General features: G+C 49.4%; 1 protein-coding gene across 3 annotated transcripts; it reads left to right on the plus strand.

Annotated features, from left to right (window-relative positions):
- The first annotated feature begins 4,909 nt into the window (after positions 1 to 4,909).
- Positions 4,910 to 51,140, plus strand: VWA5B1 (von Willebrand factor A domain containing 5B1). 3 transcript variants are annotated; one of them, XM_077312014.1, is made up of 23 exons: positions 4,910 to 5,071; positions 5,281 to 5,389; positions 13,539 to 13,691; positions 14,760 to 14,912; positions 15,464 to 15,686; positions 15,878 to 16,020; positions 16,275 to 16,406; positions 17,754 to 17,878; positions 21,509 to 21,685; positions 26,883 to 26,993; positions 28,989 to 29,191; positions 30,004 to 30,118; positions 34,345 to 34,530; positions 35,620 to 35,815; positions 36,584 to 36,777; positions 41,008 to 41,230; positions 42,153 to 42,464; positions 43,142 to 43,279; positions 43,926 to 44,060; positions 44,559 to 44,633; positions 45,726 to 45,786; positions 46,461 to 46,584; positions 47,543 to 51,140. In XM_077312014.1, exons 3-23 carry the CDS (start codon positions 13,553 to 13,555, stop codon positions 48,284 to 48,286), a joined length of 3,909 nt encoding a protein of 1,302 aa, XP_077168129.1. In that variant the 5' UTR covers positions 4,910 to 5,071; positions 5,281 to 5,389; positions 13,539 to 13,552; the 3' UTR covers positions 48,287 to 51,140. The 3 variants fall into 3 exon arrangements, with proteins under 3 accessions (XP_077168129.1, XP_077168128.1, XP_077168127.1); XM_077312013.1 differs by having other exon boundaries at positions 14,760 to 14,909; positions 15,875 to 16,020; XM_077312012.1 differs by having other exon boundaries at positions 4,911 to 5,071; positions 15,875 to 16,020.
- Positions 51,141 to 70,726: the final 19,586 nt, after the last annotated feature.

The raw sequence follows: 70,726 nt of genomic DNA on the forward strand, positions 1-70,726 counted from the left end.
GGATGAGGTTTTTCCTCTCCAACTACCTGGTCCTTTCAACTGGAGATGGCAGGGATTGAACCTGGGACCTTCTGTAAGAAAACCAGATGTTCTACCACTCCCCATCAGATCATTGGTCCATCAAGGTCAGCAGTGGGTGGGCCTCCAAGGTCTCAGGATGAGAACACTGCTATGTTAAGTTGATATGCCTGATACTAAATCTTCAGCTGGAGAAGGTGGTCTGTCAAAGAGCTATGGACCTTCTCTTTTTTAATGGACCCTCCTCCCACCCCTGCCATGGGCCATTCGCATTGTGAATACCAAGATCAAATTCTCAGTGCAATGCCCAAATTGACCAATCATCAAATTCTGATGTTAGAAAAACCCACATTCCTGATATAAGTGCCTTGTGCTTTGTGGAGTGCAAGTTTAGCGCGCGGCTAAAAAAAAAAGCAAGGATATGCACATTTTCCGTCACTTTTCCTCTCGGGCGTAAAGGGAATCTGTATGTTCCGGTTAGGTCTAGCGAAAGAGTCCCATTGCTGCTGGCATTTAGGTCGACAAAGGCTGAGCAAATTTTGGATCTTGGTCTTGACAGCCTTTGGTCTTCTCCCCACTGCGGTTTTCAAGTTCTTTCTGATCTAAAGTGTTCGAAAGCCGTTGCCTTTGCCTGCTTTACACATGACTTTTCTGATGTCCTAGATAGAGAGCCAGCTTGGTGTAGTGGTTAGGAGTGCAGACTTCTAATCTGGCGAGCAGGGTTTGATTCCCCGCTCCCCCACATGCAGCCAGCTGGGCTACCTTGGGATCACCACAGCCCTGATAAAGCTGAATATCAGGTATCTCTCAGCCTCACCCCCCTCACAGGGTGTCTGTAGTGGAGAGAGGAAAGGGAAGGCGATTGTAAGCTGCTTTAAGACTCCTTTGGTTAGAGAAGAGTGGCATATAAGAACCAACTCTTCTTCTTGAGTAATCTCAGGGCTCTCTCAGTCTCACCTCCCTCACAGGGTGTCTGTTGTGGGGAGAGGAAAGGGAAGGCAATTGTAAGCCACTTTGAGACTCCTTCAGGTAGAGAAAAGCGGCATATAAGAACCAGCTCTCTTCTCTCCAAGTTGGGAAACTCCTGAAGTGTCAGGGTAGAGCCTGGAGCAGCTGGGTTTGGGAAGGGCCCTCAGGAGCCTATAATGCTATAGAGCAGCAATAGCTAAGCGGTAGCACTCCAGATGTCCATGAACTACCATTACCATGTACACCTGCAATATGCTGGCAGGGGCTCATGGTAATGGTGGTCCGTGGACATGTGAACAGCCACAGTTTATCCGCCCCTGCTCTAAAGCCCAAAGGAGCCATTGTCTCCAGGCGGAGTGATCTGTGTAGCCTGGCATTCAGTTATCATTCCAGAACTTCTCCTGGCCCCACCTGGAGATTGGCGGCCCTAGCTCTCAAGTGGGAAAGAAAGCCTCAAAGTCACGCAAATTGCGTTATCCAGATTGTCAGGCATCTGGGTAGCGGCTTGCGTCCTTCCAGAGTCACAAAAGGCCCTGCGCCCTGCCGCTGAGACTTGCAGAAGAGTCACGTTTCTTAACTGGGGCGGAGGGGAGCGGCCCGTGGGTCAGTCCGGCTCCCAGCCCGTCGCCGCAGTAAAGCTGTTGAGCCCAAAAGGTCCCCGCAGCCGCTCTGCAGAAACAACACAAGGGCCCGTCTTCTCCGTATTGTTTGCCCCCCCCCCCGAAATCCACAAGCATCAAGGGACTGTATAGCTTTGACAAGCTAATGTGGAAGTATGATCTAATTGACTGGGCTATATGCCAGGAATGTCTCTGCCTTGCTCATTATGATGTCTCTGTTTTTCTCGGCGCGTCCTTCAGTCGGTCACAATCGCGACCCTTCTGCGTCTCAGCCTAGGCCTACCGGCTGCTGGGAAAGGGCCGTGGCCAAGGGCCAAAAACGGATATCGCCGCGGGAATTCTTTTCTTCTTAAGCGAGAACGGAGAGAGCCACTTTCATAAGCAAAAGGGCCATGTAGGTGTGGGGTGCTAAGCTTACCCCCAGCCCCCTTAACTTAGCAGGGGGAAGTGCAACCTAGGGCTGCCAACCCTCCAGGTGGGGACTGGAGATCTGGAGATCTCCCAGAATTCCAACTGCTCTCCACCCAATCCATTTCCCGGCCGGAAATGTCCATTCTGAAGGATAGTCTCTGTGATATTATACCTTGCTGAGGATGTCCAGGACACATAAGGTTGCCAGATCTCGGTTGGGAAATACCTGGAGATTTTTGGGAGGGTGGGGGAGTTGGGGAAGAAAGGGACCTCAGCAGGGTAAAATGTCATAGAGCTCACCCTCCAAGGCAGCCATATTTCCTAGGAGAACTTATCTCTGTTGTCTGGAGATTGGTGGTAATAGCTGACAGTCTTCAGGCCTCATCTGGAACCCTGGTGACACAGACTGTTCCGCCTTGGGGAAAGGCAATTTTCTATCAGACTCAAGGTCACCTCCGGATCTCCACCCAAATAGTGGGAAACCACAGCCAATTGGCTATTGGAGAGCGTGCGTGGGATGTGTTAGGGTTTCTAGGTGTCTGACCTCAATCCCTGGGAGATTGGGAGCGAGGAACCTGGGGAGGGGACACATCAATTTTCTTTGCACAATGAGCTATTCATATTAGGAGCCTCTGCCAGAGGATGTATCGATGGTCTCAGTCACAAAGAACCTTAAAGGGGGATTAGAGAGATTCTTGTAGGAGAGGTCTTATCAGTGGCTGCTAGCCATGGCGACTGAAGAGTGTCTCCATGTTCAGAAATAATAAACCTGAATAACAGGGCTAGGAAGGGCTTCGACCTCTATGCCCCCTTGTTGACCCTCCTCGTAACCGGTTGGCCATGGTGTGAGACAGGATGCTGCCCTAGATGGACCACTAGTTTGATCCAACACAGTCGTTCCTAGGTTCTTAATCGCCAAAGCGCTGTAATTTTACCATGGAGTTTTAAAGAATTCCTAGAGCGCTGTGACACCAATTGACATCTTTTCCCTGTCCCCTTGCACTGGTCTTTTGAGCGCTGATGAGAATGTCATTCTAGGGGGATATGTCACAATATGTCTGCCACAAGAGCTCGGTCCAGTCGCATATTGTTCAGAGGTTCCACAACACGTTGGCAGGCTCCCCGCCAAGCAAGCTGCTATGGTAGAGGTGAATGTTTCCAGATGGGCGAGCTCTACAGACCCAAAGGTGACCTTGCTGCTTCTAAAGCATCTCCTATGCTGGTGGAATGGAAGAAAGCCAGGATTTGTTCTTCGCTTTGGGGAAGAAGCAGTGAAGCACCAGGAGAATCGCTGGTGGGTGCTAAGGTCCCCCAAGGGCGTCACACTGGAGTTCCGTCTTTTAATTCTTCAAGCACTGACACTTTGAACTGGGCCCGTAGGCAGACAAAATACATGTTAAACGTAGCCAGGCTTGCACTCTACGCATTTCCTGTGACCCATGATGTGCCATCCAGCATAGTCTGCTAACAGAACTCTTTGCAGGACAGTTGTATGAACAGCACGTGGCAATTGATGAGCCAGTGGGTATTAAGAATTAATACAAACAAAATGCAAAATCTGATCCCAAGGTATTCACATGTCAGGATGCTCTGAAATAAAGGTTCGAATCCCCACTCTGCCATGGACGTTCGCTGGGTGACCTTGGCCAGTCATGGCCCACCTTACAGGGTTGTTGGGAGGATAAAACGGAGGAGGAAGAGAAGGCAGCGAGAAAAGTGGCAGATGATAAAAAAGTGAATAAAGTAACTGGACTAGGTCCTGGACTAGGTACTTAGTGGCCCACAAGCTTGCCTCTCCGGTGTGATGGTTGAGCCAGGCACTGCATTTTGAATCTCTGTCTTCCAAAAGGAAGCACATCAACCCTCAAGGTGGTCATGAAAGGAATTCCTTCCAAGTTCTGTGAGGATCGGGAGCTTTGCACACTCCTTTGGGTCTTCTTGGCTTTTTGCTGAGTGTCCTTTAAAAAAAAAATGTGGAATATGTGTTGTAGGATTTCGCTTGACGGTATCTAGGGTTGCCAACTCCAGAGTGGGGAATTCCTGGAGGTAGAGCCTAGGCAAGCAGGGTTTCAAGAGGGGAAGGGGACCTCAGGGTGTGTGTGTTGTTATAGTATCCACCCACTGAAGAAGCGGTTTTCTCCAGGGGAACTGAACTCGTTCAGAGGTCAGCGGTAATTCCAGGAGATCTCCAGGTTCTACCTGGAGGTTGACAACCCTATCCACATCTCCCCCCCCCCCAATATTGCAGGAGGTTGATTAACATTCTGGCTTTTGTCAGCGGGAGAGCTAGTCCCCAGGGGTCTCTCCGCTTCTGCATAGCCTTAAAGTTAATTCTGTTCTCCTGTATTGGCGGAAAGTCACTTTCGACTCTGCTGACCTTCCGCCCCTCAATGTCACGGGACTTAAAGCTCGCTGGTCTACGGTTTTAGCATTTAAACTCTGGAGACCCTCTTGCCCGTGCTTACACTGAGGCGGGGTGGGGGTGGTTATAAATGATCTAAATAAATAAATATGTCCCTTGGTGCTGGTGGTTCTTCCCCCCGTTCCCCAAATGGAGCAAGCCTGGATGTTCCGCCTGGGCAGGAAACCGCTTCCTCCCCCCTGCCTGACCCATTTGGGGGGGGGCAGAATAGGATGCACGGTCCTGAGGTCTCTGAGCCAAACAGGAGCCCTCCCCCATCCGCCCAGGCGTGGACAGGTGAGTCGAACGTCTTCTCCTCCCACCGGTGTGTTGCAATTCTGGTCCAGACCCTTACAAGCGGGGCGGGAACTTCTCCAGGGCCCTGGGTGGGGAGTGATGGAAGTTCTGCCCAGGAAGACGGAGGTGGGACAGGGGAGGGGGTGGCCCAGGTTGCCTCTGAGGCGGTAGGATCTGCGGGGAAGGGGAGAGGGTGCGTGGGATGCGTGTGTGGCCAGGGATGCGCGGCTCTCTCCTGCGCCCCTGCTCCCTCAAACCTCCCACCCTCCCCTGCAAGAGCGCGCAGACAGCTCCGGGGCGCTGGAGAGGGACCGGAGAGGTGGCAGCCGGCGGGGGACAAGAGCTGCTGCCCCAGGTGAGACGAGGCGAGTTCTCTCTCCTCCATCCTTCATCCTTCATCCTCCATCCCTGCCTGGAGCGGTGGTCCAGGGCGGCTGGGAGGATGCTGAGCGGATTTGGGGAGGAGGAGGGGGGCCACTGCCACATGTTGCCGGCTCTCCCTGCCTGCCTGCCTGCCTGCCTCCCTCCTCTTCTAGCTGCCTCCTCTCGCTTCTGTGCTTTCAGAGTCCGAGGCTGGTGGCTTCGTAGAATTGCCCGATCTTTCCGGGGCCCCGAGGAAGGAGGGGAGGGAAGGAAAACCTCCAAAGTTGCTCCAGCCTGAAAAGACGAGCAGGTAAGAGAGGGGAAGGGGAGAGAGCTGCTTTCCCCACCCCCGCCCCTCTCTCCTGGGGGGAAAGCCCCCTGCCCAGGTGATGTGCGTCCCTGAGGGGCTGGGCTCGAACCCGCGCCCAAGCGGGGTCCGCACTAGCTTTCTGCAGACTTGGGGGGGGGGCAGGCAGAGGGAGAGGGTTCCAGTGTCTCGCCCTGCCCAAATCACCCCCTTCTGGGGCTGGGGGGGGAAGGGGCTGCACCAGTGGGGCTGTATCCTCTTGGATGGGGAAGTGAAAGCCCAAGGGCAGACGAGAGTCAACCTGAACCCTGCTCCGGGCCCCTGGGCTGGTTATCTCGGCCGATTCCTCCGCCCCACTAAACCCCCCTCCAGCTTTCACATATCTGGGGGGGGGGGTGATGGAATCCAGAGTTGCAGAAGGGAAAGGGGAGGGGGGCTTGTTGGGGGACCGAAGGGCATCTGTACCTCATTTCTCCGGAGGACTACCTGCCACTAAACACCAGGGTCTTGACAGAGCGCGGGAAGGGTTCACTTCATGCAGGTCTTCTTTCCACCCTGGTTTGGACGCCAGCTAAGTTGCTAGTGCCTATGGAGCCGGCTGACTGGCTGCCCCTCTCTCCCCCCCTCCCCTTGATCCAGTTGTCGCTTTTTTCCATCTTGTTATCATTTTCCCCACTGCACACACTGTAGGAACGTCAATGGTAAAGTCTTCGGGGCAGAGAACCATGGGCAGCCCGATATTCTATTCAGTTCTAGTTACCAGATGCCCTCTTTTTGCAGGTGTCTGTCCTCTTTGGGCCTCTTAAAAAATAACGGTTGAAAATGTCCTCTTTTGGGGTTGGAAGGTTAGGACTATTCCTAGTCAGCACTGACCCCAGTTTAAATAGTGGGGGGTCCTTAAAATCAGATCTGCCAGAGGGGGTCACTTATTTGAAATGGCCAGTTGGAAGATATGTCCTCTTTTTTGGCTTTTCAAAATATGGTAGCCATTATTGTATTGTATTGTATTGTATTGTATTGTATTGTATTGTATTGTATTGTATTGTATTCTATTCTATTCTATTCTATTCTATTCTATTCTATTCTATTCTATTCTATTCTATTCTTCCATGCCATTCTGTTCTTCTTCTTTTTTGGTGTGTATGATGAATTCTTTGCAACAAGGAAGTGGAAGAAGAGTTGGTTGTTATTCCCCAACTCTCAAAGGAGTCACAAAGGGGCTTACAATCACGTTCCCTCCCTCCCACAACAGACACCCTGTGAGGGGGGTGAGAACATTTAGAGCATGGAAGACTACACCCAATGCGGTTCAGTGCTACCAAATCAGAGCTGTGCTAGCCAAAACGTAGAAGTCGTGCCCCCAAGGGTAGCCCTTTGGTAGCCCATGATACTTGTGTTCAGGAGGAAGAGGAAAGTAACACCTCTACAGACATTCTGAAACATCCGCTGTCATTTATATATGTGACCTCCTGACTGTGACGAAGTTCGGGTCACCAGCTGTAGTCCCCTTCATGCTTCAAAGCCTTCACAACAGTCCTGCGAAGGAGGTTAGACCGCCTTGAGAACTTGGCGTTGAGTTTCAGCAGGGATCTGAGCCTAACGTCTTGGCTCTGGGTTTTGACCCTTGACTGTGATCACGCAGCCACCCTTTGGGTTGTTTGTGGCTTTTGTCAGCATCCTTACCCTTTCTGGCTTGGCGTTGGCCTTGCAGCCAAGCCCTGAGGCTCCCATTAAGCCCTGATCAGAAAACCTGATCTGCTTTCCCTGGGTTTGTCTCTACAATCGACTGTGTGCGATCAGCCCCTGCGGGAGCTTCGGAGTCTACACTGTGGAGAAGCATGCCAGCCCCACGGCGGTTTAAATGTGCCAATTAACAACTTTTAGTGCCTGTTAATCCGATGCCGTGCGCGCTCTCTCGTACACCAGCGGCTTGCGTGAAACTCGAGATGCAAAGGCACCGGGGCTTAGCTGAGGAGCACTGCCGTTTTGCTTTTCGGAGTTGGTGGCAATCCTGTTTTGTTTGCTTTCTTCACGGGTTGTTCAGTAGAAAGCTCACGTCCTTGCTTATTCTTCCAAGGAGCCTTGTGCTTGTTAAAGGGGGTTGATTGATGGCTTCAGAGAGACGGAGACAGAGAGAGGGAAAGGGAAAGGGAAAGAACCATCTCAATGTCTATCCTACCTCCAGGGCTGGGGGGCGAAGGAAAAATTCCCATGACGATGCTTTTCTGCAGAACAAAAAGTTGCTAAAAATGTATTGTCTAATGCCATTAATCAGTAGGATAAGGCATGGATGCAGGATGAGTCAAACGGTGCTGTTTCAAAGCCTGTGTTCAGGTTTTTCAGGTCACCGCCCCCTACCATAGCCGGTGTAGCTATGGGGCACTGGGCTGTTGACCTTCAGCCTGTGGGGGAGACCTCCTGCTCATACCTCTGGGCAACAGAGATCAGCTCCCCCACAGACAGCTGCTTCGGGAAGTGGATTCTCTGATGTATTCCATAGAAGTCCCTCTCTTCAATCAATCAGTCAATCAATCAGTCAATCAATCAATCGATCAATTAATCAATCAATCATTCAATCAATCAATCAATCAATCCCTCTCGTCTCCCCCCAAAACCCTGCCCTCCTTAGTCTCTACCCCCAAAACCTCCAGTGGGCAGCTGCTCCAGGTCTCTGGGCTAAGGGGGCAGGTGAGTATCTCCAGCTTCCAGGTGATTGCTGGGATTTTCCTGGGTTTACAGCCATCTCCACAGATCAGTGGAGAAAATGGCCATTTTGGAAGGTAGACTCTGTGATGGGGGGGGGGCAAACTGTGTCTCTCCAGATGCCCATGGACTACAATTCCCATGAGCACCTTGCTCTATGGCATTCTGCCCCATTGAAGTCCCGCCCCTCCCCAAACTTCACCCTCCTCAAGCTCCGCCTCTCAAATCTCCAGGTATTTCCTAACTGTGGAGCTGGCATCCCTAGGGCAGGCTGCCCTCTCTGGAGCCCCTTTTGACTACGGACACTCAACTAATCTTTTACTTTTGGTTCTTGGGATAAGGTGGGAGGGCCTGTTGCTCAACATAAAGTGAAGTCTGCAGACTTTTTAAAATTCTGGTGGTCAACTCATGCAGATTCAGATCTCAGTTGGTCCTGAGCAGTGTAAAAATTTCCCATCTGGATCATTTTTAAATGCCCCCAGTATAAGAACTTGAAGGTAACAGCAAAACCTGACTACCAGAATTCTCGCTTGAGATCATCAGGTCCATGTCAGGAAATACCTGAGGATGTTAGACATCCTGTGAGGGATGCGGGGCTGAGAGATCTCTGACAGGAGTGCTCTGTGAGAACAGCACTATCAGAGCTGTGACGAGCCCAAGGTCACCCAGCTGGCAGCATATGGCAACATGGGTTTGATTCCCTGCTCCTCCGCATACCACCAGCAGGGTGACCTTGGGCAAGTCACGGCCCTGATAGTACTGTTCTCACAGAGCACTCCTATCAGTGCTCTCAAAGCCCAACCTACCTCCTGGAGTGTCTGTTGTGGGGAGAGGAAAGGGAAGGCGATTGTAAGCCGCTTTGAGACTCCTTCGGGCAAAGAAAAGCAGGATATAAAAACCCACTCTTCTTCTTTACATTACCTCTTTCATGAAAACGGATCCTTTGGTTCTAGCTTACACAACAGCCTTCTGGCCACTTCTAGAGCAGTGGCCAGCCATCTGAGGAGCCATAAAACTTCACTGGTAGCTACACCAACCATTTCAACATTGTGCGGAGACAGACCTCTGTGCCAAAGGGGAGGGGGGAATTTGCTTCCAGCATGAGCAATATTCTTGACAATTTGACTTTATACATAAAGTGTGCTTTCAAACTGGACCCCTCCTCCCTCCCCAAAAAAACACTAACATCAGTTTCCACTTGCCAATCCCTCTACATACAGACTGACGTTGCACTATATCTCTTGTTTCATTGAGGAGTGCCGTTGCCAACCTCCTGGAGGGAGCTGGCATTTCCCTGGACTACAGAGATCAGCTCCCCTGGCTAAAAAGGCAGCTTGGGAGGGTGGCCTCCGTGGCACCAAATCCTTGGTGAACTCCCCTTCCTCCCCAAGCTCCATACTCCATACTCCCCAGGGTCCACAAACAAATCTCCAGGGATTTCCCAAGCTGGATCTGGCAGCTGTCCTGTGACATGGGCAGTTGGTAGGGGGAGGGAAAGAGGGAGAAGGAAAGTCAAGAAGGGGGTCCAAATATGTCATGGACCTTATTGGTAGTTAGAAGCATTGGGGGGGGGGTCAGTGGTACAAGAACTGTTTGCATCCAGAAAGTTCCCACTTCAGTCCCCCATGGGGACTCCATGATGACCCGATGAGGGTCATTGACATGCAGCCTTGAGGAAAACTACCTCCCCCATCCAAGGAATTGCTCATGGAAACCTCCCCCATCCAAGGACCGGGCTCATGGAAAGGCTTACTGGTAACGTCAAGAGATGCAATCAGAGCAAGCCATCTCCTCTCTTCTCTTTGGACCTGGCCATGTTTCTGTAAGAGTATTGGCTCCCTCCTGGGAGCAAAGCAGCCCTGGCCTAGGCGATCCAGCTAAGCAGGGCCTGCGCTGGATCGTACTTGGACGGGAGACCCCGAAGGAGATGCCTCAGGTCTCTAAACAGAGGCTGCGATGGCCAGTCGCCTCTGAGTGCCTCTTGCCTTGAAACACCCCTGGGGTGGCTGCACTCAGGAGCAACGAAACCTGAGCTAGGAAACACACACATTCCTTCAGTGCCTCCCCAGGTTAGCTGTTGTCACGCTGGGTGGGTTCAGGAGTGGCCGGCAGGCGACGAGCACCAGGTGAGTTTTCTCAGTATGTGTTTCCTATGCTGGGTGGAGGGCGCTTCTCATTGGTTGAGCTCCGGCTGGTGTTTCCCCTAGCAACCTTCCTCCCAGCTGTGCTTCTGCTGACATCCTTCCAGCTGTTTCTCGGCTCACCGGCCGTCGCCGGGAGGCTATGTGCTGCTCGGCCCGCATGTTACGGGAATCTCGGTTGGCATGGACGTCCGGTGCTGGCAGCTTACCGGCTGCAGGCTCAAGCACGTCCCCCATTGCCTTAGCTGTAGTTTCGTCTTAATTCGGCGAGGTTTGTGTCTGCGAGGAAAGGATCCTTCCCCCGAGCTGGACACCTCGGAAAGCCCGCAAGCTTCCTCTGTTGTTTGTTATCCTGCTCAGTAAAGCAAGGCCTTTCTACAAACATTTCCATCTGTGTAAATGGACTGGCCACACTAGTAATCTTGTGCAAATGGTGCAAGGGTTTTTTTGGGGGGAAGGGGGCTCAGGAAAATCCCACCACCAGGTTGAAGATTTGCAAGCCCACCAGGTGCTGAGCTTTGGCAGGTCAAGTCAACCCCACTGAAATCTCCGTAGCCTCCTATTTTGTATCAAACGAAGGAAGCTTTGACTCATGAAAGCTTATACCAGCCTTTCTCAACTTTTCTACCGTGGAGAAACCCCTGAAATATTCTTCAGGCTTGGAGAAACTCCAGAAATGGTGCGATTGTGCAGAATATGGTTGGGAAGCAGAGCTGTGGACACGCCCACCCTAGGCCCCTCCCCTTCTCATCCGCTCCAGGCCCATCATTGGACATTGGGGGGGGGGGGCAGGTTGACGTGATCCTATATGGTCATTTCACCCAATAAATGTTTAACACATTTTAAAAATACCTTAAAAATTAATCAATCCCCACCCATTCGGGAGACTCTTCCAGAGCTGTCAAGAAACCCCAGGGTTTTTTGAGAAAACCGAGCTTATACCCTGCAAACCTTCTTGGTCTTTAAAATGCTACCGGGGACTAACCTTGCTCTCCTGGAGCAGATCAAAGAGGCTGCCCATCCCAAACGGTCCCCAGTGGCCCCTCTGTCTCCCCAGACTCTGTTGAACTAGTGGCTGCAATACCGCGTTCTGCCTGCCTGCAGTCGTGGCGCTAAAGAGCAGCCGAGAACAAGCCAAAAACTTTTCATCGGCCGCTCTTCAGCGCTATCACAACAGGTGACCTAAAGGTGGTGCTACGGTAACATCCAGGAAATTCAAGTCGCCATGAAGGTCCAATCAAGGCAAGATTGGCACCCTGCTGAGCACCTCTGAATTTACAAATTTAGCTATGTGGGTGAATTTGGGATAGAAAGGCAGGCATCAGTGGCAGCTTCTTGTAGCCCTCTGAGATGTTAGGCACGACCCCTTCTGTCCTGAAAAGGACCCCCCTTCCATCCCCTTTTGCATGGGTCTCAGATCAGGGAAGGGAATTCCAGGGGACTCTGGAAACTTCTACTCATATTCCTGGAAGGAGCCAACTTCTACCTCTGAGCTTTTCATTCCTGGCCAAGCTTTACTCCACTCTAGATGGTGTACACTGAAGCTTACGACACCCTTCTAATCTCATGGGTGGGGGGGGTTCCAGGTTTTGGGGTACCTCGGGCAGAGTGTTCAGGGCTGCTCATGCCCATTCCTTGGCCCCTCCTTCTTGACTTGCCCACCCACGTGCTCCCACCTGCCTGGCCTCTGGCCACTCTCAAGTTCTCCCACTGCCCGTAGTCACAGCTGCCCACACTGCCAGCTTGCCCTTTCTGTGCAGTGTGGTGGGTGCAGCTAGAATCGCTGTGGGAAAATCAGTGTTTTCTGCACCGCTCATATGCCCTTCTCCTGCAGCACTGTGAGCACAGGTGAGAAAACTCCCATGAGTAGGCAGTAGAAGGGCATGAGTGCAACCATTGAAGGAGATGCTTCAGTTGGCTGTCAGCAACTGTGTCCCAGGTAGAAGCCAACTGCTCCACCTCCAGGTTGCCCCGGGTTCCTCTTGCCCTGGTTTGCACCTTCCTAGCACATGGTCCAGAATTCCTTGGTAACAGTGCAGCACGGCCGAGGAGATTGCTTCCCAAAAAGCTCTCTTCTGTTTCTTCTTTGGAGGGAACGGCCCCCAGACTCCATCTAAGCCTATTACAGCAAAAATAAAAGGCTGGTTATGTAGAACCTTAAAGAATAGAAGACTTCGGGGACGAAAGCCCACCTCGCTAGGGGCCTGAAGTATATTCTCAGTCTGCTACTCAGGCAGACGTGAGTCCGGAGATGGGGGAAACATCGCAAATGGAACGCGAAATCTCCAGCCCGTGACATTTCTCAGAAAAGCCCCTCCGTATACAGATAAGCACGCTGACATTCACGGCTGCGGCAATAGGTGATAATGCTGTCTCCGGAGACTTAATTGAACACCTGTCGTGGGAGAAGGCATCCCGGGGTTGTTTGAGTTACAAAATGGAATGGGATCAAAGCGTTATTTATGCCTTCGAGTTCAGCCATCCGTTTCACGCAGGAAATTTCTCCCTCTGAAAATCCCTTTTGATTGAAGGGCAGCGGCCTGCAGGTCAGGTGCGGAGCGTCCTGGGAGATTGAAATAGCCTCTCGCTGTTCTCTGAACGTTGTCATGTCTGATGTCAGAGTCTGTTTATTCCTTTATGTGAAGGCGGACCTGTTTGTCCTGCGTAGATGGCGGGAGGGCACGCTTGGTGGCTGATGGCATGCATCACATTGACAGACGGCCAGGTGAAAGCTTTCGGTCCTGTAATGAGCTTCTCTGAATGGGAGGCAGTGTTGACATCTGGGCAGCCTGCTCCCCACTGCTCAGCTGTGTGTGTGGGGGGGGGGCTTTCTGCAAACGCCATTTAAAGGGACTGCAGTTCCTTTCAAGAGGGTTTTCCGGGCCATAAATCACGAACCGGTTTGGTTCGCGAACGCACATCGCGGTTCGATTCGTGACTCAGTTCATGGTTCGGCCACAAACTGATAATAACCATATTTCCGGTTCATGCCCATTCCGAGATAGACCTCTATCACCTGGAGGCTGGCAACCCTAGTTGGGCATCTCTTTCCTGGTACTGGGGGTAGGTTAATGGCGCTATGGCTTTGTAGCAATGCCTCCTTGCTTCCAATCATGCTGTATATTCATAAATAAAAAAAATATTACAGAGACCCATGAACTTCCTGCATTATCGGCCACTGCATCCACCCAGCACTTGAAGAGGTGTACGACCATACTGTTTTCTAACCATGTTTAGGCAACAAAATCTGAGATCAAACGAGCTGAAATGTCATATCCCTTTGGATTTTTATTTTAATTTCTATGCAGATACGGGCCACAGGATGCCTGGACTCATCAACCAGACGAGCAACAGCCCCCTGCCCCTCACAGCTTCGGAGGTCACCTCTTGCGTCAGCGGCTACGCCTTCGGAATGACTGCCTTGCTCACCTACGGCAATCCCGAGAGCCATCCTTTCGAAGGTGGGGGGAACTTGCCCTTTTACCAGCTTCTGGGCGTTCTTGTGGGTTTGTGTCAAGAGGACATGAGTAGGGAGAGGCTCCTCAAGCATCATGCCCCGGATTGGGCAAAGTGGTATTTATTTAAAATATTAATTGCCTTTCCTCCTATGCAGCTCGAGGCTGGTTACCACATCATTCAATCCAATACATGAAAAAAAATTAGAAACCTATCATAAAAATGTAGAAAAACAATTTAGGATTGGTTTAATTAAACCCGGTCTTAAACGAGGCAGTCTTCGGCTGTGGCTCACCGTTAGAGCATCTGCTTTGTACGCCGAAGGTCCCAGGTTCAATCCCTGGCATCTTCAGTTAAAAAGGCCCTGGTTAGTAAGTGACATGAAAGACCACAGCCTGAGACCCTGGGGATTGACTGTCTGCCTGAATAGACAATACTGACCTTTATGGACCGCTGGTTTGCTTCAGGATAAGGCAGCTTCATGCATGTGAAAGGGTACAGAGGAGAGCGACGAAGATGATCTGGGGCCAAGGGACCAAGCCCTATGAAGATAGGTTGAGGGACTTGGGAATGTTCAGCCTGGTGAAAAGGAGGTTGAGAGGAGACATGATAGCCCTCTTTAAGTATCTGAAAGGTTGTTACTTGGAGGAGGGCAGGATGCTGTTTCCATTGGCTGCAGAGGAGAGGACACGCAGTAATGGGTTTAAACGACAAGTACAATGATACAGGCTAGATATCAGGAAAAAAAAATTCACAGTCAGAGTAGTTCAGCAGTGGAATAGGCTGCCTAAGGAGGTGGTGAGCTCCCCCTCACTGGCAGTCTTCAAGCAAAGATTGGATACACACTTTTCTTGGATGCTTTAGGATGCTTAGGGCTGATCCTGCGTTGAGCAGGGGGTTGGACTAGATGGCCTGTGTGGCCCCTTCCAACTCTTTGATTCTATGATTAGCGGTGTTCATGGGTTCATCAGCTCATCTTGCTCTTTTCTACTGTTACAGACAGCCAAGCCTGGCTCCACACTTTAGCGTTGTCTCTGTCGGCTTTTCCTCAACTACGGCCTTCCTTTCCCCAGGTCTCTTTGTCTATCCGTTGGATGAATACACTACCGTGGTTGGCTTTGAAGCTGTCATTTCCAGTCGGGTGGTGACCGTCCAAATCAAGGACAAAGCCAAGATAGACGATTGCTACGTCGACTGCTGCAGCGGACGGGCGGTAGGGGAAAGTGGTGAGACAGATCTTTACCAGAATCACTTGATGGGATGGGGAAATGGACAGCTCACTTGGGAAGCACCTTCCGAGCCCAAGAAAACTGTTATTTGCCCAATGGAATAAATCGCCAGGTTCTTAATTCGATTATCATTTGTCAGGTGCAGTGAATAGACGTTCAATGGGGCCACTTCAAGGCAGACCACCTGGTGGTGAATTTACCAGGAGCAGGAGGGGAAGAAGCCAGAAATAAACATGTCATGCCTATGTCACCCAGAAGGGATGTGGGCATGTCAGGGGCGTTGCTCTGGTTTGTGGGCAAAACCTCTATGATAGAACTGTCTCCTATCACAGAGTTTCACCCAAAACCCAGACTGTCCCCCCACGACATCACCAACATGCCTATATCTCTTCTAGGTCCATGTTTATTCTGGCTTCTTGCATATCTTGGGGAGGAGGAAGGACAGACAAGGGGTGCCCTAGATCTGGAGTGCCAGCAATGCAGGTGCCCAGGAAATCTTGCTTTGGTGTCTCACTGGTGTGGATTTTTATTTATTTATTTAAATGCAGGGCACATTGTGCTTGATGAAGATTTGGAGAGGATTGTCTTTGTGGTCAACTTGGGCCTGGTGCCACCCCAGGAAAGCGTGTCCATCTGCATCAGCACCTCCTCAGAACTGCAGACCCTCCCCAGCGGGGCCGTGAGGGTCCTCCTTCCAGCGGTGTGTGTCCCCAAGGTCCCTCAGAACATGACCAATGCGACCACCAGCCTCTCTGGACATCACCTCCGACTGTAAGAATCCTGCTGGGTTGGTTGGTACTGCGGGGGGAGAAGTAGGGCCGTCAACCTTGATGCAGGGGAGGGGATGGAGATCTCTTCAAATTACAACTGATCTTCAGGTTGATAGGTTTGTCTCGAATTGTAGCAGTTGTGAGATGCTACCCATAAAACATTCTCTTGACACACCGTCTTCCCCTTAGCAGGGACAGGCACTACTGTGGCACCATGACTCCAGATCCAGCCGGCAAATTCTGTTTGGCCCACCTTTTGGAGACGGAAGCAACCAACCCCACCGAATACGAGTTCAGCTTCTTCCTGGAAATCAGGGGTCCATGCTTGCTTGCAGGTAAACTGTCAAGATTTCATGCAGGGCTGATTTCAGAAGCTAAACAGGGTCAGCCCTGGTTAGTCTTTGGATGGGAGACCACCAAGGAAGTTGGCAACAGCAAAACCACCTTGGGTTGGGGTGGGAGTGGCAAGAAGCCACAGAGTCTGCAGGAGAAGCTTCTTGGGGGTTGGAAATGCCGCATCAGGACCATGCGACATCCGTGCATTTCTGTTAGGATCTCCATCTTTTCTCCCACTCATTTCCCCAACCAGGAGTTGAAAGTCCAACTCATGAAATCCGAGCGGATGCTGACCCTTCAGCCAGATCTGCCAAGAGTATTGTGATCACTCTAGCCAACAAGCATACCTTTGACCGACCTGTGGAGATCTTGATCCATCCCAGTGGTAGGTGGGCCGTACTCTCTATCTTTGGAAACTGATTAGTCAGAGGGTGTTCAAAAACAAATTGTCCTCCGCTCTCCAGGAAAAATGGGGTGTCCTTATTTCATGCTTGTGAAGCACAAGACCTATGGCATTCCTTCTGAACTCTGTGCATTTGTTGAGTCATATTTTAGAAACTGGATTTGCTTAATGACAGCTTACTGTGTCTTCCCTCTGTATTAGAAGCCAATGTCAATTGGATGAAATGTAGAAAAATGCAGACAGCAGTGTACGTAGGGGTCAGAGTGGACAACTAGGGCTAGGGAAGGCAGAGCTGAATCCTCACTCTGCTGTGGAAGTTTGCTGAGTAACTTTGGGGAAAGGGAAAAAGAGTTAATCAATGGGATGGTTGGTTGGTTGGATGGATGGATGGATGGATGGATGGATGGATGGATCTGGAACTGTAGTCCACGAGGGGGCGAAATGATACCTATCTGCTGGGCTAGGAAATCTAGTAGGTCTGCAATCCATTTTAGTATGACACCCTGATCTATTAAGAGACACATTTAGCACATTAGGCTTCCTTTGGTCAAAGCACTGTAGATTTGAGAAGACGAAGAGGGGCTAATATAAAGAAATATCTACTGAACCTTGTGAAGGAGTGCTTTTATCCTGATAAAAATATGAAAATCTTATTTTAAAAGCTATATACATGATTCCAGGGAAAGATTGGGATGGGCTTCATACAGCTGATGTAAAATCAGTTTGGAAGCTTAGAGTGTCTCTGGATTTCAGGACAGGGTTGTTGTTGTTTTTTTTGTGGGGAGGGTAGGCTTGGACTCTGCTTCCTATACTGTGGAAAATTTATTAGGTAATGGTATGCTATGAACAAGTAACTATTATGAGAAGCCGGAGACCTTAATTACTTCAGTTTCTGAAAATTAGACACAATTGTAGTGGCTCTCCTCAGGGAAGCCAAGAGATAAAACCCCTTTTGAGTTAATAACAGGAGGTGAAAGCTCAAGAAATCTGGTGAGCAAGCTGTAGAGGCTACGGCTGAATTTAAAGCACGCACCCTGCCGCTCTCTTCAGAAATGCGGCAAAGGTTTGACTGAAGTTCAGATTTGATCTAAGGGCACCTCTCAGTTATTACCAGTTCTCTCGAGGTGAAGTCTGTGTCACAGGTATCACACACGAATTTGCATGGCCTGTGGCACAAGACGGATTTTAGTGGCATGAGACAGATTTGAGTGTGTCTAGTCAGGCGAAACAAAAGCAAAAACGTGCTGGTTAGGTGTCACAAAACTGTGGTAGCAGACTGTCATGGCAGCCTCTCAAGACATAAGATGTGCCATCTGCTTTGTTTTCCAGAACCGCACATGCCTCATGTCTTGATGGAAGAAGGTGACATGTCCTCTGCCGAATATGAGCGACACCTGAAGGGGAGAAGCGACTTCATTAAAGGGACAAAGAAGGACCCCAGTGCTGAGAAAAAGGTGAGGAGAGGGGAAGGGATTGGTTGAAGCCATCAAAGAATTGGCGGGCGGAATCTGGAATAAGAACAAGCTCTCGTGTCTTACACACCTTACTTCCAATGACAAGATCATCTACGCCAGGGGTAGTGAAACTGCGGCCCTCCAGATGTCCATGGACTACAATTCCCAGGAGCCCCTGCCAGCGAATGCTGGCAGGGGCTCCTGGGAATTGTAGTCCATGGACATCTGGAGGGCCGCAGTTTGACTACCCCTGATCTACGCCCTCCAGTGAGATCCTTTGACACACTTGAGATCAGGGTGGCCAGACTGTGGCTCTCCAGATGTCCACGGACGACAATTCCCACAAGCCCCATACTGGCAAGGGCTCACGGGAATTGTCGTCCGTGGACATCTGGAGGGTCACAATCTGGCCACTCCTGCTCTAGATCTGAGCAGAAAACAAACTTTATTTGCAGAAAATAGATTCGAAACCCGGATATTTGAGCAGACGTATGTTCCTAGGGAAAGGCCAGTTTCTACTGAAATTGAAGCTGCCTTAGGCTGAATCAGCCCTTGATTCCATTTCTACTCAGGCTGGCAGTGGCTCTCCAGGTGCTCAGGTCTTTCCCGCCTCTGAGGTCTCGAGGGTCACCCGCGATCTGATCCCTTTTAAATGGAGATGCCGAGGACTGAACTGGGAACCTTCTGCAGGCAAAGTGGAGCCTCTTCCAGTGAGCCGTTCCCAGTCTGAAGGCAGATTGATGGATGGTCCTTGTCTACCGCAAAGGAGATAGAGCTGCAGCCATGTGACACCACATGCCTTTTCGCTAATTGCATTCCAGAGATCAGCAGGGGTGAGGATCCCTCCTTCTCAGCTGGTGCCGCAGGGAGCAATATAATTAACCGATGGGGCTGTTCTGACCGTGGGGCCTTGCCTTCTCTCAGAAGCCCTGAACTGCAACGGAAGTGCCCTCCTTTGAAAGTGGGGTAATGGGTCCCTCTGAAGGGATTGTAGCACTTTGCAGAACCGCTGGGCCTATTAGTAGAAAACACACACACACCCCATTGAGCCATTCCACGCATCTTTTGGAAGCAAACCCACGTTTGTGAGCCAGTGTCCAATCGATGGGGATTTGTGGCCAGTCCTGTATCTTGTGGCCTGCTTGATTGTTTTTATTTCATCCCTTGAAATATCTATTCCCCGCTGTTCTTTTGTGACTCAAATTGGCTGACAATTCCAGAATGTACGAAGTATAAGAACGTTCAATTTGCCCATACGCGCCAAGAAAATGCAGTTGTTACCCCCATTAAAATCTGTGCAGTACCTCCGAGAAACTTCTAATGAAAACCCCACTACCTTACCATCTTAGCAGCAGAAGCTACTGCATAAAAAAACATGGTCTGTAACATATTAGGGAGGGAAGATGGCGTGGCATAACCCAATCTTATCAAATCTCAGAAACTAAGCTGGAGAAGTACTTGGATGAGAGACCACCAAGGAAGGATCTGCAGAGGAAGGCAATGTCCAACCAATTCTGCTTCTCAGATGCCTTGAAAGCCTCTTGCTGGAGTCGCCATAAATCATTCACTGGGAGACCACCAAAGAAGGTTCTGTTGAAGAAGGCAACAGCCAACCACCTCTGCTTCTCGCTTTCCTTGAAAGTCCCTTGCTGGGGTCACCATAAGCCTTGAATGAGAAACCACCAAGGAAGACCCTGCAGAGGAAGACAATGGCCAACCTCCTCTGCTTCTCACATGCTTTGAAATCCTCTTGCTCGGGTGGCAGAGACAGCTCCCACTTGTGTGTGAACATAGCAGTTTGGCAGACAGGCTAGGCAGCGACCTCAACTCTATGGTTAATGCACACGGAGACATGGGGAGTGATTGTCTCCTGACATACGTTTATCCAGTTCACACGTCGTGTTTTCAGGGCACGCTTTTAAAAAATGGTTGGCATTTAATGAAGAACCTGCCCTCCATAGCCTTGCAGGGTATCGATTAGTTGTATTTCCTGGAGATCTTCAGGCCTTGCCTTGAGGCTGTTAACCTTATATTTTTTTCCCCCAGTCTAGCATTGGTTGTCTCTTCGTTCTTTTGGCAAAGTACCGTTAAACCTAGGAAAGTCAGTAGGGAATGGCTACTGATTTCTTGCCTTGGACGAGCCATGCAAATGTTTATCGACTGGTAGGATTACACAGGACAAACATCCTCAGGCGTTGGTGGGTGGCCATGAGATCTTATTAGTTTCTCCCATAACTGGATAACGGGCGTAGGAAGAAAAGCAACCACCAGGCAAACGTGGAAATGTCACAGCCATTCCCCGGTGTAGCTGCTTGGGGCTGTTCCAGGTGATTAAAGAGAAATCACATTTGATGCTGGTAGGATGCCATCTTGTTACCACCGAAGTTCTCTTCCCACTGTGGTGCAGTTTCCAAGCGCAGTCCCTATTTTGTGCGACCACTCTATTGTAAACTGCTATTCCAATTTTGCTTTTTGTGAGAGCTAAGTACAATACTCTCTTGTGCTGCACATTTTCGGAGCCCAGTATGCTGCCTTTGGTGTAGGTACCTCCTCTCTTGTGGCTTCTTAAGCGTGGACCACCTTTCCTTTAGATGTTTGGCTGGTAATCTCTTACCCAGCTTTACATAACTATCGAAAATTCATCTTTTTTTTTACCTCTTGTTTTTGCTTACCTGATCTACTAGATATCTGATTTCCCCCCCCCTCTCCATTAACGATTGTATGATCTCTAACATTCATTTATTCTAGTATAACCCAGCCAGTACACTGTTTTCTCCATGTCTTAGCTGCTGCTTCTTTCGGCTTTTCTAGCTTTCATTTTCTGAGACGGCAAGCCTTCAGGCAGAGGCCTCTTTCATTTGATTTCGGCATGATGTCTGTTGCGGAGGCTTTAAAAGTAAACCAATTTGAAACGGTCTCTCGCTTGGCTTGAAAACAGGTTGCATTTTGGCATGCGTGCCCCCCCCCCCGAGATCTTCCTCAGATCCTTCATAGAGAAATCTCAGGGGAGGTGGCCGAATCTCAGGCGCCCCCGAATCTAAATGTGTAGACGTTTTTAATTTTTATCCCACCTTTTCTCCAAGGATCTCATGGTGGCATCTACCCACCTTCATTTTAGCCTTGCAACCATGCTGCAACTTAAGCTGGGCTAAGGATCAACGCATCTGCTTTGTACACAGAAGGTCCCCGGTCCCATCCCCAGCAGCTCTATGTGGCAGATGATGTGGAAGACTGAAGCCCTGGGAGACCACTGCCCATCCGAGCAGACAAAATTGATCTCAATGGACCAGCTATCTCATTCATTTTGAGGCAGCTTCGTGGGTTCACCTATCACCCAATGGACGTCATACCAGATTTGACAATTTCAGTCCAGGCCTCCTAATCCACATGGACTCCATGAGGTCACAGAATGCTAGTATACAGTTTCTCCTTCACCCCCCACCCCCAACACCCCAGTCTCTTCACATAGCGACTTATGCACTGTCTCCGTTTGTGTTGTACCAATTCTGTAGTTGGTTGGTACCCCTGGGTCTGTTCACAGAGTAAACTTTAGGAAATTAAACATTCCAAATGTTTTCTTCAAAGAAAAAAAAGGCAACCACAGCCATGCTGATTGTTATTCCATTGTAGACAGAAATTATCAGGAAACGCCTCCACAAGGACATCCCTCATCACCCGGTCATCATGTTGAACTTCTGTCCTGACTTGAGGACAGTGCAGCCCCATCTCCGGAAAACCCAAGGAGAATTCATCTTCCTTGTCGATCGCAGTGGAAGTATGAGTGGGGTGAACATCAACCGTGTCAAGGTACCATGCCTGGAGTGATGCTTGCATTAGTGGTGGAGAGGTGTGTGTGTGTGTGTGTGTGTGTGTAGGGTAGTAATTCCCCCTGAGGATTCTATACATCAGGGGTGGCAAAACTGTGGCTCTCCAGATATCCACAGTCTACAATTCCCATGAGCCCCTGCTAGAATGTGCTGGTAGGGGCTCATGGGAATTGTAGTCCATGGATACCTGGAGAGCCGTCGTTTGGCCACCCCTGTCATACAAGGTGTTGTGGTTAGAGTCCAAAACTAGTGTTGGATAAACTGAAAATTTGCCCTGCAAATGGAAGCTCACTGTATGAGCTTGGGCAAGTCAGACTCTCTTTACCTGACATTTACCTGACGAGGTAAGAGAAGAGAATGACATTGAAAGCCATTTTGGGTTCCTATGGAGGGGGAGGTGAGAGAAAAGTATCTAACGCTCATTCCGCACATATTGGATAATGAATTATCAATGAACTTTAGAAGTAGATTTCCCTGTTTCTCACGGGAAAATCCAGCTGCAAAAACACACTGAAAATACATTGACCGATGTCTGTGGGTTTGGCCACAGTAAATAAATATGCCTAAATGGTCTGGGATCAGGATATTTTAGGGACTGACCACTTCCCCCAGTATGAACCTCCTATTCTTCATCCAAAGCCCTGGTAGGGAGGTAAACTAATGACTGGAAAACACCTGGAGATTTGGGAGTGGAGCTTGAGGAAGGTGAGGTGAGGTGAGGGAGGGCCATCAATCCCACCCTCCAAAGTAGCCATTTTACCCAGGGAAACTGATTTCTCATTGGGCCATCAATTCCAGAAGATCTCCAAGCCCATCCTGCAGATTGGCAGCCATAAACGTGAAACAGGTACCAGCTCAGGCCTTTTCAGTAACTGGGCTCAGACCATGGACTGTCTGGGAATGGTTTTCTTTTCTTTCTTTTTAGGGAAGGAAGCCTTTAATTGTCTGTTGCTCAGGAAAATATTGTCCAGTCGAACAAACTAAATTGTACAGCAGTGTCGGACACATTTCAATCTGGTGGAAGCTTATGTTCAATACTCTTCCATTCTGATTTTCTCATCAGTCACGGACAGCAATTCTGGTCAAGTGGAAACGTTTTCCAAGACACATTAGATGGTGTGATGATTCAATCCCCACCCCCACCACCACCACAGACACATTTTACATAACCAGTGGCTGTGTAATGACATCACTGTGGGCATATGATGTCAATTGTCTGGGAGCACAATGGGAACAATTTCGGACCGGAGCTGTAAAGCTGTCAGAACAGAGATCTTTCTTTTATTTTAATTTTCGGAAGTGTTCTTCAAAAGGCGTGTTTTAGCTCAGCGGCACTCTTGTCAATTTGAAAGGCTGTCTTCGGGTGATTGCTTTCAGATTTATACTCCGGTGACCTCTGCTGTGTCACGAACAACTCTCAAAGCTTGGAAAAGTCAACTTTCTCAGGCTAGCTTGGGTTCAGTTGTGGTTAGAAAGCAAAATTCCACTGACCATTCATGGTGAAGGTGAAGATACCTATAACAACTACATGCCCGGTTTTCAGCCTGGTCCTATCTACAGATCCTTAATTTTTAAAAAATATGGATCTTGAACAGCAATAACTTTTCTATTATATGGCTGTCTTTTTTTGGTCAGAGAGCCTATTGGCTTTAAGGTGGAGATAGTAAGGATTCTTAAAACTGCAGATTGGGGCTATGTAGAGAAAAAAGGGGTCCTTCTGCAAACTTGGGGAGAACCACCAGGATTACAGATAAATCCAAAAATTCCTCCAAAATGGAGGAAGGGGTACAAATTCATCCCAAACAGAGGAGCATGATCTGTGCTTCTGCAGATGGCGAACCTCTATGAGGACTCTGTGGCAAGTGGGCAGAGGGAACAAAAATTACTGTTCCCCTGACGCATGAACTGCAGAGGTAGTAGTGATGCAGAGGCATCAAACCAGTGGGAGAGAAATGGGATTTCCCCCTCCCACCAAGCCTTCTGGGTCCCTCACTTAATCTCCTCACTAAAATTACCATAATGATGCTTTCAGTTAGCTTTATTCCCCGCTTTTCAATGAAAAGAGCTTCAGCATGGCTTACAACATTTTAGAATATTACAGTAATTCTCTTTGAGTGTCTTTTTTTTTTTAATTCACACTCTGACTCAACAGTGAAAACATTCTCCTGTTCTTGGATCCCAGCTCAGTTTCAAATAAATCCTATTTACCCGTGTATTATTTGCTTTCCCCATTTTCTGATTTCCTTCTGGACAAACTAGATCTTTCAGATAAATTAACTCAGGGATGAATGGCAACGTTGACATATAAAACCTATGAAAAACACTTCCCCCTCGTCTGGGAGGTGCGGTATTTATTCAGAGATAAGAACAGGACAAAAGCGAAGAATCAGAAGAAATACGCAGACCTCTGGGATTCTGACTGGCACGTCACGAATTTCCGGGCTTGTTGTCGTAATCTGTTGATTGCAGGGACCCTGCAAGGCTGCTCTTGGGATCAGGCAGATAAGTTCTGAACAATGGCTACTGGGGTGACATGGCAGTATAAGGCCCTAGGGATGCTAGTCCCCAGGTGGGATTTGGGGATCCCCTAGAACTGTACGTACGAACGTAGACTAAATATATCAAATCCCATGGGGAAAATGGCTGCTTTAGATGGTGGACTCCATAGCATTATACTTCACTGTCCCTCTGTGTCTGCCGTTTCCAGCTCCTAGGAAAAGGGATTTTAAAAAATCTTTTAAAATGTCCTCTCTTATTCGGGCAAGTCAACCCACCAATGGCGGGACAGGACAGGGTGGGAAGGGGAAGGCTCCCCGGCCATTCAAACAGAGTTTAGAATTCCCCATGATTTCTGTGTGATTGTGGGTGATGTCACTTCTGGTCATGTGTCACTGCTGGGGGCGTGGCAGGGAGGTGTGGCCAACTGTCTCCACTACCTGGTACCTCGAAGCCTGAAAAATGTACCTCCATAGTCAAAAAGGTGGGGAAAGGCTGGGTTAAAGAGATATTCCTGATGCTTATTTAGCGGCTTGTCACTGCCGTTTCCTGTCTATAAAGAGGCTGCTTGCCAGTTTATAAACCTTCACAAACATGCCTTCAGCTTCTTGCTGGTCATTCATCTGAAGTACCTCTTGAAATTGCCGGAGAATGAGGTGTCACATCTTTTAATTAATACGCTCCTCGGGCCAGGATTTGTTCTCAACAGCTCTTCCCAGCTGAATAAAATCAAGCTTATTTATTGTTGGGAAAACACAAGGATCTTCCCATTAATCACTCTTCCGGTGACTCAGGCTACTTGATTTCCCATTCGCTGTTTTGAAGCCCGTCAGGGAATACAAGAGGCTGTTGTTTTGGTGTTGTGGTGTATTGCACATCATACAATACTAGGGACCAAACCTGTTGCATTCAGGAATGCGACAGGTGCTAGATTAGGGCGGTGAGGGGTGGCATGGAAGAATTCTGCAGATGCCCCCCCTCCCCCAGGACCTGGAAAGGCTGCAGGCAGCTGTTAGGGAACTCACTGGCAGGGGCAGCTCTCATGCAGCAGGGATCTGCAGCCTCTGAGCCTCGGAGGAAAGTGGAAGGAGGAGGGGTGGGGGACGGAAGGTGATTGGCTGGCCACTGTACAGCCAGGCAAGCTGGTTGGAGGAGGAGGCACTCAGGGGTGGGACAGCTGCCCTGAGTGGATGTTAAGTGCTGAGTGGCACTTAAACTATGAGATTAGCTCCTCCTCCTAGGATTTACCAGAAATATATAGTGGAATAGATAGATATGCATAATGTTGCTTTGTTGCCACACAACTAAGGCTGAATGAGTTATTAGCATTTTTAGCTTCTTGTGGTACTCTTCTTGTGGTATCTATCTATCTATCTATCTATCTATCTATCTATCTATCTATCTATCTATCTATCTATCTATCTATCTATCTATCTATCTATCTATCTATCTATCATCTATCTATCTTTAAAAAAGGTTGATTTGTGAACTATCTTGGGCACAAGAGATTATTTGAGGTGGACACAACAGCACCGCAAATAATAATAATAGTAATAATCATAACTTTATTCTTATAGGCTGCCCTTCCCGGTTGGCTGATGGCATCCGTTCAAATAAAAACACCCATTAAAATGTCAATAATAGGAACCTGTCACAAAATCCACTCTGGAAAAAAAAAGACTCCTCGCATTCCAATAATCTAGTCACCTCATTCAAAGTCAATAGATAGAGTCGCCAACCTCCAGGTGGTAGAAAAGTACACTGACAAAGCCCAAACCATCGATGGTTTCTGGCATTCTTTCTATGACAGGGGCTCATGGGAATTGTAGTCCATGGACATCTGGAGAGCCACCATTTGGCCACCCCGATTTAAAGAATTCCACCCCCCAGCTGGGACTGGCTCTGGTGCCATGGCCAGAACTTCCTTTTTGCACAGGCTGAATTGGTTTATAAATTCAAGTACGATAGGTTTGGAAAAAGGCGTTGAACTGTGCCGTGTCTCTATGTATATTTAGGACGGTTTAAACCAGAACAAGCCGTGCCCTGCCAAAGCACCCCGAATTGTTCTGTGAATCGAGCAGAGATCTTATCTGTGCAATGCAGAGGATTAAGCAGAATGAAGGGCTAAATTAAAAACATATATATATGTTAAATTAAAAACATATATATATATATATATATATACACACACACACACACACACATATAAAGGGGGAAAGTTCAGGCATTTTAATTTCCTGCAGCTGGGTTGGTTTTATCACTCTCAGTTAATATAGCTACCGTTTCCAGAACATCTTAGGTGGTATTGTTACGTGCCCCTCACTTTCCTGAGCGGTGGGACATTCTGGGGGTAGACGCTTACTTGGCTTGGTTCCCTTCGGAGGAGAGAGCACCGCACGTATAGGGCAGTCTTCGTAGTATTTGCTATATTTACAGGTTGAGGAGGAACAGAGGCACTCTTTTAGGGCAGGGGATCTGCCGCTGCGCTGCATCAGATTCCAATGTTCTGAACTGCCTTGCTTTTGTGAGGGGAAGGGAAATCAGGATATGCCTTTTACATTAGAGGAAGGAGTAGACAGGCACCAGAGAACACCTCAATAGGCACCACAGGACGCATGGGCGTCAAGATGGGGGTCGCTGCTTTGTCATGACTTTCCTCCCCCCCTTTCCCTTCTTTTTAGGATGCCCTGTTGGTCATACTGAAGAGCCTCATGCCGACCTGCTTGTTCAACGTTATTGGATTTGGGTCCACTTTCAAGGCCTTGTTTCCTTCCAGCCAGGCCTACAGTGAGGTGAGGGGTGGCATTTCTGCACCAGATTTATATTGCTGTTTCCTCAAACCCAAGAGCGTGTCAGTGGCTGCCTTCCCGCATGGCGACTCCTTCCATAGACCAGGGGTAGTCAGCCTGTGGTCCTCCACATGTCCATGGACTACAATTCCCATGAGCCCCTGCCAGCGTTTGTAGTCCATGGAATTGTAGTCCATGGACATCTGGAGGACCACAGGTTGACTACCCCTGCCATAGACCATTGGCAGAGGGCTGCAAGCCCCGCCCCAGGATTTCCCTGCCTCTTTGATTCTGCAGCATTTGTTTCTCAGCTGCTAAAACAAGTCCTGGAGCACCCCCAAGCGAAAGATGCATGTCAGCAGTAGGCGAACAGATGGTTTGCTTAGTTATTCTGGATTTGGTCTCAGAAGGAACACATCAAGTGACGTACAAGAAGCTCGCGGATGTTGTATTTGCAGAGTCACTTTGGCTTAACAAATCACGCACGTTTTAAATTCCGGTTCCCATGTGTTGGGGACGTTGTCGGGGCTTGAACCTAGACGGCTGCTGTGGAAGGTGAACTGTATATGAGTTATACCCTGCTGATGTCGCTCCCCTTTGCAAATCCCACCTTCTCCAAGGTCCAGCCCCCAAATCTCCAGGTATTTCTCAGCTCAGGGCTGACAACTTTACCCCTGATCCAGGTCCTGCCTTTGTTATCCCACAGTGACTCTTCGTAACGAGCAGAGCAGAATTTTGATTTGACTCAGAAGAGTTCTTCCCATGGGAAATTCACGCTCAGGGAAGACTCATTTCCAATTCACCTCCTCTCGAGCGCCTGGGGAAGATAGCGACTTAAAACCCTCAGACTAATAAAGCCAGAAAATAATTGTTCGGCTGCAAAAGTAATGAAATATGATTTGGAGCTCATGTGGAATCCTCCCTCTGCAAAATACTTTGGCGACCTTGAGCGTTAAAAGGGCGCTGGCAGAGAAAGGAGGCCCTGCTGTTGAACAAAGCCCATCTCCTCCTAATATGTGTCTGAGTGAGTTGACCCAGAGGAGGCCTTGCCACACTTATTCCCCAGAATGCACCTGTCTGCCATAACAAGAGGGCAAAATGACCTTTGTATAAGGCAGGAGGATTCGGGGAATATCTCACACAGCTTTGTAAAACAAGTTTCTCTGTTTGGGAGGAGGTGGCAGGGAAGAGGGGTGAGCACAAACCAGGAAATTCCGAACCAAAAGGCCTGAAATGAAATTGTCAGTTGGGGCCAGTCCGTTTCGCTTCTTAGCGAAACAGACCGCTGAAATGGCTAGCAGACATTTAAACCTAACAGCTTGGCGGGGGGGGGGGGGGAATGAAACCAGTCAGTGAAATGTCTGGCAGCTATTTCAGTGGTCTGTTTCGCTTCCCCCCACTTGCAGGGTGGTGAAATGAATGGCTTAAATTTGAGTCTGGAGCCTGGGAGAGTGTAGTTTAGGGAGGGGAACCACCTTGATGAGATATAATGTCAGTCAGTCCACCTACCAAATCAGCCACTTTTTCCAAGACGGGTGCAACAAATGTTTTAAATCAGGGGTAGTCAACCTGTGGTCCTCCAGATGTTCATGGACTACAATTCCCATGAGCCCCTGCAAGTGTCTGCTGGCAGGGGCTCAAGGGAATTGTAGTCCATGAACATCCGGAGGCCCACAGGTTGACTACCCCTGTTTTAAATGACCAAATAATAAATAAATAAGTGATTCACGTAATCCGGAGACCAGTTCTAATTCTGGAAGAGCCCCAGCCTTCACCCGGAGGTTGGCATCCCTAAGCCTGTGGTTCTCCTGGTATTGCCAAGAATTCCCGAGACTACAGAGATAACATCCCCCGGAGAAAATGGCCGATTCAGACTTTAGGGTGTCATGTTTCCCCCTGAGCTCTTTCCCCAACCTGGTGCTGGCAGCCCTAACAAACCTCGCTTATTGTTGGTTCATGCAAACACCACCAAGGTGGCTCTTCTGCTCTCTCCCTTAGGAGAACTTAGTGGTCGCGTGTGAGAGCATCAAGAAGATCAGGGCCGACATGGGCGGAACCAACGTCTTGTCCCCTTTGAAATGGATCATCCGGCAGCCAATCCACCGGGGCCATCCGCGACTGCTTTTCTTGCTGACCGATGGGGCCGTGAGCAACACTGGGAAGGTCATAGAGCTTGTTCGGAATAACTCCTTTTCTACCAGGTACAGGGGCCTCTGGGGGGGAAGGTGGCGCGGTATAGTTATCACGGGGGTGGCCAAACGGTGGCTCTCCAGGACCGTTTATGCACTGGAGGTTTCATGCTGGTCTGCAAGCTAGAGTTTTAGTCGTGGCTGGTTGCTCCACCTTTTCCTGCACCCACACGGGGGAGCATTTGGCCTGGTGATCTTCATCTGCCCCCGATTTGCCCTCCTGCAAAAGAGCTGGGTCAGTGAAGTTCCCAGTGCGTAAACGGTCCAGGAGATGCCTCGGACTACACGGACTACAATTCCCATGAAATATGTTTACGCCTTTCCATATTTGCCCCACGGGGGACACACGGCAGTAGTAGTCGAGACTGTAAGTTACCAATGCATAAATCGGCATTACGAGATTCCCTCTATGCAGCCAAGGGAGACTGTAGCACCTTTAATCATTGGGAGAGAACGTGGGCCTGCCTGGAAGGCAGAGAACTCTCCTTGACAAAGGTGGCAGAGCCCAAAAAGGGGGCCACATGTGTACAGCAGCCCAAACCCTGCATAATGGATGAGTTTTAATGCTCATCTTTATTTGGAAGTCAGTCTCATCCTACTGATTTCAGTGGGATATTTCCCAGTAAATGTGCAGTGACTTTCACTGTAATCTCCTTTGCTCTGAATTCTAGCCTTGGGAAACTGCCGAGGGTTGGGGCTTTGGTCCTTCTTTCTCCATTGGTGTAATCCCCTGGCTCAATGTGCATCTGATCCCTTTCTCTCTCTCTCTCTCTCTCTCTCTCTCTCTCTCTCTCTCTCTCTCTCTCTCTGTTTTCCTTTTGCAGGTGCTACACATTCGGTATTGGGCAGAATGCTTGCAGGAGGCTGGTGAATGGGCTGGCTTCCGTGTCCAAAGGAAGTGCGGAATTCCTGACGGAGGGAGAGAGGTTGCAACCGAAGGTACTTCTCTTAGCATTCACCCTCTGTATCTTGTGAGTGAGAAGTTGTGGGTCACTGTGGCAGGGCACGTTCTTTCCACGGAGCTGGACCCAGTCCAGTTTAAAAGGGAGGTAGCCAGGCTGGAAAAGACCTCCAGCTCATGCTCTAGAAAGCTGCTGCTAGCTAGAATAGACAAGCACTGTAGGTAGACGAATAGCCTGAGCCAGCAGCTTCAGATATTCAGATGTTTATCAAGGGCTATCGCTCAATGGCAGGGTGTTCACTCCGTGTGTAAGGTCCCAGGTTCAATCCCCGGCGTTTCCATTTGAAGGATCTCAGGCAAGTGATTTTAGAGGACCCTTTTCTGTCTGGCAATCGGAATATATCACACTGAACTAGACGAACCAACAAATACATGAAGCTGCTGCATACTAATACATTGGTGTATTGAGCTCAGTATTGTCGTTTTGGTTGGCAGCTGTTCTCTGAGATCACAGGCAGTGGTCTTTCACCACTTGATCCTTGAATGGTTGCTCCTTATGCGGACTTTCCCTTTATTTGCCCAGGGAAGGGAATTACCTGTCCGCAGCCACTTTCCTGCCCCTGAGCGGGGAGGGGGGGAATGGCCTCTGCATAGTGACACTCTAGGAATTTCTTCTAGTCTCTATGGTAAAGACAGCAGAGGCTAGTGGAGAAGCCTAGAGCATCATTTTAGGGGAGGCAGCTTTTAGCATCATGCAGAAGTGACATTGCATCCTTCACAAACTATGATCCACCACGAGCCGTTCTGGTGGTGGCGGGCTATAAATCTAATAAATAAATTAATTAATTAAAATTTAAAGATATGCCCTCCTTAGGGGCTCATGGGAACTGTAGTCCATGGACATCTGGAGGACCACAGGTTGACTACCCCTGCCATAGACCATTGGCAGAGGGCTGCAAGCCCATGTCGGGAACCCTATCTTTATGCTTCCTGACAATGCAAAAACTTCCTCAACTGCTGACTTCCAAGAGACGTTCTCCAGGTGTCTTCGAGATCACAGTGGAATATAGAGGAAGGCAGAGTTTGGCGTTGTAGCCTGCGATCAGCACTTGGAAACGTGGTCAGAATGGCCTCCAGCGCTGACCAAAATGCGAAGCAAAACAAAGCCAACTGCGTCCGCTCGTCTGTAGACATTTATGAATGTTAGAACAGGTAACATATTCTCCTTCTGTGAGTCATGCGGAGGGGCAAAGATCTCTTTGCAGAAGCCCTGAAGGCGGTTCCCGAGCCTGTTAATCCAGAGAAGGGTGGTGGGTTGTTTGCTAGAAAGGAAATCTGAGGCCTTCAGAGTGATGAACCATATCAATTTCTCTGTGGCTACAGAACACAGCAGGCCCTGACTTTAGCAAGGCGGCACAAACTTTGAAGGCCCGCTGTAATGGACCCGTCCGTTTCGGTAATGAAAAAAATTAGGCTGCAATCAGTCCGCCCGGAAAACCAGAAAATGGTAGATGAGTTCAATTTTAGTTGGGTAGGACCTCCTTCAAAGGAGCAAGAGGTGATGACCGAAGCAGTAATTGAGGTCATTAACGTTTCGGAGGGCTCAGAATATTGCAAGGGTTTGACCGATGCTTCTTGGAGGACTTTGCCTCGCTGCGTATTTGGATTATTGATTCAAGGGGGCAAAGAGAAAGCTCTGCCAAGGAGGAAACTCATATTTCACAGAACCGATGGAGTCATTTCTTGACGCAGGACAACAGGGCAGTGAATTTTTTAAGATATTATACCCCACTTTTTCCCCCCGTGGGTGTCCAAAGTGATTTGCAACTTCGTTCACCTCCCTTACATTTGATTCTTACAACCCTGTGGGGTTGAGAGAGGGAGAGTCCCAAGGTTACCCTGCAAGTTCCCATGGCAGAGCAGAGATGTGAACCTGGGTTCTCCAGCTCTCTGTCCGCCACATCACACTGACTGCGCCACTGTGCACCATGTATAGGAGATGTGCTGGCTATGGGCACAACCTGATAAAATTAGACGTCATTGGGTTTTGTTTTGTTTGTTTTTTTCACCCAAGAGGAAACTTTGGATTATGCTTTATCGGAACAGCATATTTCTTGGACGGCCTTGCTCCTTTGGCCCATCATGGCTTCCACCATAAATCATAGAGTTGGAAGGGGCTACACAGGCCATCCAGCTCAATGCAGGATCTGCTTAAGGCCCTCCGAAGCAGCCATTTTCCTTCGGGGAAACAGCTGGCGAGCCCATGCGGAAAAGCCCGGCCAGTTCTTTCTCCCTCTGTTTCTTCTTCAGTCCCGTTAAGACTAGCTGAGCGTTGAAGACAAGACGGTGAACGTTCCGCAGCTGAGCAAATGCAAGGTCGTTTCATGCTCCCTCTCCTTGGAGGGACTAAGGGGGTGGCTGCCTGGTTCCAGCTGGCACCGTTTCCTGCCCTTTGACGCCCCCGCAGTGAGTGGGCACGGTCTTAGATGAAAAGCCCACCCCACCCCCCTCCACGATCACCGGAGAAATGCTATTTACCCTTTTGTATACATCGCAGGAAGATTGGCGGGGCGGAGGAAGGAGGGGGAGCAGAGAAAGGCCAGATACGCCAGTCTGCTATTCCCTCACCAGAAAGAGATCAGAAGAGAGAAGACCACGACACTTACAGTCCCTCGGGTGCTGGCGGCCTTCTCTCCTCCCACGCCCACCTTCCCCATACAGCTCTGAGTGACGGACATGGGAGCTGCAGTGAAAGAGAAGCCAATCAAGGTTTTTAAGGGAGCAGATTTAGAGCCCAGGAGCACCTTTAAGGCCAACAAAATTGTATTCGCAGCATAAGTATTCATGGGCACAACACAGTGCTTGAGACACAATGAAATGGGAATTACCAGTCAGCACATAGAAGCAGGGGGGAGTTAGTACACAGCATGGTGAAGATGTTTTGCAGTTTACAAAGCCTTAACAGAAATAACAAGCTTAGCTTATTTGTTTGGGTTGAACTGGGGGGGGGGGCATAGTGAAGGAAATAAATATATCAGGATAGGATTCGTAACAAAGTCCAGAAGCCTTCCCCAGCCCTATTGCTCCCAGCTCTACCCGACTTAAGCTAACCCTAACCTGAGAATATACCTAAATAAAAAGTACCTATATCTGACACAATTTTTACCAGCAAAATAATGTTAAAAAATTTATACATCCCATGGCCTTTCCTAACCATCTCCCCAAGTCTTCTATTGTCCTAACGCTCCCACAAAACATAAAAACTCCCCACTCTGAACCATACCTAAAGGTAAAGGTAAAGGTATCCCCTGTGCAAGCACTGGGTCATGTCTGACCCTTGGGGTGATGCCCTCCAGCGTTTTCATGGCCGACTCAATATGGGGTGGTTTGCCAGTGCCTTCCCCAGTCATTACCGTTTACCCCCCAGCAAGCTGGGTAGTCATTTTACCGACCTCGGAAGGATGGAAGGCTGAGTCGACCTTGAGCCGGCTGCTGGGATCGAACTCCCAGCCTCATGGGCAGAGCTTCAGACTGCATGTCTGCTGCCTTACCACTCTGCACCACAAGAAGCTCTTGAACCATACCTAAACTAACCCTAACCTGAGAATTTACCCTAATAGAAATCCCTATTTCTGATATATTTTTACATGCAAAATAATGTCAAAAAAATGTATACCTCCCATGGCTTTCCTAACCATGCCACCAAGTCTTCTATTGTCCTCCTAACTTTGGACGTTATTATTTTGTGGTCCTTCTTTTGGGGAACCATTCAGCCATTTGTCCTGTTGGGTTTCTCCAGTCCACTGAAGACGCATACCTCTGGTGTAAATAAGTGTCCTGGATCTTATGTGTGGATTACAGTGCGATAGTTAAGGCAAGGCATCACTGATAATCATTTCATGTGCATTGTGACTAAAAATCCTCAACGAAAATTGCATGTGATATTTTTATTTTTAAAAAACCTTGTTGAATGTGTAGGGGGGGCATCAGCTGGGCCTGGAATCGGGGCCATTGTGGGTGGGCAGGTCATTGTGTGTTTCCTGAATTCTGCAGGATGTTGGGCTTGTGACCCTTGAGGTCTCTTCCAACTCTACGATTCTGTGATTGACTATACAGGGCTTTCTATCACACTGATCCCTGGTCTGTTGTGTTATCTCCACATACTGTGCAACCCCCGGGTTTCTTTGCTCTCACCGGCATATTGGCAACCCTGAATGACTGATCTAGATGGCTGAAACCCCATTTTCTTGCTCTATATCTGTAGATGATAAAGTCTTTAAAGAAGGCCATGGCTCCCATTGTCAGCGACGTCTCGGTGGAATGGGTCTTCCCAGAAACCACGGAGGTCTTAATCTCGCCACTGAGCGCTAGCTGCCTCTTCCCAGGCGACCGCTTGGTTGGCTATAGCACAGTCTGCGACACTTCCTTGTATGTGTCTAACTCCAGCCTGGTAAGTATGAGCAACCAGCATGGTTAGCCGTCTGTGCAGTTTGAGCTGTGGGTGAAATGACAGCGGGAATCATCTTCCTCAAGCTATAAGTCCTTGATGGGGTAGACCCAAGGAACAGGAGATGAGCAGTACCCTGTTGCATTGCTCTATTTTTTTTTAATATTGTTGTCCGGAGGGGAAAGTGTCAGGGTATAGCCCAATCTCTCCAGTTCACAGAAGCTTAACAGGGCCAGTTCTTGGAAGGGCGACCGCCAAGGAAAACTCTGCAGAGGAAGGCTGTGACAGACCAACTCTGTTTCCCACTGGCCTTGAAAGCCCCTTGCTGGAGCAACCGTACAAAGCAAAGTTGGATAGGAGCCCACCAAGGAAGGCTCTGTAGAGGGAAGTCATGGCTAACTACCTCTGGTTCTCACTAGCCTTGAAAGCCCCTTGCTGGGGTTGATGTGAGTTGGAAGCTAAGCAGATGTTGTTGAAGAAAATATCTCTACTGAAGGCATAACGAAACAGGCACCTCTGAATCCAGGCTAAGTCTAACGCACCTTGGGATAGTTCCCTCTTCTCAGCCATTGTCCCCCATCACTCCCCTTGAACATCAACTCGGGCACAAAGGTCTCCAAATTCCATCCCTTCACCATGATTCTTTGAAGGGAAAATTAGTTAGACACAACCATCGCCTCTGGCCTCAAGGTCGGGAAGATAACTCGTTCCCCAAACACCCAGCAGATTTATGGCCAATTCAACCCACCTGAACTCTCTACGTTACACCCAACAGACATGCCAACTAACATGGGATTACATTTACCTACTCTGACCAAATCCAAAAGAGAAATATAGAACCAATAGATGTTACTGCTCTGTGAGAACAGCACTATCAGGGCTGCGATGAGCCCAAGGTCGCCCAGCTGGCTGCATGTGGAGGAGTGGGGAATCAAACCCTGCTTGCCAGATGAGAAGCTGCCGCTCTTAACCACGACACCAAGCTACACCATGAAAAACACATGGCAAAAATTTGTGGGTACTTGATTCTGACAATCGGGCCCCGAAGTTGCCGCTGTAATTCATTGCCTTCCTACTTTTTCACTCTCCTAGGACAAGAGACGGAAGTACAACATGCTGTATTCTCAAGAGTCCGGCAGCTCCGTCTTTTTCCACTCGCAAGAGGAAGGAAGCACTGCAGATCACTGGAACTCCCCCAAGGATCTGGAAAGCGGGTTCCCATCAGACAGGACCCCGGAACTCCTTGGGATTGGTGGAGACCTTGGGAGCGAGTCTGACCTTGACTCTGGTATGTTCTCCCTCTTTCCTCTCCTTAAAGGGCACGACCGCATGCTAAGCACTGGGGTAGCAAAACCAAAATAACCTGGTTTGCTTCATCCTAAACAAAGTCATGCCCTGACCTGGATAGTCCAGGATAGCACAGTTTCGTCCAGTCTCAGAAGCTAAGCAGGGTCAGTCCTGGTCGTTACTAGAATGAGAGACCCCCAAGAAAGTCCAGGGTCACTACACAGAATAAGGCAATGGGAAACTACTTCTGAACGACAAACCACCTCTGAGAGAGAGGCTGATTCTGTGAAGATTCAAGGGGGTGGCAAGTGACAATGGATGAGCGATAGGGTTGGGAGTGTCCTGCACAGTGCAGGGGGTTGGACTAGATGACCCAGGAGGTCCCTTCCAACTCTATGATTCTATGAATGTCTCTTGTCTTGAAAACCCAATGAGTCTGCTGTGACTTAATGGCACGTTCCAGATGCAGGTCAATTGGATGGAGGCAAAGACAGAGCAGTGAGTCAGGCAGAGGGGCAACAGACAGTCTCCTCAGTGGGCAACTACTTTGGAATCAGAGCAGCCTCTGATCCGGAATTGATTTATCCTTTGTGAAACATTTGCAGCTTGGGAATGGCACAGTTCTGTGCCTAGCAGTAGAGTATAGGATTGAAATTCCGCGTGTTTCTGCTGGTGCAGGAACGGCTGCTCGAGGGAAGCCACGCCGGTTAAATGGGCTGGCATTCCACTATCATTTGGGTCTATAAAACAGACCGCTTGTTTCCCAAAGGGGCTGAAGTTAAGACCTCGTCCCGACGGAGGGCGTACAGCACCAACCAAATCGCTGACCGGGAGCCGTCGCGGAAGATCCCCACGGCCAGCGATCCCAGCTCTGCCCTGATCAAGAACCCTCTCCGGAAAGCCCAGCTACAGGATCTCAGTCAGTTCAGCCCGGATCTTCATCCCTGGCAGGCAGAGTTTCAGGTACGCCTCTTGCTCTTTCCGTAAAAGAGCTCAGAGCCTTGCTGGTTGGTTTCTCTGTAAAACAAAACAGTGCAGAAAAAAAGAACAGCCAAACAAAACCAGCCAGCGTTAAAAATCTGTACAAGAATTCGTTGAAATATCTTTTTTCTTTTTAAATGAAACGCCAGGGTTCTGATGCGAGGGCAGGCCATGGCAAAAGCACCTCTGAAAGTCATGAAATGGCTGCAACTCGATGGCCAAACAAACAAACAAAAGATTCGAACTCAGAGCTGGTAACCCTAGTCCAAGCCATGGGGTGCCGGAGGTTCAGGCTGGGTTGCAGGGACTTGGCTTTGCATGACCCAAATCACCAGCAGCCCGCCAGGAAATTCCCCGGTGAGTTAAATTGCCCACCCAGCCTGCTCTTGGTTGACTGAGCTAAGGTCTGTCCATAACAAAATTCCCCCACAGTCAGTTGCCCTGCATTTGAGGCCCACCCATGTTCACCTCTCTCCTAGGGTAAGCCTCTTTGCTTCATAGCTGCCATCTTGAGCAATTTCGGAAGGAAAGCGAGAGCTTGGCTGTGTCTGGGTTTCTATGGCAACCCGAAAGCAGGTATCCGAAGCCCTTGGCAGCTCTTGCAAAGACCTTTCTGATCACCACTGTGGCCAGCGTTCAAGGAGGAGCAAATACAGGAGATGAGAAGGGAAGGGAAGGGAAGGCCACATGTGTGCGTGCATGTGGAAGGAGACATTTGACAGAGCGAGATGGAAAGGGAGATGCGCAGCAGGGCGGATTTGCTCCTTCGGGCCCCGCAGAATCGCCGCTGAAGGGAGATGGTCGTTGGCGTACGTCTGCATAGGCCTCTCCCGTGCTCAGGGTTTATCTAGAGCCGTTGCCTGGGGGAAGAAAATAAAGAGGGCTGATTGTGGCCAACGAAATGATCAAATACCTCTCTATCTGAATCTGGGAAATGAAAGGTAATAGTGCTAAGTCTGCGCTTCCCTGCATAGTCAGCGAGAGTAAATTCCTGCTTCCCCTAGAGCAGGGGTCGTCAACCTGTGGTCCTCCAGCAAACGCTGGCAAGGGCTCATGGGAATTGTAGTCCATGAACACCTGGAGGACCACAGGTTGACTAGCCCTGCCCTAGAGGTTGCAGAGGTTATCCGGGCTGCTTTTGCTACCTGTTCATCCCTGTTCACCCCAATCAAGGTTTTTGCCTTGAGTCGTTCTTGCTCGAAGTCAGGGTCGCTTCCACCATCCATGGCAAAAGTTACCCACCCACCTGGGCATGGGCAGAGATTTGCAGCAAGGCCTCCCCTCCCAGCTGTAGGAAGGATTAAAGAGGGCACACTGGAGAGCCAGAGAAACCACCAGCTCTTGGGATTACAGTAGCAGACCGGAAAACCTGCTATTTTTGCAATAGTATGTTGCTTTCCTTCGAGTGGCCTTGCCAAATCCATGTCAGAAAATGACCTGGGGATTTGGAGGTGGGGTTTGGGGAGCGGAGAGACTTTAGTTGGGCATAATTTCATAGACTCCACCCTCCAAAGCAGCCGTCTCCTCTAGGGAAATCATCTCAGTTGTCTGGAGGTGAGCTGTAATTCCCAGGGATCCCCAGGCCCCACCTGGAGGCTGGCATCCCTGATGCCACAGACGCCACCCTCCAAAGCTGCTGTTTCATCTAGAACCAGGTGATCAGCTGTCATTTTGAGAGATTCCCCAGGCTCCTACTGGAGGTTGGCAAGGCAGCTTTCAGTGATAAGCCTGACAAACCTCTCCCCCTCCCTGCTCCCCAGGGCTCCGGAGTGAAATGACATTTTCAAGAAAGATGGAGGGCGTCAGAGTTTTGTCTCTTCCCCTCCAAAAGGTTAGCGCGCCAGAGTGGGCGTCTCAGTCGGCTTAGGAGAGCCGAAAGTCTTTGATAAGGCCACATGGATGTGGGGGGGGGGGGGGAGACAAAGTGGATTTCAAAGGAAGGTGGCTTATTTCACAGGTTTCTTAGAGAAGTCGGAGAGCAAAGTCGGAAAGCACAAGAGCAGCAAGATTCCTGCTTTGCGCGTCTAATATGGGCTTTTCAAAATCACTTAAAAGTTTTTATACTCACCTTTCTCCTCACAACAACCAAGGCAACTTACGGATTTACTTTATAATAAGACGGTCAAAAGCTGCAATGCCCGGAAAACAAAAACGTAAACCTCAAAGCAGCCATTCCAATAATTTAAAACTGCAGCTTGCCTGAAGTACAGATTAAACAGCATGGAGCAGCTACACTAATAACATCCAGAGCGATAAGGGCCTCCGTTAATCATTTAGGACAGGAAATTGCTTGTATATAATAGAACTGGGATTAAATATGATGATCTCTGCCAAAACCCAAACTTGGTAGCCAAAACTGGAGGGGGGAGGAGTGGGTAATTGAAAACCCTCCTCACCGTACCAGCCTGCCTTGTTTACTTTTATTCTATCTATGTTTACCCTGTCTTTTCTCCAAGGAATTCATGTATAGGGGTGTTGCTTCCTCAGGTTTCTCTTCACAACAAACCTGCGAGGGAGATGAGGAAGGGAAAGTGTCATCCAGCATTGCTTTGCTGGACTAGATGGCCCAAGGTCATCCAGCATGGCTTTGCATTTGGGTCTTCTTAGGCCCAGTTATAGAATCGTAGAGTTGGAAGGGGTCTTACGGGCCATCTAGTCCAACCCCTGCTCAATGTAGTATCATAGAATCATAGAGTTGGAAGGGGCCAGACAGGCCAGCTAGTCCAACCCCCTGCTCCATGCAGGATTGTAGAATCTTAGAGTTGGAAGGGGTCTTACGGGCCATCTAGTCCAACCCCTGCTCAATGTAGGATCATAGAATCATAGAGTTGGAAGGGGCCAGACAGGCCAGCTAGTCCAACCCCCTGCTCCATGCAGGATTATAGAATCATAGAGTTGGAAGGGGTCTTACGGGCCATCTAGTCCAACCCCCTGCTCCATGCAGGATCAGCCTCAACCATCCAGGATAAGTATCTATCCAGCCACTGCTTGTAGGCCGCCAATGAAGAAGATCTCAAAACTTCCCTAGGTAGACATCTCTACTGGTGAACTACTCGGACTGTGAAAAATTATTTCCTAACATCCAGCCGGTACCTTTCAGCCTGCATTTTAAACCTATTATTGCAGTAGTACGCAGTCCCGTGATGGTAAAAAACACATCTCTAAATTATTCCTTTGTAAAACATCTAGGGAAACACAACAATAAGGGATCCCTTGGGGCTGCAGCCGATGAGCACAGAATTACACCCGAGAAGACCTAACTGATGGATGGAGCTCTCACGGGTCTTGAAATCGGTATCAGGCGTCCTGTGTGTTTGCCCAATTGTGACCTCACAAGGTGGCTTTTGGATAAGGAAAATGGCATGGGTCGGTGGGTTATAAGCCCCCCACCCACCCATACAGCTTTCCTTTTTAAAAAGGGCCTTTTGCTTGGGTTTCGGTTGCCGAGCAACTGGGCTCTGGTATCTCATATCTCATCATTTTCTCTGTAATTAAAACAACTGGCTGAATGAAACTCACATATATATTGCTTTGCCTCTCTCAAAGGGAAGATAAGCCTCCCTAAAAGCCCCGTTTCCCAATTCAGTTTTCTCAAAGGAAGCTGCAGGGAATGGTGCAAAAAAAAAAAGACCTCCCCCCGAGATTGTCGTAGGACTGCGGCACGCAGTTTGCTGCGTGGCCAGCTATTCATACGAGATGTGCTCTATTTCCTGCACGGAAAGACTTTCTGCGGTAATGCCAACCATTAACGGCCTGAGAAGGCAAGCTGGCAGAACGCAGTGGCTAAAGCGTGCGGGGAGGAGTCGCGGGGAGAGAAAAGCAAGTAGCTCTCCCCACGCTGCAGGATTAACTTGTGGAACTCACGTACACAGTAAAAATGAGGGGAAACACTCTTGGATAATAGGCCTGGTTTGGATTCACAGCTGGTTAGCGAGGATCAGGGCAGGCAGCGTTGTACATCCAAACCAAAAGTTAGCTGTCATTGCTATATCCCAGAAACCTCTCTGAAAGCCATTCCACCCCTAGGCCCATCCCGCACATGATAGATAATGCGCTTTCAATGCACTTTCAAAGTAGATTTTCCTGTTCTGCACAGGAAAATCCATCTGCAAAATCACACTGAAAGTGCATTATCCTGTGTGTGCGGAATGGGCCCTAGTTGTACTCTCATCTTAGCATACAGGCTTTGATCTGACTTGTCCGTCTTCTCAGTCTTCTGTTGCTAGCTCGCACGTCTCTACCCCAAGGATACGGGGAGTCGGCGCCAGACGTCCATCACTGCTGCAGCAGAGTCGTCTCTCATTTTGCCAGGACTTGGATTCGCCACACCTGCACGTCGGCAGCCCTCAGGCGGCAGCAGGGAAGAGCTCTGGCCCACTGGAGGCCAACTCGGTCCCAGGACCCTTTTTGGAGAGCCGAAGCCCTGGAGACATCGGTAAGAGAACGACCCTTGTTGAGTTTCCCTGTAGTAATCAAGGTAGGTCTCATAGTCTCAGCATGGAATTCATTTGCACAACTGCAACCATGTAGGGCAGGAGTCCTTCAGTGTTGCCGAACCTTTTGGGACTTATTTAATTTTTGAATACAGAGGGGAACTACTACAAAATGCCTGCCATGGAGGTGGGTGGGGCCGATGGCAAAGCGTTGGGTGGTTCCACAGAAGGTTAGGAAGCACCAAACCAAGTTTTCTCCTAAGACGGAGGCATTTGTTTCTCAAAAGGATGCTCCGTGCAGACCGAAAGGGCAGGTCCAGTTTATCCATATAATACGTGCTGTGGGCCCTGTGCTTCCAGGGACCGCACACAGTACCTTTCCTTGTGGATCAGAGCTGTAACCTCTCTCCTCCCTTCTTTTCCCTCTCTAAGGACACTTGGGGTGACAACACTAGCCACTGGGCCCCACCACAATTGTTCTCTGCTAGGGCCCCCCAAGAGCCTCTTGTGGCGCAGAGTGATAAGGCAGCTGTCTGAAAGCTTTGCCCATGAGGCTGGGAGTTCGATCCCAGCAGCCGGCTCAAGGTTGACTCAGCCTTCCATCCTTCCGAGGTCGGTAAAATGAGTACCCAGCTTGCTGGGGGGTAAACGGTAATGACTGGGGAAGGCACTGGCAAACCACCCCATATTGAGTCTGCCATGAAAACGCTGGAGGGCGTCACCCCAAGGGTCAGACATGACTCGGTGCTTGCACAGGGGATACCTTTACCTTTAGGGCCCCCCAAATCCTGAAACTGTCTCTGGGGCTACAGGCCCTGTGAATCCTTAAACCACTGACAAGGGGATGTCCCCTTAGCTTTGGTTCTGAAACACCTCCTGCTCCCATGAAACAGGCGAATTTACTCATCTGTCATTTCCTTCCAGACTCTGTCCAGCACCCTTCTTTTACCTTTGAAACCGAGACATCACCAGCCTGGGAGACCCGTGACCCCGATGTCAGCTTGGCCCGGAGTAGTTTGAATCGCTCTCCGAGATCGCTCTGCAAGGCAGTGGTGAAAGGGTTACGGAGCAACGAACCGGTCCAGTGGGATATCACTTTTGACATTGGGCCACTTTTCCAAGAGAGGAAGAGCGAGGAAGAGGACCTCTGGAACGAGACCTTCCACCATCTGGCCTCCAGGTCCATCATCCGGGACTTTGAACAGCTCGCCGAGAGAGAGTGTGAAATCGAGCATGGTATCTTAATTTTTTATTTTATTTATTAATTATTGGACTTATTGCCCACCGTGCCCGGCGAACTGGCTCGTGGCGGGTTACAAAACAGGTTTAACTTCTGGTACACAAAGTTAAACTCAGTACCTGTTCTCAAAATACCCAAGTATGATAGTAGTGGGGAGACAGTATGGTGTAGTGGTTAAGAGCAGCAGTCTCAAATCTGGAGAACCGGGTTTGATTCTCCATTTCTCCTCCACATGCAGCCAGTTGGGCAGTTTTCTCAGAGCTCTCTCAGCCCCACCTTTCTTACAGGCTGCCTGGGAGGGGGAGAGGAAGGCGAGGTGATTGTAAGACACTTTGAGACTCCTTCAAATGAAGAAAAGCAGGGTGCCGAAAAAGGAAGAAGAAAGCTCTCCTTCGTCTTAAGCCGAAAACAGGTCTTTTTCATAGGGTCACGTGAATTTCGAAAGAGAGAATCACTGCGGATGGGGCACGTCCCACCCCCCCACCCCGCAGCTCACAACTCTTGTCAAAGAGGGTCCTTTTTCTAGTTTCAAAAACTTGTTTGGCCAGAGGACACAGAGACAAAAGGATAGGTGTGTGTGTATGCCACGGGATGCACAATCTCTCCCAACCTGTCTGCCTCTCTTGACAAGAATTGGTTGTCCTCCGAGCCTGACTGTTTTGTCCTGCTTCAGGGTCCGGCCGACGGTACCAGCTGAGCGCCATGCACACCAGCAAGGCCTGCAACATCATCAGCAAGTACACGGCCTTCCTCCCTGTAGACCTGAGCAACAACAGCTATCTGCCGACGATGGTTGAATACCCCAATGCAGGTAAAAGAGGCTGGCTGGTGTTCCGGAACTCCACGCTCATTCACCTGGAACGTGGGCTGGGCCAGCGGACATGGGGGACCCAAGGATGAACCACGAATCCGTGTAAAGTTATGCACAAGGGTGACAGTGAAGGACTCTGTTTGCATATTGAAAGTTATGTCCAGTCCCAATGGCTTGCCAAGGGGTGCAAAAAACTTATTTGATCTGATATAGCTCGTTCCGGTCCTGCAAGGTGTTCTTATTTAGGAGACTCCTCAGCCAGCTTGTATCTTATAACTCCCCTGGATATTCAAGAGCCCTACTGCATCCTGTTCTGAAGAATGCTCCAAAATGACTCGGGACTGGAGAACCCATTTTGCCTGCAGAAGGTCATGGGTTCGATTTCTGTTCCAGGTCTCCAGTCGTAGGGGTTCGGAAAGACCCTTCTCTGCCTTTAAGTCCTGGAGAGACATAACTCACCAGAGTAGACCAGTGATGTGATTTGGTAAAATGCAGGTTCATATATTGACACCGCTTCGTCAAAACCCGGCCAAGCTTACAGAAAGCAAAAATGGTCTGTGGGGGTCAGTAGCCAAGGCAGCCGACTCCAGCGAAGCCTGCAGGTCTGTCTCACCCCATAACACGGCTTCTTTCTCTTTGTGCCAAGGCCCTATGCTGAAACCAGGCAGCCAAAGGAGCCTGGGTCCTGAGAGCCGAAGACACAGAAGCTTGTCCGTGGGCCTGGGACGCACCCAGTCGGTCTACGGGCAAGAGGGACCAGATGACGGATTCTACAGTATGAGTAAGATAATCTGCACTTAGCAGTCTTTTCGCTGGGGATGTTTGGCTCAGAGAATTCGGGAAGCGAATTTCATCCAGGCCGGACTGGCCAGGGATTCCGGTTGGGGGAGGGCATCACCTGGGCATGGAATGGGGGTCACTACAGGCTGGCAGATAATTGTGGATTTCCTTCATTCCCCAGGGGGTTAGACTAGATGACCCTGGAGGTCCCTTCCTTCTCTATGATTCTACCTAATGGCATTTATTTTATTTATTGTCGTGTTTTTATACCACCCTTCCCCGTGGGCTCCAGGCGGCTCACGCCGTAGGCATACAATAAAACCAATATTTAAAAGTTTCAATATTAAAATGCAGATTTACATTTTAAAACCAGGGTGACCATCTCCTTCTCTCTTGGTGGGATGATGTTTCGGTGGACGGCATGCAGACGGCTCAGTGGCTGGTGAGGAGGAGAGCGCAGGTGTTCACTGGCGTGTTTTTTCCCCTTCCTTCCCTGCAGACACAGAAGAGAACAGCTTGTCTCCGTGCAGCACACCTTCTTCCTCGGGCTGGGAACGCTACACTTTTCCAGACGGTAAAGAAAGACTTGTGAGGAATCCTGTGGGGAGGGACACGAATTAGGGAAAGATTCAGCAGTTAGGAATCATAGAATCATAGAGTTGGAAGGGTCCTCGTGGGTCATCTAGTCCAACCCCCTGCACTATGCAGAATTATGCAGGACACTCAAGGAAAGGTTGTTGCCATCCCAGGAACCTCAGAACAGGGCTGGGCACAGTCCTCTCTAGCAGAACACCTTCCCTCCAACCTCCTGATCTGTCATGCTTCAATGACAATGGCTCACATCTCTGGCTTAAGAAACCTGAGTCTTTGAGAATCCCATGTTGTTCCCCTGGGATGGTCAAACTGTGGCTCTCCAGATGTCTGTGGACTACAATTCCCATGAGCCTTTGCTGGTAATGGACGTCTAGAAAGCCACAGTTTGGCTACCCGTGCCCTATTGTAACCTTTTGGGAGATGCTGAAGCACTGCCTGTTTTTGTTTGATTGGGTAGTTGGTTTGGGGGGTTTTCTCCTTTGCACTTCTGGCAACCCCCTGTCTGGCTTACCATCACCTGCCTCTGGGTGGCAACCCTGGTTTTCCATAGTGGTCTGCCATCCAAGTATCGACCGGGTAAACCAAGAGACATTTAGAGGTAGTTTGCCATTGCCTGCCTCTGGGTAGCTGCCCTGGATTTCCATGGTGCCCCCCTCCCATCCAGTCCTGACTTCACTTAGCAGCTGAGATCTGATGAGGTCCCCTGGGCCATCCAGGCCACCCTGCCTGAGTTAGCCCATAACTAAACGTTGCCACCAAACGGGGCTGCATCTTTGCTATGGGAGTTTTGTTTCTTATGAGTTCTCATATCCTAGCCTGTCTCTTTACTGATCTTGGCATTCTGCAGTGTTTGGCTGAGTTCAGCAAAACAACTGAAAACGAAACAGACCAAGCAATACAAACTTGGTTTAAAATAAACAAAGACAAGGAAATTGGTGTTGTGGCAGGTCCTTTTCCTAGCTGTAAGGTTTCCAGGGGATTGAGCAGGGTGGGGGTGGGCAACAGAGCTGGCGGGGGGCTTTTTGCCTTCTGAATTCCCTCTTTTAATTGTGGGGCCTCTGTTTGCACACAGTTCCGCTGCGCAGTCCTTCCGTCTCCTCACAGAAATCTATTGAGAGCCTCTTTACTGCCAGGTAGGTTTGCTCTTTGGTAGATTGGGGGAGGTTCCCTTGAGTCCCCGTGGCCAGCAGCCACAGAGGGATCTGACTTTTGTGAGTCGCCTTCGAAAGCCGTAAAAGAAGAGTGAGTGTACAGATACCAGGGCGGATTCGGGCTTTCACACATGCTGAATAGTGCACTTTCAATCCACTTTGCAACTGGACTTTACCGTGGGAAACAGCAAAATCTACCTGCAATCAATCCATCAAGTGCATGGAAAGTGCATGGAAAGTGCATGGAAAGTGCATGGAAAGTGCATGGAAAGTGCATGGAAAGTGCATTGTAAATGCATGGAAAGTGCATTGAATGTGCATAGAAAGTGCATTATTCAGGGTACAATGTAGCATCATTAGACCTCACAAGAAGTCATGGCCAGATCGAACGCTTCCTAAACCTGGATGTTAACCATGTCAGTGGACTGCACAAAGGGGAGGTGGGAGGAAGCATGCAAGCCAACGAAATTCCCGTCTCGTACTCTCACGGCTAACCTTGGGTCCGTGACAGCACGACGCAACCGCTTGAAGGAGAAACCTGCCGTCTTTCTCCAGCTGAAATTTTCTCTCCCGGAAACAATGTGGGAGGGGACGGAGGGGCGGTGAGGCAGCCAGGAAAGGCCTTCCTCTGTGACATCTCCGTCTGCTCGGCCCAGGTTGACCTTCAACAAAACCAGACTGCTGACCCGAGCAGCCAAGGGCTTCATGAGCAAATCTGCCACCAGGGCCAGCGAGTCCAGTCTGGAAAGCGACAACGAAAACATTGATTACCTGCCTGTCGTAAGTATCTCGCGCTGGAACAACAGACTGCAGAAGGCGGAGGGAGGAGCCCAAGAGTCACTCGCAAGGCCATGGACCACCTCCTTATTACCCGCTTGTTGCCACAGGACTTGAGCATAGGTGAAGGACAGAGTGCTCTTTTGGAGCTGCAACCACTAACAGATCCCCAAAATTCCAAGAGCATCCACACCCTTGGTTTATAGGTGGCCAAACGGTGGCTCTCCCAAAGTCCATGGACTACAATTCCCATGAGCCCCGGCCTTCATGTTGGCACCCTGGGGACTGGGGCCCTGAAGCACTGATGGAGGGAGGGACATGGCAGGTGGAGGAGGAGGTTATTTTTCTCCTCGCTGGAATAGGTGGGATTTGGTTTTATGGTTTTTATAGTTTTTTGTATCAGGGTTTTATTCTCGTTGTAACCAGCCATGAGTCACTTTTGAGAGCGGCGGGTAAAAAATAATAATATTAATAACAACAACAACTACTACTACCCCTACCACTACTACTACTACTAACACTACTACTACTATTACTACTACCCCTACCCCTACCACTACTACTACTACTACTACTACTACCACCACTACCACTACTACTACTATTACTACTACCCCTACTACTACTACTACTACTACTACTACTACTACCCCTACCCCTACCACTACCACTACCCCTACCCCTACCCCTACCCCTACCACCACCACCACCACCACGAATACTACTACTACTACTACTACTACTACTACTACTACTATTACTACTACTATTACTACTTCTATTATTACTATTTCTATTATTATTATTATTATTATTATTATTATTATTATTATTATTATTATTATTATTATTATATAGCATCCAGGCACGTCATTTTGTAGTGCCACAACTTACTAGCGGGTTTTGAATTCCTTCTCACTGGGCGCCTTCTAAGCCAATTGCTGTCCCCCCTTCTTCCCAGGTGACTCTGCAGCTGGCCTGTGGTGCCTTCCTGTTGACCAAGGCATTCTGCGAGGCCATCAACATTCCCATGGAGAAGCTGAAATGGACCTCTCCTTTCGCCTGCCACCGGATGGCACTCAGCCCCTCGGCCAGTTCCTACGACTCCCGCAAGGCGGCGGGTGTGCTGGGGGAAGCCAAGAGCTCCGGAGGTGGCCAGCATCCTCCCTCCGGTGGGAGCGTTCCAGGAGAAAACGGCAAGCCCTCCGCCGACAATCAAGGGGAGGGCGAGGCAGGCCGGGCCCGGCACTTCTCCGGCAGCGCGGTCGAGAGCTTCTCCAAAGGCCTGAAGGCCGAGAACAAACTCTCTCCTCCGTCCATCACCATCCGCCGCTTTTCCTCTCCGGAGAACGCCCTGTCGCCGGACGGGTCTCAGGCCGACAGCGGCAGGGGCTCCGAGACCGACAGCTCGGAACTGCAGGCGTGGCTCTTCGACATCGAGCTCCAGCAGCAGACGGAGCCGGAGGGGATGCTCTGGGCCACGGCCGTCGCCTTGGCCTGGCTCGAGCACAGCTCTGCCTCCTACTTCATCGAGTGGGAGCTGGTGGCGGCCAAGGCCAGCTCGTGGCTGAGCGAACAAGAGTTCCCGGAAGGCCGGAGCCTCTTGGCGGTGAAAGCCGCGGCACAGCAGCTCTTTGTCCTACTCAGGCACTGGGACGAAAACCTGGAATTTAATTTGCTTTGTTACAACCCTAAGAACGTTTAAGGGAGTGGAGGGGGGGGGGAGATTCCAGGATTGGAGAAAGAGCAAGGCGGGAAGGTCAGGCCCAGTGACAGCAGCCCAGGCCTTAACAAAATACACTCAACAACCTCCTATATGCTGCCAGAAACATTCTCCTCGGTTGGGTCTGACAATGCTGCTTTCAGAGGTCTCTTTTACCTCATGGCCTTTCTCGCCTGTTCCGGTAACAAGCCCACGTTGTGCTATGGGAGGGGGGGAGTTGCTCAGGTGTCCTTTAAATACAGTGGTGATTATCATCCCTCCCTTTCCATCCCGTTTTGAACGTGCAAAATGGCCGTCGTGGTTATTCCCCTCTTGGCATCCGTTCCGTCGGCTTCAGTAGTTACCGAGTACCGTCCGCGGAGCGTCTGCTCTTCAGACCTACAGCAAACCTAATATCGGCTGCCTTAGAGTGAGACCATGGGATAATCCTCCCCAAACCCGTCTGGTCCTGTCCGATTCCAGTTATCGTTTAACTGAACGTGTCGGAATTTGAACTCGGCACCTTCTGCATGCCAAGCACGTGCTCTGCCCCTTGAGCCTTTCCCTGAAGGCGCAGCACCCCCCCCGCCCCGCTTTTGTGGGAGCAAGTCTCTTCAGTATGCGTATCGTGGTTGAAATCCCCGCTGGCTGAATATTCCACAGCTCCCCGAAACTTTCGCCTCCATATTGGCCAGAGTGATTCAAAGCAACCCGGTCGCTCCCTCTGCGAACTTTGCATGTGAAGTTCGGAGACCGCAGCAGGGAGTGCGGATCCACAGTGGCATGCTTGTGATGGGGAGCTGTTTGGCTTCCCAGACTGACTTGATTTCTCCCCGCGTCCCTTTTTCTTTTAGCAAACCTGGACGGCGCAACCATTTCCTAAGACTGCATGAGGGTGCTTGTGGTAGGGGAGGGCGTGTTCAAGAATCTCTAGTCAAAAGGGGAGAGACGAGATTCGGCAGCCATCTTGGCTTGCAAGACAGGACCGATGACGTTGGGAGGGCTGTTTCGTGTAGTCCTCCCCGCTACTCCCGAGCAAAATGGAGAATGTAGCCAGGCATGTGAGAACATTGCTTTCTGACTCGGCAGACGACCGAGTGAATTCTTTCTGTATTGACTTGTCAAAAGTGTCTCCCTTTCTCGGCACGTGGTTTCAAGTGGCTTATGAGAAACTAAAACAAAATAAACACCCCATCATTTATTGTTTAATACACTGATTATTCCATTCCACTCGTCTCACTGTTATTCCCGCAGAGCTGCCCGTAGCTGACAGGGGCAGAATCTTAGAACCATCGTTCTTGGACAGATATTCCGCACAATTTGGGTGGCGATGAAGGTCCAGAGCCAGTTTGGTGTTGGGGTTAAGAGCGGCGGCGGCTTCTAATCGGGCCAGCCGGGTTTGATTCCCCGCTCCTCTACATATGCAGCCGGCTGGGTGACCTTGAGCCAGTCACGGTTCTCCTAGAGCTGTTCTTGCAGAGCACTTCTGTTAGAGCTCGCTCAGCCCCACCTACCTCACAGGGTGTCTGTTGTGGGGAGAAGAAGAGAAAGGTGCTTGTAAGCCGCTTTGAGCCTCCTTTGGATATTGAAAAACCCAGTTGTTCTCTTTTTCTTCTTCTGAGGCAATGTGAACTGCTCTCTGCTGAAAGCAGGATATGTGCTCCATATTTAGGGGAACATGAATATGCACACCTGCAGCCGGGGCTTTATTAAATGCATTTAAAAGGCCCTTTAATGGTTGGACATGTTTATATCCTTTGATGGAGCATGAAATCACCATGTCCGTGCAAGAACGCTGCCACACTGCAAAAATTGCAGGCTAGAGTTGGGCAAGCTCCACCTAGCAGCCCTCCATATTTATTCCTTCACTTTGTCCTCCTTTGGGTGCATTCTGGAAACTGTAGTTCTAAGAGCACCTGCCGTTGCTGACAAAGAAAGGGGGGGGGGACCTGAGGCCATTAAGTCCCGAGTGCAAAACTACCCAACCGGACTACTGTTGCAGTCTCTTTGTGCTTCTGCTCACGAACTGCTTTGTGTATAGAATTTGGGGGGGGGGTGTCCGTGAATGCTATATCTCTTACAGCTTCTCAATCCGCTGATTCTTCCTCCCTGGATGCACCTGGCCACACCTGTGTCGAGTCAACCTAGCACAAATGGTTAACAGCTTCCCTTACCTATCGGGTGGCTTTTCTTTTAGCTTTTCTCCATGCTGGGTGTGATAATGTCATTCTCCAATTTCTGAAGTGCCTACGGGAGAAGTCACACCCGCCGTGTAGACAGCTGTTTGACCATGCAGCTTGGGGCCTTTTTTTTTTGCAGCTGGAAGGAAGAATCAAAAAAACGTTTTTGTCTGTTTTCCCACTGTCCAGCAAAGAATCCTTGCCTTGTCAGGTGAACCAAAACTTGTTGACTTACCTGTTTTATTTAGAATCACATTTATTGCCTGCTCTTCTTGGTCCTGCCATTGTGCGGCGGGGCACAAACCGGCCGGTAGGTTGGTTTAGGGTTTGAGACAGATCCTTCTTTGGGGATTAAAAAAAAAAAAAAACCAAAACCTATTTCAGTGTTTTTGCATTTGGAAAGGTGGCTTGTGGGGCCACCTGAAAGAGGGTCGCCTCCTTCTAAACGTGGCGTTTTACTCCTAAGAAATGAAAAGGCAACCATCCCTGAATCCAGCCCTGTGTGCACACGCATGCTGTATGTGTTTCTTTAGGAGGGACCAATTGTGAGCAACGGGGAGAGCTGGGGCGGGCCCGTCTGCAAAAGACGGCTCTTGTGGATTGTTCCGCTTGTTCCTTGTGCTGGGTTTCTCTTGTGACCGCTTCAGTATCCCAATAAAGCAAGGTTTGCTGCACAACATCTGTGTCGCTTTTCCTTTGGGCCCTTTTCTGTGCCACAGAACTGAAGTTCTGCAACCAGGGAGCTTAGAATTCTGCGATCGGACTCTGGCACCTAAACTAGATCAAATAAAACGGGGGCACGTGTACGGAATCCTAGGGAGAAGTAGAAGATAACCCAGAGGCCTTAGCTTGTCAGGCTAAAGAATCTAATCCTTATCAGTTCCTGAATCTAAGCCGGTAGGGTTGACATTAGGGACTGGCCATCTCCTGGAATTACAAAGGATCTTAAGAATTCAGAGATCGATATCCCGACAGAGAAAACAGCAGCTTTGGAGGCTACGATTGGTAAGTCCTCCCCTGAAGTCCTTTCCCTCCCCCAAGCCCATCAACCAGCTTAGTGTAGCGGTTACGACGGAGGCTTCTCATCTGGTGAGCCGGGTTTGATTCCCCGCTCCTTCACATGCATCCAGCTGGGTGACCTTGGACTCATCACAGCCCTGATAATGCTGTTCTTACCGAGCAGTGATATCAGGGCTCTCTCAGCCCCACCTGCCTCCCAGGGTGTCTGTTGTGGGGAGAGGAAGGGGAGGTGATTGGAAGCCACTTTGAGACTTCTTCGCGTAGTGGAAAGTGGGGTTCCACCCCCAGATTTCCAGGGTTTGAATTAGCAACTGTGAGCTGGCAATTCTAGCAGTGCAGCCTGGGCTTTTTTACTTCCCTGCTGCTGAGTGTACTACTTTCCACTGAAATGATTCAGAGGATGCATGCCTCTTGACACCTCCCCTGGCTCTCATTCCGTCCTTCCTGAGGTTCCCCTGGTCTCTTTAGGAGTCTGCCTCTTTCAGAAACATAAGCAGTCCTTGGAGGAGCATGAATTAGGGTCGAGGTGGATCCTGGGGGGACGTGCTCTTTTTTGAGACGAACGGATATATATCAGCACGGTAAATGAGCCGAAGGAATGCTTCTGAGGAGCCTGTTTTGCTACCTGCGAGCATGCCGTTGCCTGTTTTCCTGCAGGGATAAAGTCATGTTGTCAAGTCGCAGCTGATTTACGGTGACCTCACAGGATTTTTAAGTGGAGGCAGCTAGCCCTTGACCTTCTTCCGGAAATTCGTCCTTGGCGGTCTCCCATCCGAGTGCTGATCCTGCTTAGCTTCCGAGATTGCACATAATCGGACGATTTTGGCCTTCCAGATTCGATTCCCAAACGGGCTAAGAGTTACAGTTTAACGTTGCATCAGCAATTCTGCCATAAAAGTTCTGCATCTCCCGTTCTGTGAACTTAAGCAGATTGTAAGAGGGTGGGCAGAGGGATTGTGTTGGTGTTTGGCTCCTGTGGCCCTTTCTTGCATGCCCAGGGAAATGCCGATCACCAGTTTGGGGGCGGGAGGTGAATTTCGTCCAGGCCAGACTGGCCAGGGATTCTGGATTTTTTTTGGGGGGGGGGGCATCATCTGGGTATAGAATTGGGGTCACTGTGGGTGGGCAGGTAGTTGTGAATTTCCTGCATTCTGCAGGGGGTTGGACTAGGTGACCCCAACTCTAGGATTCCAGGCTTCCATTTTTCACATCAGAACCCCATGGCTGAGTCACGCATGCAACAAACATCTTTTGATTCCTTTCATCCCACAGAACACATTTGCAGTGTGGCCTCTTTTACCAGAAGCTTGACCCTTCACTGAAATGTTCATGTGTACTTTGGGGAGAAGGGGGGGGGAAACAGCTCCAAGCCTTTGAGCGCTTTGCCTATCCCCCCCCCCCAGGAGCCAGCCCAGCAGCGACTGAAGCTTCAGAGCAAAGTTAAGCCGACAGTGAAATCTGGGACATTAGAAACACGCTTCAGATCTTCTGCCTGCAGCCCACACCTTTGCCTGATAATTGCGTGGATTATTAGGCGCAGGTATATTTATAAAGCGCCCATCTCCGCAGCAGTCATTAAGTCACTCACACAATTGCTTTTCAGAATGCCAAACGACAGCAAGGAGGGAAAGATTCTCTCCCCCGTCCTCTTCGTCCCCCGCACACGTGGGCGGGCGCGTTGGTCTGACTCTCAGGGTTTTTTTCCTGGAAGGAGACAGTGGTGTAAATCTCATCAGTATCGCTCCGGTCAGGACTGCCTGAATACTTGTTGCTGTGCTCAATTGCAAGACTGGAGGGGGGGGGGTCGTACTAACACCTTGGCAAGGCATTGCAGGGGACAGGAAAGACTGTGGGATCCAAGGGGCCAACCTGCCCAGTGTTGAGAAGGGATCTTGCAACCCAAGGTCAGGTCATAAACACAGCCTCTGGTGCTGCCCCAAACGGTCCAGTGGGAGTTATACAGGCTTTCCATAACTAAGGGCCATGAAGAAGAAGGAGAAGGAGAAGGAGGAGGAGAAGGAGGAGGAGGAGGAGGAGGAGGAGGAGGAGGAGGAGGAGGAGAAGGAGAAGGAGAAGGAGAAGGAGGAGAAGGAGAAGGAGGAGGAGAAGGAGAAGGAGAAGGAGAAGGAGAAGGAGAAGGAGGAGGAGGAGGAGGAGAAGGAGAAGGAGAAGGAGAAGGAGAAGGAGAAGGAGAAGGAGAAGGAGAAGGAGAAGGAGAAGGAGAAGGAGAAGGAGAAGGAGAAGGAGAAGGAGAAGGAGAAGGAGAAGGAGAAGGAGAAGGAGAAGGAGAAGGAGAAGGAGAAGGAGAAGGAGAAGGAGAAGGAGAAGTTTTGTACCCTGCTTTTCACTGCCCAATGGAGTCTCAATGCAGATTACAATTGCCTTCCCTTCCTCTCCCCCCATCAGACATCCTGTGAGGTGGCTGGGCTGAGAAAGCGGTGACAGAACTGCTCAGTCAGAACAGTTCTAACAGGGCTGTGACTAGACCAAAGTCACCCAATATAATATCCCATTGCACTACCCCTATGTTCCACGTAAACTGCCCTGAGCCACAAGGAAAGGGGGTATATAAATAAAATAAAATAAATCCGACGAGATAAGGCAGGATGGGCCTGTTCGAACTCAATCGATACAGACAAATTATCTATTTCAAAGCCATGTATCAGGATACCTGGGGGCCACCGTGAGCCCTTGGCGTAGAAACCTTCAAAAGGGGAAAAAAAAAAAACAAGCGCCCAGCCCCGGTCCTAGCCAGGGAGAAACAGGCACCTGCTTCCCAGGCTTATCCCCCGCAAGGACACTAGGGGGTGCTGTGCTGCAAGGCTGGATTCCACACGGGCTCCAACCGGCAGGCCCAGAGAAGGGAGCTAAAATTGCAATCTGCAGAAACTGCCTTTATTGTCCCCACCGATCTGTTCCGGGAGGGCATCTCTCGCCTGCATCCTCACGTACACTGCGCCGTTCCCTTCCAGTGCGCCTGCTTGTGATCGAAACTTCTCCTTTTCCGGCAGGCAGCCGCTAACGAGCTTGTTCTTGTGAATGCCACTGCAAACCCAGCATCGCTTTGTGCATAAGCAGTCAGGGGTGCCAGCCTCCGGAGGGAGTGGGGGACCAGGGGATCCCCGAAATGTACTGCTCGTCTTAAGACTACAGGGATCGGTTCCCTTGGAGAAAACGGCTGTTCTGGAGGGTGTTTCCCACTGAGGTCCTTGTCCTCCCCGGGGTCCATCCCCAAATCTCCAGGAGTTTCCCAACTTGTAGCATCCCTAATAAACAGGGGGACACACTTGTACCATCCCTGTTGTCATGCTTGAGGCTTTCCCATATAGTAAATATTGCCGAGGAGAAGGGAGACCAGAATGCATGCTGCAGAGAAAAACAATGCATGTTTATCCCTCGCAGAAACAGGGCAAAAGTTGCCAAGTCTGGGCTGGGGAATTCCTGGAGATCTTGGGACTGCAGCAGGGGGCAGGCAGGAATCTCAGTGGAGTATAATGCCACTAAGCCCACTCTCCAACGCTTCCTTTTGCTCGAAGGAACCTGATCTCCATAGTCCGGAGACGAGTTCTAAGTCCAGGAGATCTCCAGGCCCTGCCTGGGAGTTGGCTTTACGGGCATGCTGGGTTCCTGGAGCTACAGCGAGCCTCTCCCCAGCCCCCCCCCCTTTCCACTAGTTACAATTCTCATTATTCTTGGCAGAATATTTAATGCTAGCCGTTTCCTACAAAGGTTTCTCCCATGGGTTTCTGGCGCGATGCGTCTGCCATAGCAATTATCACACTGCAGGTTTCTCCCCACCCCCACTTCTCATGCCTCCTTGCAAAACGATGCAGTGCAGGCGAGATGAAGCAAATTAGGATAATCAAAGCCATCCATCCTAAATCAAAGGACTGTGCTCTCGACAGGGCGACCAAGGGAGTCCTTTCGCGCGGGGAAAGAACCGCCAAGCAAGATCCGCAGACCGTACTAGGCAAGGGCAGGGCAACAGAGGCAGCCTCTTCCCTGAGCCATACCTGGAGACTTTGGGGTTGGAGCTGGGAGAGGGTGGGATTTGGGGTGGGGAAGGAAGATTGTATGGTATTACAACCCCACTGAGCTCCCTTCCCCCTGCTAAACCCTGCCTCTCCAGTCCCCAACCCCAAATCTCCAGAATTCTCCCAGGTGGAGCTGACAACCTTGAGTGGGGAAAGGAGACTCAGCTTGTAGGGATGCCAGTCCCCAGGGACGACCTGGGGGTCCCCTGGAAATATAGCTCATCTCCAGACTAAAAAGATCCGTCCCCCTGGAGAAAACGGCTGCTTTGGAGGGTGGGCTCCAGAACATTGTATTCCACAGAGGTCCCTTCCTGCTTCAAATCTGACCCACCCTTGGCTCCACCTGCAAAAGCCTCCAGGTGTTTCCCAGCTCTGAGCTGGCAACCCTAGCTGTAGTTTCCAGCAGCCTCCCTTTGGTGGTCATTGTGCATGTGGACCAAACCCCGCGTCTGCTCTCTCCTGGAATTGGACCTGACCAGTCACTGAAACAACAGCAAGGCGATCGCAAGGGCCTCCCCAAAGGGACCAATTAGACGGGAAATGTCTCCACTTCAAACGGCTCTGGGTTTGTTTTCATCTCGCTCCCTTTCTCCGCATGATGCACCAGCTTGTTTGAAGCCGAATCACAGGATCTCGAGGCGGGAGGCCTGGCGGCGTTTGGTTGCGATATTTCTAGATTTCTTCTTGTCGGGGCTTCAGGGACCAGTAGTAAATGGCTCCCAGACCAATGCGCATTCACAGGGCCTTAATATTTGTGATAAGATGGTCAGGGACCTCTTGGCCACCAGCAGGAGGAAGAAGTAGGGTTGCCAGCTTCTGGTCTGAAAATTTGTGGAGGTTTATCTGGAAATCAATCGTAACGGAGTTCTCCAGGGGTGACCTGGAGGTTGGCAACCATAGCTGGAGGTCTGTAAGTGTGGGCAGAGCAAAGAAAACCCACGGGGGGAGGGGGGAAGGCAACTCAAATTGGCTTTCAGAAAAAGATGGGGGCAAAAGTGATCTCAAAAGAAACAGGGGGGGGGGAACAAACAAAGGAAGAACGAAGTGACAACGAAATGCACCAAAACTTGTGCAGAATCAGGGGGGTAAACCAAGGCAAGGCCAGGTGGAAAAGCGCCCAATAAACCCAAGGAACTTGCAATTTGGCCCTGAATTCAACACGTGAGCAGGGAAGGGGGGTCTGCTTGGGGCCAGCAAGATTCCTGCTCAGCATTGCGATGGAGAAGCAGGGTTTTATTTTATATTTATTCCATCATGTGACTTCCAGACCGCCCTTTCGTGATCACTCACCTCGGTTGCTTCCCCCAGCCCCATGTGGCAGCAGCTGCCCTCTGCAAAGCACCTGGCAGTTAATTAAGGTAATGTCAGGCGCCTTCACCCAACAATGCACGAGGCTGGCAGGTGGACCCACGGGGAGAGGACCTGTTATGCTCTCCTTGCCGCAGGATTGCCCAGGCTGAGCGGAAAATACACCTGTGCTGTCACCTGATCCTTGGGCCAGGAGGATGCTGAGCTGTCGTGCGGGATTTCCCTGTGGACTTGTAGGAAGTTCCCTTCTCTGATCAGCAGTCTTTGCCTTGCCCTGCGTAAGGAGCGAGAGCCGGCTTGGTGCAGTGGTTAGGACTTCTAATCTGGCAAGCTGGTTTGGATTCCCCGCTCCCCCATGTGCAGCCAGCTGGGTGACCTTGGGCTCTCCACAGCCCTGACAAAGCTGTTCCCACTGAGCAGGAATATCAGGGCTCTCTCAGCCTCCCCTCCCTCGTAGGGTGTCTGTTGTGGGGAGAGGAAAGGGAAGGGGACTGTAAGCCGCTTTGAGACTCCTTCGGGTAGAGAAAAGCGGCATATAAGAACCAACTCTTCTTCTTCTTCAAATGGTGACTGGGGGTGGGGGGATTTGGGAGGCCAGAGATTTGAACCTGGACCCATTTGCATGCGGACCAGAGGCTTTCTATGTTCAAAGCCACTGGGTAGTCATCGTCCCCATTCCTAATGCTGCCATTTCTCCCAGTCACAAGGAGATGAAATGATGCAGGAGTGTAATCTCAGCAGTTTTGACCTTTTTGCAAAGCAATCATGACCCAGACTGACGCACACACCCCTGCTATGTCCCACTGAGGTCAAGAGACTTAGAAGGGTGTCACTCCACTTAAATTTGAAAGGAGGGGTCTCTGCGGTTGGCGGAGGTGGGGCTTGTTAGCACCTAGCAGAGGCTGCCGTCAAATAGGCATGTGTGAGAATGGTCCAAAAGTGATATCAGAGTTGCAGATGGTGAGTGGGCTGGACAGTGGATCTTATTGGGTATATTTACACTCAAGCACACACACATTGCTGGTGGGAGATAAACCTTTTTAAAAGCAAATAAAGAGTAAGCCATGACTACGCTGAGATGGAGAGGACAAGTTATGCTTCTTTTTTAAAGGAATTACCCTAGCCTGATTGGAGGGAAGGCGATATGGTATAGACTGGTCTCATCAGGCCTTAGAAGCTAAGCGGGGCTGGTATGTGGAAGTGAGACCACCAAGGACGACTCTACAGAGGAAGGCAAAAGCCAGCCACCTCTGCTTCTTGCTTTCCTTGAAAGCCCCTTGCTTGGATCACCATACATCTTGGAAGGAAGACCACCAAGGAAGACTCTGCAGAAGAAGGCAATAGCCAGCCACCTTTGCTTCTGCCTTTCCTTGGAAGTCCCTTGCTGGGGTCACCAGAAATCTTTCATGGGAGACCACCAAGGAAGACTCTGCAGAGGATTTGGAGGTGGAGCATGGGAAGGACAGGGTCTGGGGAGAGTTGGGACCTTAGCAAAAATCAAATATAACATTTACAAATTTTCTAGTTTTAAGAAACCACGTCTGCTTGTCCGGCACTCAGATCCCCGCTGAACTGCCATGTGCTTTGCAAAAGATTCTGGGAAGTATTGTATTTTAATCTATCAACTCATGTTCATGCAGGGCCTTTGAATTGCTGGCGTGACTTCATGTGAACCGTGCTCCCAACAGTACACATAGTACCGCTCTGGTGGCTGCCCATGGTCTTTGGCCTTGAAAATAAAACATATCAGCTTTGGTAACATTTCAAAATACAATTAAGATCAGGAATAAGTTTTCTGGGCCTTCTTTACAAAACAGTTTGCTACACTTTTTTTTTTTTTTTACAGAATAATAATTTAAAAAATATTATTTCACTCTCCTATACATCAGAAGTTTCTTTACCGGTACTAGCCTTCCCTTTGAAGAAACTCTGATAAGCTTCTCAGGAAATCAGGGGGTTTTCTGCAAAGCCATTTTGGGAAAAACCCCTGGAATAATAGGTCAATTAACTGGTTAAAAGCCTGGTTAATCAACCAAAAATACCCCCTCATCATTTGGCAGTCCTAGTAATGAAGTCCATCAATCAATGGGATTTCGGCAAAAGTAAATTTGAAGCGCTATTGATTTTTCCTGGTCTTAATCACGTCCTTAGCTGTCTCCGGATCGATCTTTTCCGCTTTACAGATCTGACCTCATTTGCAAAGCACTCTGGGGGAAAGCCTGCAGGAGCCCTGAACATAACAAGTACCTTGCCCTTTGGGATTCCCATCGGTTAGCCCAGCCCAATACACCATCCCCAGTGCCTCAATACGATCAGGGCTATTACAGCCATCAATACAGATTAACGGAACGCGGAAGGTGAATCGTTTCATGAAGCTGAGGCAGAACAAACATGTTTAGATCTACAGCGGGTCCCTAATCTTTGCTGGTTTCCATAGAGATAACTTCAGTACCGATTTGGCTACAGGCTGCCTGGGGTGGGGTGGAGGGGGGTGGGGTGGAGAAGGAAAAGATAGCAGGGAACACAGGAGTACAACGTAGGGAGTGCAGCTCATAAGAAGGACAAAAACGAAGACTGTGCAGGAAAGAAAAGGGACGATGGGAGATTAATGGAATTGCTGGACGTTAACCTTCGAACAGCCTCTTCTGGTTCTGCATTCGCGTTGGGAAGTTTCAGAAAGGAGAGTGGTCACTGTTACCAAAAGGGTGGGTGAATCGCTAAATGCTGGGATGTTCTCCAGAAGGTTGGGTGGCTCCAAGCCAAGCATCCTCCCATGATGGAGGCAGCTATTTCCAAATAGTCTTTTTATTGAGACACAAAGATAATGGTCTCCGAGGCCTTCTGAAGCATCTGCCGCTCCAAGAACATGGAAGAAAGCTGAGATCAGCTCTCTGCTTCAGGGAAGAGATGTGGGATGGTTTCTTTTTCCAAAACAAGGAACCGGATGTCATGTCCACGGCGACTCCAGCAAGGGGCTTCCAAAGCAAGTGAGAAGCAAAGGTGGTCTGTCATTGCTTTCATCTTTAGAGTCTTCCTTAGTGGGCTCCCATCCAAGTACCGACCCTGCTTAGCTTCTAAGAGCTGATGAGACAGGATGATATCATGCTGTGTTCCCTCAAGGCACATCAGCCTAGGAAGAATGATTTGTCCCATTCTTATCCTCCTCTTCTTTCATGAGGGTTGGGGGCAGTGGACATGTTCCCTGTTCTTTCTCCATCACAATCCTTTATGGTTATCTTAGCCAGAAAAGTATGAGTTACACCAACGTCACCCAGTGAGCTGCATCACATAGAATTCAAACCCAGCTCTCCCCAACCCACTCTATCCACTATATCACACTAAAGCCTGATGGCAACCCCATTGGTGAGTTGTTGTTAAGCTTTGTGGATGGCTTGGATGACACAGGGGTAGCCAATCTCCTTCCTTACCCCCGCCAGTTTTTGAGGGACACGGGGTTGCCTGCGGAGAGACAAGGGAGACATGGGGGACCGTGTTGATGATAAGGAAACAGCTGAAGCAATTACTGAGTTGCCTTGGCCATCAGATGATGGGATGATTAAGAAAGATGCTGTCCTATAGGTCCTCTTCCCATTGGCATTCCTTTGTCTCCGTCCTCTCAACAATTGCCCCTGTGGAGCCTCCATGCAGAGGTCAACCTACTGTGGGAAATGCACTGTTGGGGAAAAATAAGGAGCAACACGTAGCTCTGGAACGCTTTTTCCTCGTGATCTGCCTCGCCTCTACAAGGAGCGTTTGACCGATGGAGCGTTTGATGATCATCAGCCAAACCTGATGCCGCCTCACTTGTTCTGCCTGCCTTGTTGTCTTGGTGGCGTGGGAAGAGGCGTGCTCCCTCCTCCAACCTCCGTTACATAACCCATACCCGTGGGTGATGGTTGCGGTGTGTAAGGATTCGGGATGCAAGGAGAGAGCATGAAGAGAATTGCTGTCCCTCAAATGGCGGGGGATAGTGCCAGTTGAATCATTGCCCATGGAAGAATTTGGCACTGAAAGCCTAATTGCCTGTTAGGCTAATCAGCTTGCAGGTCCAGTACTGTTTTGGTGAGAGAGTCAAGAAAGAGTGGAAATCATCCGGCAACCGGGAAGAAGCTAAGCAAGGATCAAGAAGAATTCTTGGGGGCTCTTCTCATTGATAGTGACCAGCATAAGAACTGTCACAGTCCTCAAGGGTAGAGAGCTTGCACTCGAAAGCTCATGCCTTGAATAAATCTTTGTTGGTCTTAAAGGTGCCACTGGACTCTGATTTTGTTTTGTAGTGTTCAAGGGGTTCAAGCTGGCGCTCTTGTCATTGTGCTGTGCTCTTGAAACGTTCCTTTCAAGCTCATTAAGTGCCACAGCCTTTGCCCCCCTCTCTTCTTTATTGTGAGGTTGCTGGCCATGCAAATAGTTATGAGGAGTAAGGCAGTGTTATTATACACAGATTTAGCTAAAGCTGTTGGTAGACATGTGGACAGGCATAAGCCTAAAAAAAACACCAGTCTCTGGTTTTATTAAAGTCTCCTCCCTCAGTGTGGTAGACTTAACTCTGTTTTACTGCTCTCTATAGTGTCCTTGCTCCTTTGTTGTTTTTACTGACTGCTATGGCCTGCAAACAATGATTTTTAAACCTTTGTTCATTCATTCGTCTACAGCGTGGGTCTCTTTACTGTTCAGTCAATATTGTCCTTGCATTTCTAGAAGCTGTCTGAGGCTCCCTGGATTGCACTCACTGATGGGGTAGGAATTAATTTTTTTAACTAGGGGGCAAGCCCATTGTATTCAGGAATGCAACGGGCGTTAGATTGGGGGGGGGGGTGGAAGAACTCTGTGGACAGCCTCCCCCTCCCCCCAGGACTTGGAAAGGCTGCAGGCAGCTGTTAGGGAACTCACTGGCAGGGGCAGCTCTCCCGCAGCAGGGATCTGCAGCCTCCGAGCCTCAGGGGGAAGTGGAAGGAGGAGGGGTGGTCAGGGGTGGGGGGCCGAAGGCAGTTGGCTGGCTGCTGGACAGACAGGCAAGCCAGTTGGAGGAGGAGGTACTTGGGTGGGACAGCTGCCCTGAGTGGGTATTAAGCGCTGAGTGGCATTTAAGCCTCCTTCTCCAAGGTCTTACCAGAAATAGATTTTGATTGGGAGGTAATTTTACTGTAATTTTTAACTTGCAGGAACAGAGGGTAGTATGCAGTGGTGGGGCATGCCACTGTCCACAGCTCCATCTGCCAATACCTCCTTCTGGAAAGACCTTCAGGGAGGAGGGGCAGATTTTGGATCATTTCTTCCTGACCCCCAGCCTGAAATATCTGAATCCTCAGACTAGGGAATGCCTAGGTCTTGACCTTCCAGATTGGGTACCACGGACAGTTCTGTTTATCTAGTCGAGCCTTATGAAGAAGAAGAAGAAGATGAAGAAGAAGAAGAAGAAGAAGAAGAAGAAGAAGAAGGAGGAGGAGGAGGAGGAGGAGGAGGAGGAGGAAGCTTTTCCCTACCAGAAAGAGGCTCAAAGTGGCTTGCAATCTCCTTCCCTTCCCTGTGAAGTGGGTGAGGCCTGATATTACTGCTTGGTCAGATCAGATTTATCAGTGCTGTGGCGAGACCAAGGTCACCCAGCTGGCTGCATGTAGGGGAGCAGGGAATCAAACCCGGCTCACCAGATTAGAAGTCCACACTCCTAAGCACTACACCAAGCTGGCTCTCCAATCAATGCTTTGCTCAGATCAATTCTTTGCTAGCTTGGATTTGCCTATGATTGTTTCCAGTTTCTATACTTATTCTCCGAATATATAGTCATGGATGATTCCCACCCCCCTCTGGCTCTCTGGGCAGGAGCCTAACTTTTTAAGTTGCTATGACAACTGGACATGGCTTGAGTTAGATGTGCCCGGGGTGGAAATGAAACAGTCGCAACCAGCTCAATAACAACTTATCCTGGTTAGCGGATTATTCTGCTAAAACTTGGCATTTGGCTGAGAAGCCAGCGAAAAATTGCAACCAGTCGTAACTCTAAAGACCTGACCATTTCAGATCTGTAATCAGATGGTGGAGGGAGGGGGGTGTGAGAGAGAGAAGGCAGGAAAGAAAACTCAAGATCCATGCGAACAAATGCAATTACATGCACGTCGAAAGGAATCACAGACGCGAGTTTTATAAAAAGGATCTCCAAGCACCAATTCTGACCCTTTAAGGTTGGCGTCCCAGGTTTAAACATGGATCCAGAAAGTTAGGGCTGAGGACAAACATACACGGAAGAGTCACCGAAGCTTCTTCCGAGCGGAACTGAAATAACAGAAACGGATGTTCCAGATACGGCTGGCAACATTCTGAAGATCTTCTGGAGTGACAACTGATCAGTTCCCCTGGAGAAAATGGCTGCTTTTTCAGGAATTTCCCAACCCATTGTGAGCAGCCCATCATAGCAGACAGACGATGAAATGATAGAAAACCACGAGTCTTCCATCTCCGTATCTGGGTTATCCAACCCAGACAGTTAAGGTCTGGCAAAACTTTGGTGCTAGGTTTGTGCTTCATAGAATCATAGAGTTGGAAGGGACTTCCTGGGTCATCTAGTCCAACCCGCTGCACTATGCAGGACACTCACAACCCTATCACACATCCACTGCAACCTGCCACCCCCTTGATCCTTCACCGAATCAGCCTCTCCGTCAGATGGATATCCAGCCACTGTTTAAAAATCTCCAAAGATGGAGAACCCACCACCTCCTGAGGAAGCCTGTTCCACTGAGAAACCGCTCTAACGGTCATAGGGAAGGAGATGGGATGGGATAGAAGGGTTTATGGACACATTGTCTGACACATACATTGTCCAGAACAGCCTTCATATATTTTTTTTAATCATTGAGAAACCCCTGACACATTCTCCAAGCTTCCAGAAACCCCAGAAGTCACGTGATGGTGCAGAATATGGTTGGGAAGCAGAGCTGTGTTCATGCCCACTCAGGGCCCTTCCCCCAAGAAACCGCTCCAGGGCTGTCAAGAAACCCCAGGGTCTCCCAAAATCCTGGATGAGAAAGCCTGGTCCAGAAGGGAAAGAGAGCAAAGTGAACGCATCTTCTCCTGATTTGTTTTTGCACTTTAGGAATTTTTACGTAATGATCCAAGCTTGTATCTGCGAAAGTCTGCTAATAACAGTCAGGGCTGTGCAGTCTCCAAGCATGGCCTGAATTTTAAACACCAGGGAAGACTCGTTTTGTTTGCCGTAAACTATAAACCACAGCCACATGAAGAAAAGGAAATAAATTGGTGTCATTACCGTGGATTTTCAAGACAAAAATGAAGATTAATACTGCCTGGCTGAAGAGCGGTCTCCATGGAGTAAGATTTAAGAGACATCAATACTGGGGGAAGACCAAGGGAATGTACTTGACCTGATTTGTTTGGATCACTCCCAGGATGTTCCCAGAACTTAAGGTCTTGGTTCAGTACCTGCTGTTCATTCATTACTGAGGATCTCAAATGAAAGCGGAACACACACAAAGTTTGCAAGGACGCTCGCTGCTTTGCTATTTTTAATTTTGAAAAAATTCAGCTTAATGGAAAATGAGATGATAGTAAATCTTGCTTTTCTCAGAATTTGAGCCTTTGGGTTCAGACTGTCCTCCTACAGTTTTTACCCACACATTGGATTAGGCACATTCAATGCACTTTAGAAGCAGAGTTTCCTGCTCTGCACAGGAAAATCCAGCTGCCAATGCACATTCAAAGTGCATTATCCAGTGTGTGCAGATAGGGCACAGCTTTCCCTAAGGGAGTTTAATCCATCACTGTGACAAATAAGGGATTTGGCATAGTCTGTGATGAACAGGGATGCCTAGGTCCTTCCATGCAGAAGATCTGTATTATCCTCTTGCATTACAGGTTAGATAAAAATCAGGACTGGGGAGAGGCAGAAGGCCCTACCTGGTCTGAGAATTAAACCTAGAACTTTCTGGAAGGAAAGCTGCTCCCCTTTCACTGAGCCATGACCACTCCCCTGCCTCTTTTGCTTGCTAACTGTCCTCTGCATCTTATTGCCCTTTCTCCTCGAGGGAAAATTAGCCACTAGAAAGCTTATAAAAATAGATCAGCCAGGGATGGAGAATGGCTGGCAGAGGTCATCCTTCCTGGTTTCTCTGCAGGAATCTTCCATATTCTCAAAAGGTTGCCGAATTATTATGGCATTCTTCAACTGTTTCTCCTGTTGGGGTAGCAAGCAATGCCCATTTTAGCCGCACAATTTCCATTCATTTTGTTAACAGAGTTGAAGGAAAGGACACTCGCCGTTTCATCCCAAGTGCGGAATGAAGCCCGGTTTTATTAACTGAGCCAAAGTTATCAAGAAATCCAGCAGCAGCCTGCTTCCGGGGCTGCCTGGGATTCTTCCTTTCCCTCCGAGTGGTCTTCGGTTGCACACATTTCGCTGCTGACTGCACAATGTAGGGTGTTGTGTAATATTTTTACCCGCGTCCCATTAAACAGTCACACATTGCCTTCTGCCGTTCCCGCAAACACGGCTGATGAAGATGCTTACCCATAAACAGAAGCTGTTTCGATTGCCTTGTTTTCATCACCAAGATCCGTCCCAAGTTGCCATCAAGCAAAGTAGAGCCATCCGTTCAGTGAAGAAACCTTGGCCGATTAATCATCTCCATCAGTTGATCGGTCACTTATGCCTGCATGAATTTGCCTGTGAATACATACAGCAAAAGTTCTCTGGGCATTATTTTATTGCATCCAGGCGATGCGTGCATGTGCATGTGTGCGTCCCTGCAATCAGCGGCTCAGAGGAGGCATTTCCATTCCTGAGTGAGGGAAAAGGAGGAAAGCCTCTTCCAACAAAATACTTTTTCCAGCAGTAGACTGGTCTTTGGAACTCTCCACTAAAAAAAAAGAAAGAAAAAACACCTCTATATCACAAGGGTTGCCAACCTCAAGGGGGTAGCTGGAGATCTTGCAGAACAACACCTGGGTTGATTCTGCACTTACTTTGTTTTTTCCGTTGTGGATCCTGCTGAATTCAGATCGATTTGAACTCGGGTCTTTCTCTATCCCTCCCTCCCCAATTGAAACAGAAAGTGTTCTGCACTTGACTGGGGAAGCTCAGCGGGGACGGGAGCTGAGTGCAGCAGGAGCCTCTTTCCTTCTATTCTTGAATGGGGGGAGGGGGATTGGAGACAGCAGAGGAGGGGGGAATAAATCCAAGAGGCAAATCTCTGCTGAGAGAAGTTAGGGCTTCTGGAGCGCAGTCACTTTAAGACAAGCCTTGCAACCGGGAACCAGGAAGTCTTTCAACTGACACCCTGACCAATCAGGGAAGACTGCTTTGCTACGAGGCATGGAAAAGGGAGTTAATTCTGAAAAAGCAAAAATTTGCACACTTATTGGTGCTGGCTTTTCAAATATTGGGGGTTATATCCACTTCTGGATATCGCAGGAAAAAGGTAGCGTCACCACGAATCAATCATGCACGTTGCAGAGGAAAAATGTTAAGTACCCAAAATCAAAATGGAAATCAAATTCAGTGTAGACAGGAGGGATTAATTCGGACTGGGACTAGGTAAAAAACCCCGTGCCGACTACACCCTGGTCTCCAGGTGAGAGAGGTCAGTTCCCCTGGATAAAATAGCTGCTTTCGAAGAGGGGTTTGATAGTATCATACCCCCCTGAAGTCCCTCCCCTCCCCTGTTCAAAGCCCACCCTCCCCAGGCTCCACCCCTTCCCACAATCTCCAAGAATCTCTGTACCAAGACCTGGCAACCCTACCCTTGACCTCTTCCTTCTTGGTCATCAGTAGATGAATGAATTTATACCATTCTGCAAGACCTCTGCTGAAGGCTGGACTCAACTGCCTTTAATGATTCTTACCATTGAATCCAGCCGGTTTCCAGCGAGAAAGGAATTGCCGGCTCATTTCAATCGTAACGCGCTTTCCTGTGATCACTCTGGACACCCGTCTTGTGTTTTCTGCCCAATTTCCTCTCCCTTTCCAATTACTAGCAAACACTGCAATCATGCAAATTGCAACATAAATATATTCATGGACCACCGACAGGTGCAAGTCATTGCTGAACAAGGGTTTGTAAATTCCGCTTGACTTTGGGAGCCCCTTGAAGCCGTGGTTGCTAGAGAGATAAAGAGATGGTTCTTCTCTGGATTGTGCCGAAGGGTGGGGTGAAAGCCAGATTTACGCACGAGCTATAGAAGCTGCAGTTTAGGGCTGCAGTTACGAGGAGGAGCATCTAAAATACACACTTCCTAAATTATGGTCTTTTGATAAAGCAGCCTCTTCAACTTGGCCCTCAGCATGTTTTAAGACCAAGGAAGAAGAAGAAGAAGAAGAAGAAGAAGAAGAAGAAGAAGAAGAGTTGATTCTTATATGCCACTTTTCCCTACACGAAGGAGGTTCAAAGCGGCTTACAGTCGCCTTCCCATTCCTCTCCCCACAACAGGCACCCTGTGAGGTGGGTGAGGCTGAGAGAGCCCTGATATCACTGCCCGGTCAAAAGTTTTATCAGCACCATGGCGAGCCCAAGGTCACCCAGCTGGTTGCATGTGGGGGAGCGCAGAATCGAACCTGGCATGCCAGATTAGAAGTCTGCACTCCTAACCACTACACCAAACTGGCCATTCCTATTTCATGTTTGAGCCACTCCAATATAGTGGAGGATTGGAAGGATGCAAAGCTGAGGTCTTGTAGCAATTAATTGCTGAACAGGTACAGTAAGGGTGACTTTGGCACAACCCTCCTGAAAAAGCTATCTACCCGGGAGAATCAGTGTTTTATCTTGCTGCACGTCCTACTAAGTCCTAACAGCCCCAGCATGATTTACCTGTGGTTCGCCACACCTGGGGAGAATTTTCGCCATCCATAATAAAACATGTTTGTATTTTTGAAACCCCTGTCTCGCCGTTGTATATTACTTTCCACCCTTGCGAAGACCTGGACATTTATGGACGGCCTTCTATGCTGTAATTATTGGCAGCGTCTTTAAGTATTCGTCTTTTATCTTTTTTTAAACTTCCCTTCCGCACCCACCCAGGCCTTTCAATCACATTAATGACTGTTTACAATGCACCATCAAAACTTGCATAACATTCCCATGACTGAAATGAAAATGCCTCTGGAAAAAGGAAGGTTTCTCAGCATTCTATTCTGGGGTTGTGAGTTGCCAAGGTAGAGAGAGAGAGAGAGAGAGAAAGAGAGGACTCAGAAATGAGGCTTAAGCAGGTGAATGTGTTGCTCTGGGTGACTGAATTCATCCCCCCCCCCCCATATTCTTGTGATTGGAGGAGTCATGCTTTTTCCTCGAGGAATTTCCCAGCAGTAACCCCTTTTTCCTTGTTCTGCATGGAAAGACCTTGCAATGCATTTGGTCGTCTGGAATTGTGGGAAAGCAAACTGCAGCTGGCATTGTGATCTGGGTGGGGGGAATGCCCCCATGCTTCAGGGCATATTGGCACAAGAGGGCACAAGGGAAAGGGATGTGTTTGGTTTAGAGAATTTTCCAAGCTATCTTGAAGACTTGGGAATGCACCCATAGAATTAGGCGGATCCTAACCAAAGGCATCTTTTTTGGGCCGCTACAGATAGGGATGCCAGCCTCCAGGTGGAACCTGGGGAATCCCTGGAATTGCGGCTCATGTTCAGGTGACAGAGATCAGCTTCCCTGGAAGTGATGCTGCTTAAAAGGTAGATTTTATGGCATTATAGGCCACTGAAACCCCTTCCCTCACCAATCCACACCAGGTTTTTCCTGACTTGTAGCTGGCAGCCCCAGCTATAGTAGTCTCTATGGGTTGAAAAGGTTGCTAAAAGTTTCATAGAATCATAAAGTTGGAAGGAACCTCCAAGGCCATCTAGTCCAACCCCCTGCAGAATGCAGGAAATTCACAACTACCTGCCCACCCACAGTGACCCTAATTCCCTGTCCAGATGATGTCCTCTCCCCCCCAAAAAGGCAGAATCCCTGACCAGCCAGGCCTGGAGGAAATTCATTTCCTGAGCCCAAAGTCGCAATTAGCATTTCCCTGGGCATGCAAGATCAATTTGAACTCGGGTCTTCCTCTATCCCCCCGCCCCCCAATTTTGATTCCGGGCAAAGGAATCTCTCTTTCCATTGGCTTTTGATTAAATTGGCAGTAGCGATGAATTAGTATCCAAACCTTAACCTTAGGATATTTTCCTCTGTTCTTTGGTGGAAGTTGTTTTTAGATGGTTCCCCCCCACACACACACACACTGTTGTGGAAACTGATTTGTTTTTGCAGTCGGTTTACAACATTGTTTCTTTCCTTTCCTTTTTCTCCTTTCCCCTCTCTTCTTGTCACGCAAGTCAGGAAAGGCCGGTTTCTGCAAATACTGCAAATACACTTTGTTGAATCAAATAAAAGGACAAATAAAACTGAAAGATCTCACCACTCCAGAGAATGTGCAGCTCTAGAGTTTGGGTTACTTCTACCCAGTGCGGGCTCTGTGTGTGCGATTGTGTGCAGGTATGTTTTAGAAAGAACTCTTCCAAAAAAAGGATGTTGGAGAGGCTGTTAAGCCGTGTGGAAATGTGATTTTTCCTACCAGGCCTTTTAGCTAGAGATGCCAGGGACTGAACTTGGGGCTTTCGGGATGTAGAGTAGCTAGTCTCCAGAGATCAGTGCAGTGGGAGAAAACGGCTATTTGTAAGGAAGAGTCTATGACAGGGGTAGTCAAACTGCGGCCCTCCAGATGTCCATGGACTACAATTCCCAGGAGCCCCTGCCAGCGAATGCTGGGAATTGTAGTCCATGGACATCTGGAGGGCCGCAGTTTGACTACCCCTGGTCTATGACATTGGCTGAGGTTCCTTCCCTCCCCAAACTCCGCCCTTCCCAGGATCCACCCCCTCTCCCCCCCAAAAAAAACCTCCAGGTATTTCCCAACCTGGAACTGTCAACTGAGGAATTGCTCCTGATCTCCATGGGGGCTCATGGAGAAATTTCTGCAAGTCCTGTGATTTCCTTTTATAGAACGATTTTGGCTGAGGGGAAATCCAGGGGAATCTTCATGGGGAGGCATCTGGATTTCAGCTGCCCCGAACAGAGAGAGCAAATTTTTCACTGTTGTTCCAAGGAGTCGCATTTTGGAAAGCCGCATCTCTCTCCCGACAGGGTACAGATAGTGAAATACAAATGCAGCTTGCGTCAGTCTGTGTATCACACACACACACACACACTTACACACACACTTGCGTTGGTCTAATTAGCAATGATTCGGTCTCAAATACATTGCCAGGCGGAGAGTACGCAGAGTTTGGATGCGTGTCAAAAGGGGAGGGGGGTGTTGGCTGCATGAAGGCCAGCACATTTTAACCACAGTCAAAGGACAAAGCTGGAAAGACCTGCAGCAGATTGCCTCTAACAGTAGCTGCCCTGCAAGTAGATATTTTGCCCATTTAACTTTCATGTCCTCTCCCAAAAGAATCTAGGGAATGGTTGTTTGGGAAAGGGTGCAAAGAAAACCTCTCCAGCACCGTTTCACCAATCTGTGGGCTCCAAGGTTCCTTTAGGAGGCTGAACCAGTGAGGCAATAAGTTCTTTCTTTACCTTTGGGGACAATCCGGTTCCTAAAGAACGCCGCTGCTCAGTTACTGAGATGCTTAGAGCCATATTTCATTCTGTTTTGAAATCTGTCCATCTTCCCCCTGAATTCAAGGCGCTGGTTTCGAAATCCTAACGTAGGCCAACAGATAAGAAGTCTGGAAGAGGCCAATTCATGGCTCACTGTGCATCCTTGAGAAAGATCTCAGGCTTCCCTTTTGATCTGGGACGAGCGGATAATGGCACTGGCCTACCTTATAGGGTCGTGGTACAAAGTCTTGCAACCACGTCTATGAACAACTTTGAATCTCCTATGTCTTCTGGGAGCAAGGAGCCATGCCG

This window comes from Paroedura picta, chromosome 15 (assembly GCF_049243985.1).
Source record: "Paroedura picta isolate Pp20150507F chromosome 15, Ppicta_v3.0, whole genome shotgun sequence".
NCBI classification, from domain to species: Eukaryota; Metazoa; Chordata; class Lepidosauria; order Squamata; family Gekkonidae; genus Paroedura; species Paroedura picta.

What these genes read in the sequence shown, in the direction of transcription:
- VWA5B1 (XM_077312012.1), top strand. Translation starts at nt 13,553, where the DNA reads ATGCCTGGACTCATCAACCAGACGAGCAACAGCCCCCTGCCCCTCACA. An exon ending in GAGAGAGGTTGCAACCGAAG is followed by an intron (nt 30,119 to 34,344) that starts GTACTTCTCTTA and finishes CTATATCTGTAG; the next exon opens with ATGATAAAGTCTTTAAAGAA. An exon ending in GAGAGCCTCTTTACTGCCAG is followed by an intron (nt 45,787 to 46,460) that starts GTAGGTTTGCTC and finishes TGCTCGGCCCAG; the next exon opens with GTTGACCTTCAACAAAACCA.